This window comes from Melospiza melodia, unplaced genomic scaffold (assembly GCF_035770615.1).
Source record: "Melospiza melodia melodia isolate bMelMel2 unplaced genomic scaffold, bMelMel2.pri scaffold_18, whole genome shotgun sequence".
Taxonomy (NCBI): Eukaryota; Metazoa; Chordata; class Aves; order Passeriformes; family Passerellidae; genus Melospiza; species Melospiza melodia.
Genome location: NW_026948525.1, coordinates 18,244,832 through 18,315,779, shown reverse-complemented (window position 1 = coordinate 18,315,779; position 70,948 = coordinate 18,244,832). Strand labels below are relative to the sequence as shown.

Genomic DNA, 70,948 nt, shown 5'->3' with positions numbered 1-70,948 from the left:
TCACAGGGGTCCCACTGTCCCTCATTGGGTCCCGACAGCTCCGCGTTGCTCACTTGTGCATCCCGAGGTGGGGCAGGGCTGGGGGAGACCCATGGGGGCCCTGAGAGTGACACTGGTTGTGGGGACCTGGGTGGGGGTGACACCCGCGGGTGACGTGTCACTGTCACCCTCTGTACTCACCATCTGCCCATTCAGTGCCCATGTGGGGGGTTCAGCACTGCCCCTTCCTCCCAGGGGATCCTGTGGGGATGTGGTGGGGGCTCTGGGTCATGTCTGGGGAGGGGGAGAGGGGAGTCCCAGCCAGAGCCCGCCACTCATCTCTCCTGGAGCTTCCTGGCAGCTGCAAAGAAAAGGGGAGGGGGTGACTGTGGGGCCCTGGGCAGGAAGGAGCTCCCAAACTCCTGCTCCTTGAAACCAGTGGCCATCCAAGGGTGGGGCCCAGCCATGGCCCAGCCCCACTGCACAGGGATGGCCATTGCCCAGCTCTGCTCTGCCCAGCCCCAGGGGGCAGCCAGCACCTGAGGGTCCCTCCTGCCCCCTTGGCTTTGATTCTGGCAGCTTTAGAGCTGCTGCAGAGGTGAGAATTCTGTGGGTGGAAAAAGGCCTGCCTGTGATTTGCTCAGCCCTGCAAGAAGGACAAAACCCAAACGGATCTCAAGCAGTGGCTCTGTGAGGGCCTTTGATGGCTTTCAGAGCAGGGCTGGCTGGAAACTCCTCCCTGTAGGGGCAGCTGTGAGGGAACCAGTCTGGAAATGCAGCAATTGATCATTTAATCCCTGTCTCCAAGGGACTAAGAGAGCCTGATAACTACTGCAAATGCCATAACAATCTGCTCAACAACCTGACTGGGTCCTCCTTCTTGAATAAAACCAGCAGCCCTTTGGAATCTCATGGAAAGAAAGTTCGGGTTCTGGCTCAGCTGCCAGACAAGAGAGAAATGTGGGAAATATTGAGCAGTGGCTCTGCCCTATGGCCATGATGGGGCTGTGGGGAGGATTCCAGGTGTTCCCAAAGCTGCTCCTTCCCTGCCCTGCTCACCTGCACAAGGCATAGGGAATAGACAGGGCTCTGCCCCACACCAGCTGCACACCTTCTAGGCTCCGTGCTAGTCGTACATTGTAGTGGTTTTGGTTCCCCAGTCTGAGATTTCCCAGCCAACTCACCTATTAACGTGGTGGGTTTCAGTGCTGGCCAAACACCAGAGCAACCACTAGAATATACTTACTCATTTGCTGCAGTGAGACAGGACTAGGAGGAAGGCAAAGCAGGCTCAAAACTTAAAAAGGATATAAAGAAAGCTTTATTAACAGTAACTAAAAGAAAGAGTAATGAGAATCAGAATAAAACTTTTAGAACACTTCTCCTCCCCCCACAACCTTTTCTTTCCAACTCCCAATGCACAGAAACAATTCAGTCAGTTTAGCACTTTTAGAATAGTCTTTCTACAATTCACTTAGAGAGAGAAGGCCCTCTTGTTAACTGGAAACTGCTCCACCAAAAACCAGTTCTCTCATGGCTTCTAATTTTCATGAATAGCAGCGACCCCAGAAATCAGCAATTGTGAAGTCCCTCCCATCTTTTCCACAGCTTTTCCCACAGCTGGGTTTATGGACCATGTCAAGTTATGGGGTACTATTTTAAGGATGAGCTGTTCAAGAGCAAAGGTTCTCTTTATCTGAGATCATCTTCATCTCTGGGAACAGAGGTCTTCTTCTGTCCAGTGTGGCTGGATAGTGTTCAGGCAGAAAGGGCCCTGGGGGTGCTGGTGACAGCCGGTTGAACATGAGCCAGCAGTGTGCCCTGGTGGCCAGGAAGGCCAATGGCATCCTGGCCTGGATCAGGAATGGTGTGGCCAGCAGGAGCAGGGAGCTCATTCTGCCCCTGTATGGGCACTGCTGAGGCTGCACCTTGAGTGCTGTGTCCAGTTCTGGCCCCTCAGTTTAGGAAGGACGTTGAGATGCTGGAGCACATCCAGAGGAGGGCAGCAAGGCTGGTCAGGGGTTTGGAACACAAGCCCTGTGAGGAACGTTTGAAGGAGCTGAGGCTGTTTAGCCTGGACAAGAGGAGGCTCAGGGGTGACCTTATTGCTCTCTCAGCTTCCTGCAGGGAGGTTGGAGCCAGGTGACAGAACCAGAAGACACAGTCTCAAGTTACATCAGGGGAGGGTTAGGTTGGATATTAGGGAAAAAAAATCACTAAAAGAATAATGAAGCAATGGAATGCTCTTCCCAGGGAGGTGGTAGAATCACCATCTTTGGATGTGTTTAAAAAAGCCTGGACATGGCACTAGGTGCTATAGTTGAGGTGTCAGGGCATAGGTTGGACTCGATGATCTGAGAGGTCTCTTCCAACCTCATTATTCTGTGATTCTGTGATTCTGTGATTCTGTGATTCTGTGTGTGTTCATGGCAATATCACAGGTACTCCTGGGCAAAGTCTCTGAAGCTGCTTTTACTTAACTCAGCAGTGTCTGTCAGAAGGACAGGACAGAAATGAACCTGCTAGAAGGAATTTTGGCTTCACTGATAATTCTGGCAAAATTTTTATTGATTTTGGTGGACTGTAGTTATCCATGTCTTTAAGCCCATCTATTTAGTGATGTCTGAAGGGGGTTTGGGATATTTCATTGTATTTGTTTCTCCTGTGTGCTCTGTAATGCCTTCTGATACATACACAGACGATGCACAAAGATTTAAACTTTGGCTCCTGATCATATATAAATTCTTGTGATGTTTTTAAGAGATAAATACATTATCTACAACAGTATTAATTAGATAGTATATACTATTAATTGGGTAGTATTTGAGATTAAATTGTGGAACCTGTTTTAATAGAATCCAGAAACAACAAATGAATTGCTCTCAAAACTCTACAAAGAGGCTGAGAAGATCAAGCAGTGGAAACTGGCTGTGGAATCAGAACTGAACCAGAAAGAAAGAAAACTCCAAGACAATAGAAAGATTATTGAAGCACAGAATAAAGCCATTCTGTCGCAAAAATTTTTTCATAGAAATCCTTTCTTTGGGATTTGTTCATCTTCTGGGAAGCTGAGGCCCCAGAAGAAGAATGTAAACAATTGTTATCGGCTGGTGTGGAATGCAACAGGTGCAGCGGTGATTGGTCTTCTGTGAGTGTTTGGCTTTGCTGACCACTCACAGGAGAGCTGGTCCTTGCTTTCTGCTGGACACAGAACTTTGTTATTCATTCTTTTCTATGCTATTCTTAGCTTAGCAGCCTCTGCAACTTCTCTCTTTATTCCTTTTAGTATAGTAATAATGTATTACATATCATATATCAATAAATCCAGCCTTCTGATCATGAACCAAGATTCTCGTCCACTTCTCTAACCCTGAAGACCTTCATCAGGTTGCTGTAATATTTGGTGAACCCTCCTGTCAGAGCAAAAATTAATTTGATAAGACCAGAGGAGTAAATTGCTGCACTGGGTAAAATCCTGTATGTGTAGCATGTGATGGTTGCTTTGAAGCGACCACAGAAGTGGATTAAGCCAGGAGCTGAAGAACTGAAGATCCTGATTTGGACAGAGTTCACAGCCAAGGCTGACCACAAGTGAAACTTCTTCTGGAAAACCTTCAGGAAAGATGTTCAGAAAGAGCAGCAGAATCATGGAGCGAGCCAGAGCTTGCTGGACTCTTTCAAAAGGTACTGTTGGCTTTTCCCTTCCTGATGAACCAGCCCTGAGAAGTTTGTGGCTGTTAGTATGGGGGACACATGCCTTGGAGGAAGAGGTTGAGTTCTCCCCTTCATGAAATAAACAGGGCCAGGAGACTTCTTCTCCTTTTAATGCCTTTATTATAAGTGATCAGCTCAGGATTGGGCAGCTCGGCGTGGCTGCAGTCTCCCGTCGTCTCTCCCAGGATGACTCAGAGGAGGAGGATATGCGCAGCCTTGTCCACTAGGGGCAGAGCTGGGGATCAGGTCCTCGTGGGAGCTTTTAGGGTGTGATGATCCCTTCGTTGTTACTTATCCCGGCCCCATCCCGCCCGGTTCCGGGGTCGGGATGACTCCCATTGTCAGGGCGAGAGGGACTCTGAAGATGTTCTGCATCTCTGCAGGCTCAGCACTCGGCTCCTCATGTCCAGGCATCACTCCAGTCTCTCAACTCTTAGGTGGCTCGTTGCTTTTGGGGTTCTTCCTGCACGTTTGGAGTAGGGATCCCACCCAGCATGCTGGTCCTTGGAGTCACTTTGCATAGCCCCCCCCCCCCCCCCCCCCCCCAGTTTCTTCACTATTCTGGGGAAAACAACAACTTAGCTTCAGGCAAGGCTCTGCTAATACAAAAGGAGCAATTAGCCACAACGACCCGTGATTGCAATAACAAAACATGCAGAACTTCGGCAGCGACAGTGATCTGGCTGCCTTTTTGTAACCTTTTCTCACAAAAAAATTAACAGAATTTTTGTTCATAACACTTTAGAGGAGAAATTTTGCCCTCTGGCAAAGATGGTGTAGAGAAGACGGATGCTTTTTGTCAAAAACAGATCTCTATGAGTTCTTTCGATGGGCAAAGCTTTTTGGGTTCTTTACCGATGTGCTATACACCTTGGATGTTTTTGTGTGGGAATGCATGGACTCCATTTTCCGATTCGTTTGGGGTCAGGGGTGCGACTTCCCTCCTGTCTACCCAGCATTTAGAAAGCTCTTCCCAGTTTTGAAACGGAGAGCAGTTTGTTATAAATGGAACTCCGCAATGAGTTAAGTTGTCCAATTGGAATTTATTAATTACAGCAAGCATAGGTAATAAGCAAAGCAGCGCTGGGCGACAGGGGAGTCTCCCCTCAGCCAACTGCCGCACCCAGTGTCTCACAAGTCCCCTTTTTATAATAGTCCATTTCCGTAGGCATGGTCTTCTCTTGGCGCATGCTCCAGTTGTTGCTAGGGGGTCGTCTTCTTCCCTCTGGTGGTCGTTGGATGAAGGCTTGAAGTCTTCCTCAGGCCTGTACTCTTGACCTCGGAGTTCTTGCCTTCCTTATATGGGGTGATGTTTGGCTAGTTTCTATTTCTCGGCTAGCTCTTCTTAGTTCCTAAAACCTTAGCCTTTTGCATGGTTAGTATTTGCGCAATACATGGTTGAATTAAGCAAACATTAGTAACTTGATATATATATTATTTTTAGGTTATGCGGTTATGTATTTCTTAATCATATGGTTGACCATGTATCTCTTAATCACAGTCATACGGGGTTGACCAGGCTGACCATGTATTTCACAATCATAGGGTTTTCTATATCGGGGTTTAGTGAACAGGGCTATCCGTTACACAGTTGTTTTTCCATGGATTTCTAACTGCTATGGGTGGGCTCCGTTTCCACTGTCCCAGCGGGAGAAGACCCGGTGGGGGATGAGATTCTGCTTCCCAGCCCTCACTGCTCCCTGGCTGCGGGGGGCGGGGTGGGGGTGGGGTGGGGGTGAAACTCCGCCGCGAGAAGAAGTTTTATTTACTCTTTCTCCGGAGCCTGCACAGATGGAACCGTCTCTTCCCCCCCCCTTCTCTCTCTCTGGGGGGATGGGAGTGGATGGGCCTGCCTCCCCAGCCGGTCTCTCGGACCCCGCCCCACTCAGAGATGGGGGTGGCACTGGTCCCCGAGGCCCCCCCGCCCCTGCCAGCACTGCATCCGCCTCCAAGACCCGCCCCGCCGGTGCGGCCGCCACTCCGCGCCTCTCCAGGTGGTCCCGCCCGCGGCTTCACCGGCTTCCCTACCTGCGTCTGAGAATGCAGAAACAGCGCTTCCTGCGTCTGATTCACTGTTTCTAGGCGACGACGACGCGTTTCCAGCTTCCGGCTCAGTGGAGGAGGGATTCTCTCCAGCCCCTTCGGCCCCTCCGCCGCTCCCACCGGCCTTCCTGCCGCCTCAAGCCGAGACGGTCCCTGTTCAGGATCGTGTTGAAGACGGCGCCGAACCCGCGGGACCCTCGGAGCAGTCCGCGGCCGCTCCTACACCCAGCGTCACCCCCCCCTCCAAGTGTTTCGGGTTGTCCCGGGACTGCCCCTGCAGCGGCCGCGGCAGCTGGTCTCTCCTTCCGTGGAGCGGGGGGTGCCCGCCAGCTGACTGTGGGGGCAGTGCATCTGCCTGCGTTCAAGATCAGCATTCTTGGTGGGTTTGGGGGTGTTTTTTCGGGGATTGTCCCATGGAGGCTGCTATCTCTGCCGCCTCTCTTGAGCCCTAGTGGCATGGGGCAGGTGCATCCCGAGAGCTCTGCCTCTGGTCCCCAGCCTGGAGGGGGTGGGGATGAAGCCATGGGACGGATGAGAGACAAACCCGATGCATTTGCATTGCAGGGGAAGAGGGCACAGATGGAGGAGACCATAGCTGGTTTGCTGTGGGAAACAAACATCTCTAGACCCCAGATGGGATTTCTGGGGAAGGCTTCTATTTCCCTGTTGCTGGCATGCCTCAGTGGTTTTGGGGAAAGGAAGCATCTCACTGCCCGTGCTGCCCTTGTACTGGCAGCAGGGTGCAGGCCTGTGGGAATGCAGAGCCTGCTTCGTGGGTTTGGGCCAGAGCCATCACTTGGCCTCCTGATATTTCTGGGAGTTGTGGTTTCCCCTACCAGTCCTGGCCCCACTTTGTGGGCCAGTTTTGGGGTTCCTGGTCCATCATGGGCCAGGGCCCCCAGGGCCTTCCTTCTCTGGCACTGCTCTGCTTGGCTGCTGCTCTTTTCCTTTTCGATCGGGAAAAAAAAAATAAAATTAAATAAAAAAGATTGAAAATAGCAGATAGCGGGCAGCAGCTCTGAAGCACTGAAGCATTGAAGGGCCAGAAAAGGACATTCTAAAAGTTGTTCAAATTGTTTGAAATTGTTGTAAGACTGTCAATGGTTTTTGATAACTATTGATGGGACTTTTGCAGCAAGTTTGTTTCAGGACCAAAAAGGACTCCCAGATGTCCAAGAGGAACAACTTCAGCCTATGGACTGTTCCTGAAACTCAGCTGCTTTTACTTGAATTCTCTTTGCATTGTTTTTTGCATTTTCTTAGATTGTAGGATTGTTTTAGTGATTTGTTAGTATTGGATATTTTACAGGTGAAGAAATTTCCTGTTCATTTCACATCAGCATTTTTCTTTTTAATTTATAAAATTTAGAAAGGTGAGATGTCGCAGACATTTTTCATAGAAATGCTTTCTTTGGGATTTGTTCATCTTCTGGGAAGCTGAGGCCCCAGAAGAAGAATGTAAACAATGGTTATCGGCTGGTGTGGAATGCAACAGGTGCAGCGGTGATTGGTCTTCTGTGAGTGTTTGGATTTGCTGACCACTCACTGGAGAGCTGGTTCTTGCTTTCTGCTGGACACAGAACTTTGTTATGCATTCTTTTCTATGCTATTCTTAGCTTAGAAGCCTCTGCAACTTCTCCCCTTATTCTTTTTAGTATAGTAATAATGTATTATATACCATATATCAATAAATCCAGCCTTCTGATCATCAACCAAGATTCTCGTCCACTTCTCTCACCTGAAGGCCTTATCAGGTCGCTGCAATAATGAAATTGTGATTGACGACACCTGTGAGCCAAATCTGTGGGAGATTGCAAAGAAGCAAAGCTTTGGGATTTGGGCACACTTCTCTTGGTTTCTTTGCTCAGGCCTTTGGTGAGCACAGAACACACCTAGGTAGAAAACCTTTGACTAGACAGGATCTTTTGGATCCATTATCCCCCAAACATGTCAAGGTGTGGCCCTGTTGTAATGCCAAGTAACAAAGAGCAGCACAAATGACACAAAGAAAACATGGCCAAAGAGGAAGAGGAGAGGCCCAATGAGGAAAGGATGTGGTGAGACACTGGCACATCGAGTGAGCTGCACTCCCATAATTTCTAGGCTAGCAGGTCCTGGTCTCACATTCTCCTTTTGGTTTTTTCAATTTTGTTTATTTATTTACTTTTTTTCATCACCAAAATAAAATATATAGAATTAAAAATACGTCATCAAAACTTAAAGACAGAATCAAAAGACAATTGAGAACTACATCTAAAGATCAGAACATATGTACAGCTGTAACTATGAAGCCTAATGCATCAATCCTATTCTTCAAACACTCTTCATGCAGGTGGCAGCTTCTTCCTGAGCTTGGAGGACAGAGAGCTCTTCTGGACTGGAGGCGAGGACTTTGTGGGTGAGGGAACATCAGAAGTGTCCAGAGAAAACTTCTTCGGTAGGACTGTAACCAGTCAGGTCTGCAAAATGGAGACACAAAGTTTAACAGAGAGGCAAAGTTTAACAGAGGCCACCATGCAAACCTAAACATCTGAAGCTCTGTATTTCCTGGGACACATTTCCTGGAAATGTCTAAACAGCTGCACAGGGAAACATGCTCCTGCTGGCAGACACTGAGGCAGGCCAGGGCGCAACCCTTAACCACTTGTCCAGAGCTGGCACAGGCACAGCCTGGCCTCTGGGCTGCCCTGGGACAGCAGGGAGCCCAGAGCCCTGTGCTCTCCAGGAATGGCTCAGCTGCACATGCACCCTCCTGCTCCTCTGCCTGCCCCACAGCTCAGCAGCCCTACAGCTCATTGCAGGGGCACGTGCAGGGCTCAGCTGTTCCCTGGCAATGTGCACAGCCTCTCTGGGCTGCCACAAGACCCTTCCTCCCAGCAGAGATTGGCCCAGCTCCCCCCTCACCTCTGCGTGCGGCTGAGCCATGATTGCCTTCCCCTTGTCCTCAGTCTGAAGCTGCTCCAGGTCCCCCATGCCTTGACTAGGAAGGGCAATGGAGAGAGTGGGGGCAGATGCACAGCCTTCCTAAGGATTTTGTCATTTTTGGCACAAAAGGCAAATCCAGAGGTGTCCAACTCAGCGCTTCCTCAGCTTTCTGGAGAACATCTCGCCTTCACCAGCCCAGCATTTTGGAGAGGTTTTCCTGCACATGTGGAGGCTTGCTGGCAGCACATTCCTTCAGCTGGGTGCCCATCACCTTGCAGAGGGCAGAGGCCAGCTTGGTGGCCACGGTGCGGACGTTGGCGCTCCGCACAGGCAGCGCCTTGTTCTCCAGGCAGGGCCAGAGCACGGGCAGGGCGTCGCGCTGGGCGACTTCAGGGCTCCTGGCATGAAACCCCTGCACAAGCACTGCCGGGACAGAGACACAGCTCCTTACCCACCAGCCTCACTGCAAACAAGGATCTGCCTCTGCTTCTGCTTCTTGCCAGCCTCTCTGGCCAAGAGCAGCAAAACAGCACCCAGAGCCCCTTGGTCCAGAAACGGGCAAAGCAGTTGATCATCTTGGAAACAGAACCACCCACCCCTCAGCACTAATTGCTCCAACCAGAGCCTTGGCCCTGTGGCAGACTTCCTACCTTTACTAAATTATTTCACAATCTCTGCATGAACAATGAATGAAATGTCCAATTGCCTTTGATTTCCATTAAGAAGTTGTCTAAACCCACACTGAAGATTTGGAAATGCACCATAGAGAGGAAATGGAGACATTTCTAATAAAAGGGATGATTCCATTTTCGTAACTTTGATGTCAAGTGCCAAATGTCTAATCTGGCTCATCCCTGTGCTCAGTGGCACACAGCAAAGGGCAGGATTAGAACACACCTCAAAACTCCAGCCCACCAGAGATGGCTGCTGCCTGACAGCTGGATGAGAAACATCAGTGGCCAGCTGGGGTCTTTGGCAGAATGCTTTTGGGGCTGCCAACAAAGAGCTGTTTCAAACCTCAGGCCGTCCTAGATAATTATCCAGACCCCATTGCCCTGGCATTTGGGCATCTCCACATTTTAATGCCATTTCCCCTCCCAATGTTAATGGCATTTTTTCCTATAATGTCCACTCAAATAGGGGCATAGAGAAAGAAAAATGCTACACAGGGGACTGAAATGTAACCAAAACACCAGTGTTTTTTCATATTGTCTCTGAAATCTCTCTGCCCATTATCTTAACTGAACTGTATCAAACATAGACAAATGTTTACTACCAACATGATCCTTGCTTGGCAGATTTGGCTAAGAGATGAAAACCTGAATTGCTCTGGAGACCATTCTTATTTTCTGATCAGACAAAATGTTATTTAGCAGCAATTTAATATTCTGTGGTGGAAGAGACTTCATTTTCTCTATGCTGTTAATCCACCTGCAGACATCAACATTGAAAGAGCTCCTGCAAGTACCCAAAACCAATTCTGCTAAGAAGGAAAGGGTTATGGAACCCATTTTAAAATGGGAATTCATTTGAGTTTAAATGCAATTAAAGACATCGGTGACTACTGAACAGGAGGAGCACCTGTCTGTTCCTACTAAATCTCAGAGAGAACATCTGCTTTTTCTAAAGTAGTCCTAATTTATGGTTAATTCCTTTATTTGAAAAAGAGATCAAAAGAAGTGCTAAACTAAATGCCCTATTGCTGGAGATCTACTTTATTCAAATGCTCTTTATAGGGCCTTTGACATTCCCAATCACTGAACATGCCCTTTTGAGATTCCTAATGAAGACACAAAGTGTATTAAGCCTTGCATTCAAAGATGTTGACATAGTTAACAGTGGATTTAGCCCCAGTTGAAGCAAGGCTATCAATCATCTTCTCTGCTATATATTGAGATTATCCTTTTTCCATTCCTTGGCTCTTGCTGACACAGCAAGCTCCTCTGAGGAATCAATTATCAGCTGCATGTGTAGCATTTAGGACCGCGCTGACACAGGCAGACACTGTTTGCACACCCTGAAAGGCTCAGTCCAAGGCCACTGTGACAGCACAGGCAGGGAGCCTCAGCACTCTGCTTCTGTCCCTGTGCCCCAGAGGCTGCCTTGCACTAAACCTGTGCCTCTGATGCCTCTGTTGAGTTCTGGCCTAAGCTGTGACCCCCAGGCCCTGCACGGTTCAGCCTCAAAACTTTTCAAGAGAAAAACAAGAATTCTGTGAGGACAAAACAAACTGATGCCCTGAAACAGCATTTACCACCATTTCCCCTCAAAGATCACAGATGTCCCTGAGCTTCCCAGAGAGGAGCCAGCTGGGGCATTTTTAGCCCTCCCTTTGCTGGAGGTGGTTCTGAGATGCCCCAGTGAGAGCTCAGCCCCAGGCCGAGCGCCGCCCCCATCTCAGGTGCTGCCCAGCTCTGCAGCAGCCAGGGAAAACCTGCCAAACCCACCTGCCTTGGCTATGGGGCAGCAGGGACACGCTCAGCACCTCCTGGTTTGGAGGAGCTGCTCTGCTGTCTGCTCACAGGCATTCCCTGTAAATGCTCCCTGGGAAGAGCTCTGGGCTCAGAAGGGGAGGCCAAACCTGTGATACGCTCGGTGACATCCAGCAGGGCTTGGCCACTCAAGTGATTCCATTGGTAGCTGAACTCTTTCAGCAGGGACACTTTATCTACAAGGGAAACACACATTTCTGCTCACTTTTCTCAGGTCATAGGAGAAAGGGCAGGGCCAACACATTTTAAAAAATAAAGTACATTTCTCCTGGTTTTTGAATCCTTTTCTTCTTTCCTTCCAGCATACTTGGCCGGGTTTTAAATTCCAAAAGAAAAGCTCTCCTTTCACATTTGTAAATCCAAACTTGTCTGCTGTAGCAGGAGCTGTGTTAAAACATTTCACATCAGGGACCTCGAGAGTTCAGTCACATGGAAGCAGTGAAAAGGTTTTGCATCCCAGAGCAAAAAACTTGGGTCACAGAAAGGCACTGAGCCAGTGTGAGAGTCTGTCCGAATTTTCCCTCATCTCCGAATTTTCCTCAATTTTGGGAAAATTCAGTATTTACAGCTCAAATTCACCCAAAACCCCCAAAAACCACACAAAAATCACCCAAAACAGCCCAAAAATCCCCCAAAACGGGGTCCCGGCACTTGTGGAGCCCCTTGGGGCAGCCCGACGCCAGGCTGGGGTGAAAAACGGCGGTTTTGGGAAAATTCAGTATTTATAGTTCAAATTCACCCCAAAATCCCCAAAAAACACCCAAAAATCACCCAAAACAGTCCAAAACTCCCCCAAAACTCCTCCTACATGGGGTCCCGGCACTCCCGCAGCCCCTCGGGGCAGCCTGAGGCCAGGTTGGGGTGAAAAACAGTGATTCTGAGAAAATTCAGTATTTATAGTACAAAATAACCCAAAAATCACAAAAAAACCTGCCCCAAAATCACCCAAAACAGCCCAAAAATCACCCCAAAATCCCCTCAAAACCTTCCCCAAAATTCCCTCCAAAATCACCCAAAACTCCCCCAAAAATCTGCCCCAAAAAACACCCAAAAATGACCCAAAAAAATCACCCAAAAATCCCCCAAAAATGCCCAAAAATCACCTGAAAATCCCCAAAAATCTGCCGCAAAACCCACCCAATAAACCACGAAAAATCCCCCAGAAATTGCCCAAAATTCACCCAAAATCACCCAAAACCTCCCCAAACCATCCCAAGACCCCCCAAATTTTGGGATTTCCCCCTGAATTTTGGGGGTTTTTTATGGGATTTTTTTGATTTTTGGGGTTTTTGTTAATTTGGGGAGGGGTCTCCACCCCCTCCCTTTTCTCCCCCTAAATTTTGATGTTTTTCCCCAGAATTTCTTTGTATTTTCCCCCAAATTTTGATGCTTTTTCTCCAGGATTTTGGGGTTTTTTTCCCCCAAATTTCAGTTTCTTTGGGATTTTCTGATTTTTATGGTTTTTGGTAATTAGGGGAGGGGTCTCCGCCCTCGTTTACTGCCCCTATCTGCTCCCCTTTCCTGAGTGTTTCCTCCCCATTTTTGATATTTTTCTTCAGAATTTTTTGATTTTCTCCGGGTTTTTTCCCCAAATTTCTGGTTTTTTTGGGTTTTTAGGGTTTTTGTTAATTTGGGGAGGAGTCTCTCCCCCACTTTTACCTGCAGAGGATCGCCAGGCCGTGCTCGTGGGTCCCTCCCCTTTGCCCTTTCCTGTTCATTTTCCACCCAAATTTTGATGTTTTTTCCCTGGTTTTTTTGTTTTGTTTTTATTTTTTCCCCAAATTTCAGTTTTTTTGGGTTTTTAGGATTTTTGTTAATTTGGGGAGGGGTCTCTCCCCCCATTTTACCTGCAGAGGATCCCCAGGCCGTGCTCATGGGCCCCTCCCCTTTCCCCCTTTCTTGGACATTTTTGCACCAAATTTTGATGGATTTTCCCCGGGATTTCGAGTTTTTTCCCCAAATTTCATTTTTTGGGTTTTTTGGGTTTTTATGAATTTGGGGAGGGGTCTCTCCTCCCCTTTTACCTGCAGAGGATCCCCAGGCCGTGCTCGTGGGGCCCTCCCCTTTGCCCTTTCCCGTTCATTTTCCACCCAAATTTTGATGATTTTTCCCTGGGTTTTTTTTGGTTTCTTTTCCCCAAATTTCAGTTTTTTGGTATTTTTGGGTTTTTTGGGTTTTTGTTAATTTGAGGAGGGGTCTCTGCCCCCCTTTTACCTGCAGAGGATCCCCAGGCCGTGCTCGTGGGCCCCGTTGTGCTCGAAGCGCAGCAGAGCCGCCGCCCGCGGCACCAGGCCCTGCTGCACCAGGGGGGCTGCGGAAATTGGGGTGAAAAACGGGAAAATTGGGCAAATCCTGGAAACTTGGGGGAAATCTGGGGAGATTGGGGGGAAATTAAGGGGGATTTGGGGTGAAACCCGGGAAAATTGGGGTGAAATGTGGGGAACCCCACGGCACCAGGCCCTGCTGCACCAGGGGGCTGTGGGAAAATTGGGGTGAAAAATGGGAAAATTGGGAAGTTCTGGGGAATTGGGGTGAAATTCGGGGATTTTGGGGCCATTTTGGGGGATTTTGGGGTAAAATTTGGGATGATTTTTTTTGGAATTTATGGGATCTTTGGGGTTTCCCTGCTGGGCTGGTGCTAAGGGGATTCCAGGGCTGGTTTTGGGGTGAGTTTTGGGCTTTTGGGGCTGGCTTTGGGGTGAATTTGGGGGTTTTTGGGGCTCTCACTGCTGGGCTGGTACCGAGGGCATTCCAGGGCATTTTTTGGGGTGAATTTGGGGTTTTCTGGGGGGATTTTGGGGTTATTTTGGGTATTTTTGGGGTCTCACTGCTGTGCTGGTACTGAGGTGATCCCAGGGCATTTTTTGGGGTGAATCTGGGCGATTCTGGGGGGATTTTTGTGGGAACTTTGGGGTTATTTCGGGGATTTTTGGGGTTTCCCTGCTGGGGTGTTACCAAGGGGGTCCCAGGGCAGTTTTTGGGGTGAATCTGAGTGATTTTGGGGGGATTTTTTGTGGGAATTTCAGGGATTTTTGGGGTCTCACTGCCAGGGTGTTACCAAGAGGGTCCCAGGGCATGTTTTGGGGTGAATCTGGGTGATTTTGGGGGTATTTTTGGGGTTTCCCTGCCGGGATATTACTGAGGGGGTCCCAGGGCATTTTTTGGGGTGAATCTGGGCGATTTTGGGGGGATTTTTGTGGGAATTTCGGGGATTTTTGGGGTTTCGCTGCCGGGGTGTTACCGAGGGGGTCCCAGGGCATTTTTTGGGGTGAATCTGGGCGGTTTTGGGCCTGACCTTTGAGGCGGGGGTGCTCCATGTGCAGGCAGTACAGCAGGAAGGCGGCGCGGGCCCTCGGGGGGTTGGGGGCTCTGCAGGGTCCCCCCCAGCACCTTCAGCCCCCCAGGGCCTCGAGCTGCTGCAAACCCTCGGGCTGGGCCCGCACCAGGCCTGGGGAGGGGATAAAACGGGGTTAAAACAGTGAAAAATGGGCAAAATAGCACCAAAATTGACAAAAAAAACACCCCAAAAGCCCCTAAAAACTTCCCAAACCCCCCCCCAAAAACATCCCAAAAAACCTCCAAAAAATGCTCCAAAAATCCCCTAAAATTTCCCCAAAAAAACCCCAAAATCCCCCAAAAATCCCTAAAAAATCCAAAAACTAAAAAAAAAAAATCCAAAAAAGTCCCCCAAAAAATTCCTTAAAAAAATCTCCCCTCAAAAAAATCCCAAAATCCCCTAAAAATCCCCCAAAATCTCAAAAAATCCCTAAAAAATCCCTAAAAAGTCCCCCAAAAATCCAAAAAAATCACAAATAAATCACAAAAAAAAAAAATCCCAAATAAATCTTCCTGAAAATCCCTAAAAAACCTAAAAAAATCCCCCAAAAATGACAAATAAATCACAAATAATCTCAAATAAATCTTCCTAAAATCCCTAAAGAATAATAAAAAAGTCCCTAAAAAATGAAAAAGATCCCCCAAAAAATCTCAAAAAAACACATAAGAAATCACAAAAAATTCACAAGAAAACCTGAAACAACCCTAAAAAATGGCAAAAAATCAGAAAAAAAGTTTTAAAAAATGCCAGAAAAACACTAAAAAGTCCCCAAAAATCAGAAAAAGTCCCTAAAAAAATGCCTAAAAGATCCCAAAAAATACCCCAAAAAACCCCCTAAAAAATCAGAAAAATTCCCTAAAAAAATGCCTAAAAGATCCCAAAAAATACCCCAAAAAAACCCTTTAAAAATCCCCCAAAAAATCTTTAACCCCCCCCCAAAAAAACCCCTTAAAATCCTCCTCTAAAAAACCCAAAAAATCCTCAAAAAATCACAAAAAAGTCACAAAAATTCACAAAAATATCACAAAAAAAGGCAAAAACACCTGAAAAAAATCCCCCCAAAATCCCCAAATCCCTAAAAGATCCCAAAAAAACCCCAAAATGCCCAAATTCCCCCCAGACTCACAGGAGACGGTGAAGAGCGCAGCGGGGGCCACGCGCAGGTCAGGGTCCCCCATCAGTGCCCCAAAAAATCCCTCTAAAAATCTCAAAAAATCCCCAAAAAATCCCCCAAAAATTACAAATAAATTCCTAAAAAATCCCCAAAAAACCCCAAAACACCCAGAATTCCTCCCAGACTCACAGGAGATGGCGAAGAGCGCGGTGGGGGCCACGCGCTGGTCAGGGTTCCCCCGGAGCGCCCCCAGCAGGGCGGGCAGAGCCCCCAGCGCCAGCACCTGGCCCTGCGCTGCCGGAAGGTTCTGGGCACACGAGCCCAGGAGCCGTGCGGCCCTGGCACGGAGAGGGGGCCAGCGGTGACCCAGCAGGTCCAGGACCACCTCCAGGCTCCCTAAAGAGCAGAATTCTGGGGAGAAATGGGACAGAAATGGGAAAAAACGGGGTTAAAACAGGAAAACGTGGGGCTAAATGGGGAAAAAATGGCACAAAACCCATCCCCAAACCAGCTATGAGTGAACCCAATGACCCCTGAGTGACCCTGAGTGACCAAAATGACCCCTGAGTGACCACTGAGTGACCACTGAGTGACCCCAATGACCCCTGAGTGGCCCTGAGTGACCAAAATGACCCCTGAGTGACCAAAATGACCCCTGAGTGACCCCAGAGTGACCCTGAGTGACCAAAATGACCCCTGAGTGACCCCAGAGTGACCACTGAGTGACCCCAGTGACCCTGAGTGACCCAAATCACCTCTCAATGACCCCAGTGACCCTGACTGCCCATCCCAGACCCTGAATGACCCCTGAATGAACCCAGAGTGACCCCAATGACCTTTAACCTCACCATTGGCATTGTTCAGGCTCTCACAGAGGTCGCAGAGCTCCTCCAGGGCCCCCTTGTTTCCCCCGGTGTCCCCCAGGCCCCACTCGGGCGCCGCCTCCCCGGGACAGGGCCCGGCCAGGAGCCGCGGGCAGCTCTGGAGCTGAAACCCCCAGCCCGGGGCAGGTGTGTGGGGGAGGCAAGCTGACCAAAGCGAGATGTTTGCCTGCAGATTGTGACCATTGGGGAAAGAAAACAATGGCTCTCATTTACTGCTGAGAACATAGACTACCTGTTACATCTGTTCCCTATTGTATCTGTTCCCCCCCCTCACAATTTTCAGTAATAAAATCCTCTGAGTTAGCTAGAGCCTTTGAGATCTCCCCAGCGTAGCAGGCGGACCTTCGGCTGGATTGCACCAAAGGACTTCGTCTCTGCATTGGTAGCTATATCCCCTCTCCCCCGCTCTTTCTCTCTTTCTCTATCTTTTCCTCTCCCTTAATCCCTCTATCGCATTTCTGCTGTGGTTATTTCAATAAAACCACATTGGATTTGATTATCACTGCAAACCCCCTTGTACTGTGTTGGTTTTTGCACTCTGAGATCATTCCTATGAACCATCAGGTCATCTGTCCACTAGGACGGACCCTGACATTAAATTGGCGTAACGGAAATGATTCTGATAGACAGAGGGATTTGCAGGCAAATCTCATGCTAAATTGAGTGCTCTGTCTCTGGAATTGGCACAAAAGGTCTCTCAGTGCAAAACAGGGGTAACTGTCACTGTCACTACTGTTACTGATCTGATACCGGCACTGACACTGACACTGACACTGATACTGATACTGATACTGATACTGATATTGATATTGATACTTAACCTGTCACTGTTATATTTGAATGAACCTGAACCTGTTACTGTTGTATTTGAGTTGAATCTGAACCTGTTACTGCTGTATTTGTGTACCTGGACTGTCTAAAAGGGAAGGGGCAGACTTGAAGTAATTAAGCAGTGCCTTTTAGACAGATATTGTCCCTTCACCTACACAGGGGAGTGAGGGGAAGCCCAACGAGGCTGAGTGGCTTTCCCCCTGTTCTAAGTTCTGGTCCCCTCACAAAGAAAACATTTGTGTGCGTGTGTTGATGTGAGTGCGTGTCTGTACTGTCTGGGAAGGAAGAGACAACTTGAAGCAACCAAACAGAGCCTCCCAGACTGATTCCGTCTCTTCAACTACCCAGGGAAGCAAGGGGACAGTGGAAAGGCTGTGTGATTTGTGTAACTTAAGTCCCTGGTGTAGCTTTGGTCCCCTCACAAAATGACTAAGAACTTCAGTGCAAAAGGTAAAGCTGAATTTTATGCTCTGCTTGCTAAATACAATGCCACACCTTCTCCGGGGGGAGAAGAATGGGCAAGCTGCAATTGGTTTAACTTAGAAAATGTTATTGATAGAATATCTTCTTTGCAACATGAATCAAAATTCAAACTGGGCACAAATAAAACCATCCTCTGCTCAGTCTTGGGTGCCTGTCTCACAGCAGGCATAGAAACTCTCTTTAAGCGAAAAAGTGAGGAAAATGCTATCATAGACTCCCTCCAAAACCTAGTTGAAGTTTTGCAAAAACATTTAGATGAAGAAAGAAATGTAAATAACTTGTTATGGGCTGCCCTGAGAGAGGAACATGTTAAAAATTCACATAATCCAGATTCCTCAAAAGAAACAGAGGAGAAAGAAACTCCTCACATTAATCAAAATTGCCCTCAAAAAGAATTAGCCCTGATGAAAAATTGAGGGAAACACTGCTGTAATAACATAAAACCTCTAATTAAAACAGAATGCAACTATATCAATAATGAAGATCTTAACCCACACAAAACCACTAAAGAAATCCCGTACACTGCTACTGAATTAACAAAACTTGCAAAGCAGTACGGGCTTCTCCCCCAAAAGTCTGAAACAGAACACATTTGTCAAGTGTCTCTCACCGGGGGAGATCAGATTCTTTTGTCAGAACAAGGAGTTGGTGGGTACTGGGGACATGGAGTGTTCCTAACAACAGGAGACAGACGCATCCCATGGTCCCTGACTCAGCACACTGCTCATTGGCCAGAGGGGCTCAACCCCTTGGAAATGAGAGACCCTTTGGTCGGTACCCCCGACCAACTCCTGGAAAACATTCACAAAGCTGGCTGCCTGCAAACAATCCATGAAAAGAAATTAATTCCTGGTTTTGAATCTCCATTCCTATCACCTGTAAAGCCTGAAATTATGACCTCTCTAACTCAAGGGCTTCCAGAAACACTTAAACCTACAGCAATTCTCCTCCAGAAAACCATAGTAGCTATTTCTCCTATAGAAAGACCAGAGAAACTTCTTAGTAACCAGAATGACCTTTTTGTTCCCCTTTATGACTTGCTGAGAAAAAGAATAAAATGGGATTGGACTTCTCAGAAGGAAACATTGCAATTGCTGATTCTTGAAGTGACAGCTCATCAAGCACTGGACCTTATCAATCCCACAGACCCCTTTCAGGTGGAGTGGGGATTTCCCTCCTCACAACTTTCCATTCCTATGTGGCAGCAGTGTCCTGAGGGTCGGACAAAGCCTGTTGGTTTTTATTCCTGTGGTTTCAAAGATGCTGAGAATAGGTACACTACCTGGGAAGGGGGAGTGTTTGTGGTTGGCTTGGCTCCCAGGGAGATGGAGGAGAACTGGGCAATCCAAGAAACTGGGAGTTTGGGTAGCAGCCAAAATAAACCTGCCTCTGTGACTAAAGCAACCCCTCCTCTCTCCCCCGCTTCTGCTAACAGAGAGGAACAGGACAATGCCCAGGTTGGGGAACTGTTAACTGTTTGGAGCATTTTCCAAAGTGAGGGACAGAATTGCTTTCTTGTCTGTATTAACACCAAGTCCTATGCTATGTTTATATTTGGGCTGCTCCAGGCTGATGCTTTTAAAAGAGATACAGGAGATAATACTGTTAAAGCAATGCAGGGATGGTTTGGAATTTTCCTAAAGCCACAGGAAATTCAATCTGATAATATTTCTCACTCTACTGTCAAAGGTGTGCAGGATTGGGCAGAAGGTGAAAAGATTAAATGGATTTCACACAACTCTCACTATGGATGGGGGGTAAATGAGTGTTCCAAAATCACTGCTTTTTGCCCAACAGCTCCAAGCATAATTCCTTCACTACAGAGACCAGATGATGATTTCAAGAACCCAGCACATTACCCTGGACAGCCTGTTTTTGGTGGACCCTCTGCTGCTGTAGGGGAAGTACCACTGCTGTTCAAAACCTCTCTGACAATTCCATTGTTCTAACTTTTTCTGCCTCTTCGTGGCAGAGTCTGTTGTGTTTACTTTTTCAGAAGAACTCCGAGGGACATGAAGACCTGATAAACCATGATAACACTAGTGATGGACAACAGAAATAATGTTTTCCCTTCCCCTTATGGTAACACCAGGTGATGATATTACACATAACATGTAAATTAACTGAATTTGAATGAATTGGCTGTCACAATTAGAGATTTGATCAAATTACAGCAACCACTGCAGTCGTTTTTATTGGCTTTGTGAACACACCAGTGGCTGCTATCAAACATATTAAATGATCAGAAATTGATAATTGATGCACTTTGTGCTACACAAAACAATGTTTCTTTGGCTCTCAGCTGTATCCAGGCACAATTGTGGGTGCAGTCAATTTTTGCTTCAATTATAAGCGAAGGTGAAGAAGGCACTTTTCTCACTGAAATTCGGAAAATAATTTGGGACAGTGCCACTGACTTTGAAATAGAATTCCAATCCTGGTGGAACCTAATGAATTTTGACCTGTGACCTAATTTTAAATACAACGACAGTTTTTTTTTTTTAACTATACAAAATGCCTCAGATCATTTGATTTTCCCTGTTCTAGCATTAGAACTGAATTATGACAGCGCTATTCTCTATCTTTCTGAACATAGAGAATGGGCCTGTCAAATTGGTAAGAAATGGCAAACTGTTGATTTGGAATCTTGTATTGCCCGAGAACAACAATGGTTCATCTGTGAAAGCAATGAAATCATAGTTCAAGACATTTGTTTAGACATAGAGCAAAATATCTGTCATTTTGAGATTTGTCCTAATGAGGCTTTTGAAACAATTCATAGGCAATACATGTGCATGTTTTAGAACTATTTGTGATTTTTTGCTCATATAAAATGTTATAGTAGATACAAAAAATCATTCAAATTTCTATGCTTGTAACTTTACTAAGATTTCAGGATGTGATTTTTCTTTTGAAGCTCCAGTCAATTCTCACTACCTGTGGCAATCTAACTACACACTGATTCACAAACTGATGCCTACTCCTATTGAGATGAATCTCACTCTGGTAAAACAACTGCTGCTCCATCAGAACTTGGTTGAAATCCTGGAGAAGTTCAAGGAAAGCGGACAGGAGACCCGGGTGACTGTTCATCACAATGTAAGACAGATACACCATGTCATGGAAAGGGTGGAGAAAGATGCCGAGCACAGGTGGTGGAATACTCTTTTAGGTGGTCTCCTACTGCTACGAGTGTCTTGAACAGTGTGTGTCATCCCATTGTTATCCTTTTGATTTTAATTCTGTTTGGTTTCATTTTATCAGCAATCCTAGTCGTTATGAATTGGAAGATGGTGAAACAGCTGACAAGATTGACGTCTATAGTTAATGCACACAATTTGGCTGATGTCCCCTGCACCGTGGAAATCCCCGAGACATTTGACACAAAGCAATTATGAATTAAGCATAGGTGTTTTAGAGTAATCCTGATTTTCTTTTATGATTTTGTGAAAATTACTTCTGATTTTTAGTGAATTGTTTTAGAAAATTATTTTAAAGTTAATGCTTGTATTATGATTTATTACTTTTGCTGTTGATTATTTGTGATTTGTTTTAACCATCTCTTGAAATTGTTATAAAAATAATATTGTTAATTAATTAATTATTTTTTGAAATTGTTATAACAAGAATATTAATTAATTAGTTTTAATTAATCAAACACTTCTGAAAAATGTTATGATAATCAATATTAATTATGTTTGTTTATTGTCTCCCTTTTTTCCCCTTCTTTTTCCTATCCTTTCTCTTCCTCCTTTTCTCTTTTCTCTCTGACATACTGTCTCTGCTTTTCCGGGTATGCTACCAACGTACGGCAAGACTGATCAGAGACACTCCAGAGCCCTGCTGATGAAGATCCCTTCAAGACAATTGTGAGTCATGGGGTCGTGTGAGAGTCTGTCCAAATTTTCCCTCATCTGCCTCACGATCGTCCTTGGGAGACCACTGAAGAGAAGACCCTCTCTGTCTAGAATATCTGGCTCTGAAGGAGAAAAGTCACACGCCACAGGCCCTGGGACCTGAAAGCTCAGTGTTGAGCTATTGTTTTCACAGGAGTGTTTGCTGTATGCTAAGAAGAGGGCACCATGCCCCATTTGCAACAATAGCAGCTCTGGAAGCTGTCCCACCTCTCGGCCTGGCTGGACTTCTCCTGAGTTCCAGGTGGTCTCCCACCGAAGACCCTCACCTGTTTTACAACCACCGTGACAGACAGACGGAGATGTGAGAAGCTTTTCCATCAAGGACTGAGACATGAAACTCCTAAAAGGCCCCTCTGCTCCTTCCAAGGACTGGGACTGAAACCCCCAGCCCAGGGAAGGTGTGTGGGGGAGGCAAGCTGACCAAAGCGAGATGTTTGCCTGCAGATTTTGACCACTGGAGCAAGAAAACAATGGCTCTCATTTACTGCTGGGAACATGGACTACCTGTTACATCTGTTCCCTGTTGTATCTGTTCTCCTCTCCCCTCCCCCCCCCCACAATTTTCAGCAATAAAATCCTCTGAGTTAGCTAGAGCCTTTGAGATCTCCCCAGCGTAGCAGGCGGATCCTCGGCTGGACTGCACCAAAGGACTTCGTCTCTGCGTTGGTAGCTATATCCCCTCTCTCTCTCTCTCTCTCACCCCCTCTTTCTCTATCTTTTTCTCTCCCTTAATCCCTCTATCGCATTTTTGCTGTGGTTATTTTATTAAAACTAAGTTTGATTTGATTATCACTGCAAACCCTCTTGTACCGTGTTGGTTTTTGCACTCTGAGATCATTCCTACAAACCATCAGGTCATCTGTCTACTAGGACAGACCCTGACATTGGAGAGACATTTCTATGAGTTTTTTCGATGGGCAAAGTTCTTTGGGTTTTTCACGAATGTGCTCTTTGCCCTTGATATGTTCGTATGGGAAAGCATGGAACCCATTTTCCAAGCCATTTTGAACCTTGGATTCGGGTTTATCCAGTGTTCAGGGCACTCTTTCCGGTTTTGAAAGAGAGAGCGGCTGCCTTTCCCTGGATTGCTGACTGCAGGAGGCAAGCCCCATTCCCCGAATTCTCATGGGAGAAGTTCCTTTTGGTGGAGATGATCTGCTGCTTCCCAGCCTCCCTGGCTCGCAGCAGAGGGGTGAAGTCTTGCCCGCAGCCAAAGAAGTTTTTCCCCTGCATGTTCGGAGCATGCTCAGATGGAGCCACTTTTTCCCTCCTCCGTTGCTCTCAGAGGGGTTTAAGTGGGCTGAGCCGCCCCTGGAAGCTCGGCAGGCATCGCCCCGTCCGGCCTCTTGGACCCCGCATCGCTCAGACCTGGGGCGGCATCGGTGCCCGAGGTCCCGCCTCCCGAGTTTGTGGGGCTTCCCCAACCCTCCCCACGGGTGCGGGTGCTTCCCCATGTGGCCTCTCCCGCGGCCGTCCCTCCTGCAGAGCCTGTGGGTGCAGCGGCCCCGCCTGGGCTTGCGAGCTCAGAAACACCGCTTCCCGCGGCTGCACCGGTGTTGCAAGGCAACAGCGATCAGGCACCGCTTCCGCCGCTTCCCGCAGCTACGCCGGTGTTGCCAGGCGATGCACTCAGTGACAATGGCGGTTGCCGCCAGCGTGTGTCCGAGGCTGCGCCGCCTGTGGATGCACCAAGAGCCGACCCCATGTGGGTCCCTGTAGCCCCGCTCGCGGTGGCCCTGCTTTCACCCTCAGCGCCGATGCCGGAGGTGTCAGTTGAGACCAGCGACCCAGTGCTGCCGCCGTCACCCCCCCCCCCGCCTGCTGTGACTGCACTCTCTCTGGCCTCGCCCCCCCCACCAGCCACCCCAGCAGTTCTGCCGCCTTCGGGGACTCCGTCCTCCATGTCTGCGTCAGAGGCTGCCCTGGAACCGGAGGCATATCTGAGCTCAGACCGTCCCATGCCGTTTGCCCTTGCAACAGCGGTTTCAGCGGCTGGCCTCTCCGTCCGTGGAGGAGGCATGGCTCAACAGCCCGGCCGCCTTCTTTCAAGCTCAGTGTTCTTGGCGGGTTGGGGGGTGTTTGGTCGGTTGTTTCCCCTTGGGGGGTGCGAATCTCCCTGCCATCCCTCATGAGCCCCAGCCGCAAGGGGAAGGTGGGTCCTGAAAGTTCTGCCTTTAGTCCCCAGCCCAGAGGGGGTGGGGGTGGTACTGGGAGGCAGATGGGAGGAACACCTTTGGCATTTGCATTGCAGAGGCAGAGGGAATGGCGGAAAGCCATCATTGCTTGTTTTCTGTGGGGAACAAACATTCCCAGACCCGAGATGGAGATTCTCAGGACAGCTTCTGTCCCCTCACTGCCAGCATGCATCAGTGATTTTGGGGGGAAGGAAGCGTTTGGTCACTTGTTCTGCCATTGCACTGGCAGTGTGGTGCTGGGCTGTGACAACACAGAGCCCGCCTCGCAGACCGGGCCTGGGCTGTTTGGCTCGGTTCCCTGGGCCAGGGCCACCGCCCGGCCGGCTGCTGGGTTTGGGGGCTTTGCTTCTCCCATCAGGACCTGGACCACTGTTCTGTGGGACAGGTCTGGGGTTCTTGATCCTTCCACATGGGCCAGGGCCCCCTCAGGGCCTCTCAGGCTCCTCTCTGCTGCTGCTGCTCTTTCCAGAAAAAAAAAAAAAAAAAAAAAAAAGTTGAAAGAGCTAGTAGCACCTCAAAAGCATTGAAGAGCCAAAAATTACAAGTAGTTCAATAAAGGAGTGTGGCCAAGGTATTAAAAATTTTTTCTCAAAATTGTTTGGTGACTGTCAATGGATTTTTGATAATTATTGATGATTTTTCTTCAGCAATTTGTTGTTTCAGGATTCTGCAAGCCTGTTTCAGGACCAAAAGGGACTTTCAGAAATGTCAAAGAGGAACATCTTCAGTCGATGGACTTTCTACTGTAACTCAGCTGTTTGGAGTTGAAGCAATGAATTTCTTTGCATTGTTTAAGCATTTTCTTATGTTGTAAGATTGTTTTAGTGATATGATAGAGTTTTATGTTCTACAAGTGAAGAATTTCCCTGATCATTCCACATCAGCACTTGATTGAGGTTTTTCATTGGCAACAGATAACCCGTGAAGTGTTTGTTCTTTCTTCTGCATGGGTACAGCAGACAAAATGACAAACACTTTTCTTTTTAATTTAACTAAAATAAAAAGGGTGATATGTAACAGACATCTTTTATGAAAAATCCTTTCCTTAGCATTTTTCCTCCTGAGAAGCTAAGAGGCCTCAGGAACAAAATGTAAACAATGGTTATCTGCTGCTGTGGAATGCAACAGGTGGATCTTTGATTGGCCCATGTTGGTTGTTTCTAATTAATGGCCAATCACAGTGAGCTGGCTTGGACAGAGAGTTTGAGCCACAAGCTTTGGTTATCATTCTTTGCTATTCTATTCTTAGCTAACCTTCTGATGAAATCCTTTCTTTTATTCTTTCAGTATAGTTTTAATATAATAAATATAATTAAATAATAAGTCAGGCCTTCTGAAACATGGAGTCAGATCCTCGTCTATTCCCTCGTGCTAAGACCCCTGTGAACACGGCCACGGTGACAGGCTGCCAGGGAGACAGCGTGACCAGAGCTCCACCACCCCCACATCCCGGGCACAGTCGAATCGGGGGCATTTCTGTGGCACCCCTGCCACACTTCCCCTTTCCCCTGCTGAACTCCCTTTGTCACTCCCTCAGCGTGGGGGACTTGGTGGCACTGCAGGACCCCTCTCTGTGCCATCTCTGAGGTGGCACCTGTGCTTTTTGTCACCACCACCTGCCAATTTGTCACCAGTGCCCCAAAACAGGGGGTGGCCCACATCCTATGGTGGGGGAGAAGGGACAGCAACATTTTTGGTGTCTCCCTAACCACTTCCATCCCCCCAAGGATGCTCTGTGACTCTGCACTGCCCCCCCCACCCCCCCCCGCCCCTACCTCCTCCTCCTCCTTCACCTGTGCCCCAGGAGGTGATGCCACTGCTCCCACTCGGGACGTGCCAGTGACACCGAGGGGACACCGTGGGTCACCCCCCAAAGGGGCTGCAGGGTCACAGTGGCTCCTGGAGTGACAGCTGGTGGCTCCTGCAGTGACAGCTGGAGGTCCCACCATGCTGTGGTGACAATTTGGGGGGTGGGTGCTCTTTTTGGGGTTCTCCAGGGTCAGTCCCAAAATCCCCTCCCATCACCACAAAGTCACCTCCCCAGGCCTCGCCTCAGTTTCCCTCTCGCTCTGCAGGGACCATGTGGAGCTGATGTTATAGCATTGGGTTTATTTGGGGGGATTTTGGGTTGGGGGCTACTGGGATGGACTGGTGGGACAGTGGGATGGGCCAGGCTGTGGGCAGGCTGGTGGTCATCTGGGCTGGGGGCAGGCCAGGCTGCGGGGCTGCAGGGCCAGGGGTTGTCCAGATCAGAATCCAGCTGGGATCCATGGCTCGGATGTCCATCTGGACCAGTGTCCATCCAGAGTGGGATCCATGGACTGGTGTCCATCTGGACCAGGGTCCAACCTCTCCTGCCCCCATCCATCCCATACTCTCCAGCCATGGCCACTTCTCACTGCAGAGTGGACAAGACCCTCGGTCAGTGCCAAGATGACCTCAAACCCTGTCCCAGCAACCCTGCCACGCCACCCACCCCGAGCCCCAGTGCCACTGGTGTTCCCTGGAAGCCAGGCCAGATCCGGAATTCCTGGCAAAGGAGATCCAGAGTCCTGGGCTGGGGAGTCAAGGGCATCCAGGACAGCGAGCACTGAGTCCATGTGGCATGGGGGGACAATTAGGAACACAGCTGGGGACATGCCTGGGTGGACAGGGGTGGGGGGCGAAGGGGGTTTAGGGGTGGGGAGAGGGTTGGAGGGCGGGATGCACCCAAAACTTCACCAAGTCAAAGGGGAGGATGTTCAAAACTAGAGGGGGGAAGGATGGAAAATAGGGAAAGGAGCCAAAAAGGGGGAAAAGAACCCCAAATAGGGGAAGAGTGACCCAAAATGGGGGGAGGACCCAAATGACAGGGAAAGGATCCAAAGTAAGGAGGAAAAGACACAAAATAGGGAGAAGGGACGCAAAAGACAGGAAAAGGATCCAATCTGAGGGAAACGTCTCAAAGGGGGAGGAAAGGACCCAAAATCAGAGGACAAAGGGTGTCACGGGAACAAAGCTCTTCCTGCACTTGGGGCACTCCCAGGGCTGCCCTTAGTGGTGGCTCTGTTGGTGTCTGGTCAAGATAGAGCTCTGAGAGAAGCTCTTCCTACACTCGGAACACTCGTAGGGCCTCTCCCCGGTGTGGATGTACCAGTGGCTGATGAGAGCAGCGCTCTGCTTGAAGCCCTTCCCGCAGTCAGGGCAGTTGAAGGGCCTCTCATCTGTATGAAGCTGGTGGTGCAGGAGGAGAAAGTAGCTGGTCTGTAACCTCTTCTTGCATTTAATACATTCATAGGGCCTCTCTCCAGTGTGGATCATGTGGTGGCCAATCAGGTGGGACTTTGACATGAAGCTCTTCCCACACTGCCCACATTTGTAGGGCTCTTCCAGACCTGTAGGGCTCTTCCATGTGGCGGGTCAGGTGGCTTCTCCTCTGGTAGCTATTCCCACATTCCCCACACTCAAAAGGCCATTCCCCTGTGTGGTTTCTCTGGTGGATGGTCAGTTCAGATGTCGTCCTGAAGCTCTTCCCACCCTCTGCATACTCATAGCTTTGTTCCTCCGTGTGGATCCTCAGATGGGCAGTCAGGGTGGAGTTCTAGGTCAAGCTCTTTCCAAACTCAGGACACTCGTAGGGCCTCTCCCCGCTGTGGACACGCAGGTAGTGATGAGGCCAGAGTTGTACCTGAAGCCTTTTGCACAATGGTGGCAGCAGAAGAGCCTCTCGCCTTTGTGACTCTTCTGATGCCTGATGAGACAGGAACTCATCTGAAACCTCTTCCTGCATTTATCACACTCATCGGGACGTTCTTCTGTGTGGATTCTCATGTGGCGGATCAGGGAGGATCTCAGGGAGAAGGTCTTTCCACATTCTGAGGACTTGCAGGACTCCTCCCCATCCTGGAGCTGCTCATGGACTCCCAGCTCTGAGCTGCAGCTCCATCCCTGGCCCAGGTGGGCCTTTCCCCCTCAGATCCCCGTGATCGGCGTTTGCAGCCCCTCCTCGTAAGGGATCTCTGGGGCTTTTCTTTCCCCTTTGATTCCTGTGCTGTGGAGCTGCACAAAACAGCCTCTTCTACAAGGTTCTGCTGTGGGGATTTGACCTCCCTGGTCTCTGGCCTAAGCTTCTTGTCTGGGGAAGGAAGGACAAGGAGAAGATGGGATTTGCCTCCGTGCCACAGGGAAGGACAAGGAGATCCTCCCAGTGCGTCCCCAGCAGGACGGCTTTGGCACCAGGGTTATCCTGCAGCCGGGGGCCGTGCTGGGGTGGGAGATGGAGCAGGAGAGAGGGGGAAAGGGGCACTGACTTCCTCCTCACCTGCCTGGGGCTCCTGGGCCATCTTCTTCCTCAGGGCGTCCTCCTTCTTCATCGGGCCAAGGTTTGGAAAAAGAAAATCCTGGTTTGGGGGAAAACAAGGGCTGAACGTGTTGGGTTTGATAGTCCTGTTGCCCAAGTGCAGCTGGAGAAGTCAATGCCCCTTTCAGCCTTGAGGGGCTTGGACCCCGCTCATCCCCAGCCTCCCCCACCCCTCCAGGCAGCCAGTTTGTCTCCCAGTTCCGGGATCGCCCCTCTGCGCTCTTCCCCACTCCAGGGCTCCCGAGCTCCCGTTTGCTCTCCTGGGCATCCCCCAGCCCGAGATCGCCCCTGTGCCCATCGGTACCAGGCGAACGTGAGTCTGTTCCCTCCACCGGAAATTAACGGTTCAGGTTTGAGGTCCTGCAAGAGTCAAAGATCCCCTGCCCCATGAAAAAACCCTCCCAGAGACCCCCCGATGGATCTGATGCAAGCTCCCCCTCCCCACTCACCTGCGGCTTCTGGAGGGGGCAATGCAGCAGGAGTCAGGGGAGCTTCAGCCTGAGCAGCAGGGGAAGGCGGCGGGGAAACCAACGTGGTTGGGCTGCTCCTCTTCCTTCTGCTCCTCCACTTACTCCTCGTCTGTTCCTCCTCTTCCTTCCACTTTTCTTTCACTCCTAGACCGGCCCAGGCAATGCTGACACCCAAAAGCAGCCACGCTCTGCCCTGGGCGGGTTCCGAAACAGCATGGCAGTAAAACTGGGGAGTGAAACTGGGAGCATTGGGAAAGATCATGAGAGCAGCGTAAAGGAATTGGGAGCGCTTTCCCTGCCAGTCCCGCTTTTACTGGGAGAACTGAGAGGGAACTGGGAGCAAACAGCACTCGGAGGCGGCTGCAGCCGGCAGCTAGTGGGGCCATGATAGAAGGCCTGGTTATGAGAATAAGAGAGCGATCGCGCGCTGGGATTGGTGGGCGGGAGCAGCGCGGGGTTTGCTCGGTTATGTGAGGGCCGGAAGGGGCCGGAGCAATGGCGGCGCCGTCCGATGAGAGGGGACAGGGAGCGGGAATGGGAACCGGGAGCGGGAATGGGGACGGCAATGAGGACAGGGAGTGGGTATGGGGACAGGGAAGAGGCATGGGAATGGGGACATGATCGGAAATGGCACCCGGAACTGGAATGGCACAGAGAATGGGGACAGGGACCGGGAATTGGAATATGGGTATGGGACAGGGAATATTGAAATGGAAATATGGAAACGGGAGCGGGACCGTGAATAACAGAAGGGGAACAGAGACTTGGAATATGGGAGACGGATAGGAAATGAGACTGGAATGAGATTCAGGCTGGGATGGCAGCGGAACGGTACCAGGGTGACATGGGAATGGGTGGGTGAGAGGGGGTGACAGCAGGGAGAGGGGGATCCTGAACAGGGACACTGGCAACCAGGACAGAGGGACATGGAGACAGTTCCAGGGCAGGGGGGCCTTGATCAGCCATGCCACAACTTTCACCAGGGTCCCCAAGCACTTTTGCAGCTACTCGGCCTGTTCTGCCCAAAGCCCTGAGCAACCCCCAAGTCCCTCCCAGGAACCCCCACCTCCCTCAAACCCAACATGCCCCCCGTCCCCTGGCAGATCCCCCCATGTCCCCATCAATGGCTTATTCCAATCTCTTTTTTTTTACCCTAGTTTTGTGTGTTTTGAAGGGACCAACAGAAATGAAAGGAAAATCCAGGCCACGGGGTGCAAGGAAGATGTGAAGCAGCTGGACAGGTGGTTTCTAAAATGGATAACCGGCAACAGGAATGGCCTGGGCTCTGCTTACCAGGGTTCCCTGGGGATTACCCAGGGTGGATCCCTCTGTGGCAGCTGGAGCTGGAGCAGCGCAGGAAGGTCTTCCTGCACTTGGGGATCTCACTGGGCTGCCCTTAGTGCTGGCTCTGTTGGTGTCTGCTCAAGATAGAGCTCTGAGAGAAGCTCTTCCCACACTCAGGACACTCATAGGGCCTCTCCCCACTGTGGATGCGCCGGTGGGTCACGAGGGTGGAGTTGTCCCGGAAGCCCTTCCCTCAGTCAGGGCAGCGAAAGGGCCGCTCCTCCGTGTGAATCCTCTGGTGCCTGACAAGATGAGAGCTGGTCTGAAACCTCTTCCTGCATTTATCACACTCATAGGGCTTCTCCCCAGTGTGGCTCCTCAGGTGGTAGATCAGGTGGGAGCGCTGGCAGAAGCTCTTCCCACACTCCCCACACTCATAAGACCTCTCGTCAGTGTGGATCCTCTTGTGGACAATCAGGTTCGACTTGTGGGTGAATCTCTTCCCACACTCGGGACACTCATAGGGCCTCTCCTGGGTGTGCATGTGCTGGTGGCTGACAAGGGAGGAGTTGTACTTGAAGCCTTTCCCGCAGTCGGGGCAGAGGAAAGGCCTCTCCTCTGTGTGAGTGCGCTGGTGCCTGAGGAGATCAGAGCTGGTCTGAAACCCCTTTCTGCATTTATCACACTCGTAGGGTTTCTCCCCGGTGTGCCTCCTCATGTGGACAGTCAGGTGGGAGATCCGGCTGAAACTCTTCCCACACTCCTCACACTTGTAACACCTCTCCTCGGTGTGCCTCCTCAGGTGGACAATCAGGCAGGAGATCCAGCTGAAGCTCTTCCCACACTCCTCACACTTGTAAGACCTCTCCTCGGTGTGGCTCCTCAAGTGGACAGTCAAGTTGGATCTCCGGCTGAAGCTCTTCCCACACTCCTCACATATATAGGGCCTCTCCCCCGTGTGGATTTTCATGTGGCAGATCAGGTTCGATTTCTGGCTGAAGCTCTTCCCACATTTCAAGCACTTCTGGGGCTTCTCCTTACCCTGAAGCTGCTCGTGGACCACGAGCTCTGAGCTGCAGGCGCCTCCCCGGTCCAGGGTGGGCCTTTCCCCCTCAGATGCCTGAGATCTGCGTTTGCAGCCCCTCCTCGTGCGGGATCTCTGGGGTTTTTCCTCCCCGTTGGATTCCTGTGCTATGGAGCTGCTCAAAACAGCCTCTTCCACAAGGTTCTGCTGTGGAGATTTGTCCGCCCTGGTCTCCATCCTCAGCTCCTGGTCTGGGGGAGGAAGGACAAGGAGAGGATGGGATTTGCCTCCGTGCCACAGGGAAGGACAAGGAGATCCCCCCAGTGCGTCCCCAGCAGGACGGCTTTGGCAGCAGGGTTGTGCTGCAGCCGGGGGCCGTGCTGGGGCGGGAGATGGAGCAGGAGAGAGGGGGAAAGGGGCACTGAATTCCTCCTCACCTGCTTGGGGCTGCTGGGCCATCTTCCTCTTCCTCACAACCTCCTCCTCTTGCATCGGGCCAAGGTTTAGAAACAGGAAATCCTGGTTTGGGGGAAAACAAGGGCTGGGCGCGTTGGGTTTGATGGTCCCGCTGCCTGTCTTGGTGTCTGCTAAGGAAGGCAGAGCCTCCCTTAAAATTGAAAATGTAAACCCCCTCCCTCCAAAGTACTATAATTTTGAAATTAAGGGGCTCTCAGGGAAAGATATGGAAATAGGAATAACAGTTCTTTGCTAGGAAAAATAAAATGAAAAATGTAATAGTAGAAAGAAAACCACTGACAGAGTCAGAATCCAAGCTGACACCCTGTTAGTCAGGGTGTTTGTTGCACTCCAATTAAATGGTGGCTGCAGTCCTCCTGGAGGGACAGATGTGGTTCTGTTGAAGCAGTGGTTCCTGTAGAAGGGTGTAGTTTTCCTCCAAAGGTCCAGTGGTGGTGTAGATAGGTCTGGTCTTCCTCGGCGAATCCAGTGGAGAAGAAAAGCTGCTCCTCTGGGAATCCAGTGGAGAAGAAATGCTACTCCTCTGGGAATCCAGTGGGAAAAGCCTGACTGTGGTGTTCCAAATCTCTGATTATATCCAGGTAGGAATGCCTGGCTCCTCCCCATGGGTGGAACATCTACCAATGGGGTGAGGTAATTTTATCAGTCCTGCAGTGAGGCTCAATGGCCCATTAACAGAAGATATCTCCCTGGAGGGCTTGTGGAAGAGATAAAGAAAACTGCCCAATTAACAGAAGATAACTGCCCCACCTCTAACAGATGGCAATAGATGACATACCCCCACCCACATCTTGCATTTCCAACCTCAGACACTCTCCGTTGCTCTCAGTAGCCCAAAGTGTGATCCCAGTTGCTCCCTTTTAACAGCAGTATGATCCCAGTAACTTCCAATATGATCCAAGTCATCTACCACTATTCCCAGTATGGTCCTAGTATAATCCTAGCTGCTTCCAGTCCATCCAAGTATGGTCCAAGCTGCCTCCAGCTACATCAACACAATCAGTCCCAGTATGATGCCATTTGCTACCAGCGTGCTCCCAGTTGCTCACAGCATCTCCCACTCACTCTCAGAATGATCCCAGTCATTCCCAGTATATCACATTAGCCCCTAACATGGTCTCAATTGCCCCAGCAGGTTCCTACTCACTTCCAAAATGATCCCTGGATGATCCCAGTACAGTCCAGTCCCTCCCAGCGAGGCCACTCCTGGCATCCCCCAGCCCTGTCTGTGTTCCCCCTTCCCAGATTGCCTGATAGGAGCCCCAGGGGCTGGAAGGCCTCAACCAACATCCCCAGCAAGCCCCAGTGTGGATGTGCAGCCTCCAGTTTTCCCAGTTTGCCTCTCCTTCTCCCCAGGCAGGGTTCTCCTCCTCCTGCTCCTCCCGGCCCCAGCGGGTGGGAGCAGCTGAGAGCCCCGCACTGCCCATCCCGACCTGTCCTGGCTCCATCCCCGTTCCTGCTACGGGCTGCGAGGGCTGCAGGACCGGGACAGGAGGAATGGGATGGTGGAGCAGGGAGGGAGAAGCAGCAGGACAAGGGCTGGAGGGAACAAGAGAAGGAGGAGGAGGAGGAGGTGTGGAGCAGGAAGAGGAGGAGGACGGGTGGGAGGAAGAGCTGGGTGAGAGGAGGAGGAGTGTGAAGTGGAAGCGGGGGGAACACAGGCTCCAGCCCTCGCTTTCTCCGCAGCACTCCCGGACCCTGGGGCATTTTCCCCCCATATCTCAGGTGATCACAGAGGGGGAGCTCAACCAAATATCCTGGGTGCTCCATAGGTGGGTATTTTTTTGGGGATGGGGGGATTTTTGGAGCTCAAAGGACTCCAAAGCTAAGCTGCAAATGCCCATTGGGGAGATTTTGGCGGTGTCCCGGGAGGTTGTTTCTTCGCGGGTAAGGACACGAGAGGGGAGAACACTGGGACACCGACGTGTGTAGCCCAGAGAGAGGAGACCGCCAGGATTCAGCCCGGAGAGGGGAACACCCTTGCGAGGGGGAAGCCCTGGACCTCCCCACAGCCTGGAGCAGAGTCAGGGGAAACGGCAGCGCTGAGACACCAAGAGCCCCGGCATTGCTAAGAGGGAGCCCAGAGAGGGGGATCTGGGGAACCCCTGGGGGCTGCAGGGAACCCCCAGCAGCACAGAGAAGGGGGAGCCTCAGAAGCCCAAGGTCAGAAGAGCAGAGAGGGGGGACCCTGGGGATTCCCGTGACAGCCTGGACAGGGTATGGACCCCTGGAGAGGAGAACGCTCAATAGATGCAGGACTCCAAGAAGTCCAAAGTGGAGAGACCAGAGAAGGGCAATTCATGGGGAGCTCTTTTTTGGAATAATCATGAGACATTCAAGTCTTGGCAGGCTTAAGGATGGTATTTCTCAGGGTTTTTCCAACTAAAGTTTTTTGGTCTGGAGATTTTTATGGACACAAAATGTCTGGAGACTTCTAGAGATGGGTTGGGCAGGAGGAATGCCCAACAAAATGCTCTCATACCTTGTTTTTCTCTTGGAAATAGGATTTCTCATTTCCAAACCTTAGCCCAGTCTGTGAGCTCCGTTTCTGTGAACACCCACTGTTGATTAATTTTATCAGTCACTCAGTGAATCTCAATGGCCCATTAACAGAAGATATCTCCCTGGAGGGATGATGGGTTATGGAAGAGATAAAAATAAACCTGCCTCACCTGGTTTTAACAGCTTGCCCATTAATAGAGAATATCTGCCCTGGTGTTAGGAGGGATGTGTCATGGAAGTGATAAAGAACACTGCTCCTCCTGGTTTCAACAGATGGTGATAAAATACATACTGCTGGTTACATCTTGCATTGCAACATAAGACAAGATGGACATGGACCAGGGGTTGATGCCAGGCATGGTGGACACTAGGAATGGGATGACACAGGGAACAGACCAGAGAGCGACACCAGGCAGCGGGGACAGTGTATCGAGGTGACACCAGCGGGTGTTCCCAGAGACAGGGCAACAGACTTGGCTGAGGTTTGGAAATGAGAAAAACAAGGTATGAGAGCATTTTGTTGGGCATTCCTCCTGCCCCAACCCATCTCTAGAAGTCTCCAGACATTTTGTGTCCATAAAAATCTCCAGACCACCAAGATCCTGCCCAAAAAAAAAACTCCAGACCAAAAAAAATTAGTTGGAAAAACCCTGAGAAATACCATCCTTAAGCCTGCCAAGACTTGAATGTCTCATGATTATTCCAAAAAAGAGCTCCCCATGAATTGCCCTTCTCTGGTCTCTCCACTTTGGACTTCTTGGAGTCCTGCATCTATTGAGAGTTCTCCTCTCCAGGGGTCCATACCCTGTCCAGGCTGTCACGGGAATCCCCAGGGTCCCCCCTCTCTGCTCTTCTGACCTTGGGCTTCTGAGGCTCCCCCTTCTCTGTGCTGCTGGGGGTTCCCTGCAGCCCCCAGGGGTTCCCCTGATCCCCCTCTCTGGGCTCCCTCTTAGCAATGCCGGGGCTCTTGGTGTCTCAGATCTCAGGCATCTTAGGGGGAAAGGCCCACCCTGGACCGGGGAGGCGCCTGGAGCTCAGAGCTCGTGGTCCACGAGCAGCTTCAGGGTAAGGAGAAGCCCCAGAAGTGCTTGAAATGTGGGAAGAGCTTCAGTCAGAAATCCAACCTGATCTGCCACATGAAAATCCACACGGGGGAGAGGCCCTATATATGTGAGGAGTGTGGGAAGAGCTTCAGCCGGAGATCCAACTTGACTGTCCACTTGAGGAGGCACACCGAGGAGAGGTGTTACAAGTGTGAGGAGTGTGGGAAGAGCTTCAGCTGGATCTCCTGCCTGACTGTCCACATGAGGAGGCACACCGGGGAGAAACCCTACGAGTGTGATAAATGCAGAAAGGGGTTTCAGACCAGCTCTGATCTCCTCAGGCACCAGCGCACTCACACAGAGGAGAGGCCTTTCCTCTGCCCCGACTGCGGGAAAGGCTTCAAGTACAACTCCTCCCTTGTCAGCCACCAGCACATGCACACCCAGGAGAGGCCCTATGAGTGTCCCGAGTGTGGGAAGAGATTCACCCACAAGTCGAACCTGATTGTCCACAAGAGGATCCACACTGACGAGAGGTCTTATGAGTGTGGGGAGTGTGGGAAGAGCTTCTGCCAGCGCTCCCACCTGATCTACCACCTGAGGAGCCACACTGGGGAGAAGCCCTATGAGTGTGATAAATGCAGGAAGAGGTTTCAGACCAGCTCTCATCTTGTCAGGCACCAGAGGATTCACACGGAGGAGCGGCCCTTTCGCTGCCCTGACTGAGGGAAGGGCTTCCGGGACAACTCCACCCTCGTGACCCACCGGCGCATCCACAGTGGGGAGAGGCCCTATGAGTGTCCTGAGTGTGGGAAGAGCTTCTCTCAGAGCTCTATCTTGAGCAGACACCAACAGAGCCAGCACTAAGGGCAGCCCAGTGAGATCCCCAAGTGCAGGAAGACCTTCCTGCGCTGCTCCAGCTCCAGCTGCCACAGAGGGATCCACCCTGGGTAATCCCCAGGGAACCCTGGTAAGCAGAGCCCAGGCCATTCCTGTTGCCGGTTATCCATTTTAGAAACCACCTGTCCAGCTGCTTCACATCTTCCTTGCACCCCGTGGCCTGGATTTTCCTTTCATTTCTGTTGGTCCCTTCAAAACACACAAAACTAGGGTAAAAAAAAAGAGATTGGAATAAGCCATTGATGGGGACATGGGGGGATCTGCCAGGGGACGGGGGGCATGTTGGGTTTGAGGGAGGTGGGGGTTCCTGGGAGGGACTTGGGGGTTGCTCAGGGCTTTGGGCAGAACAGGCCGAGTAGCTGCAAAAGTGCTTGGGGACCCTGGTGAAAGTTGTGGCATGGCTGATCAAGGCCCCCCTGCCCTGGAACTGTCTCCATGTCCCTCTGTCCTGGTTGCCAGTGTCCCTGTTCAGGATCCCCCTCTCCCTGCTGTCACCCCCTCTCACCCACCCATTCCCATGTCACCCTGGTACCGTTCCGCTGCCATCCCAGCCTGAATCTCATTCCAGTCTCATTTCCTATCCGTCTCCCATATTCCAAGTCTCTGTTCCCCTTCTGTTATTCACGGTCCCGCTCCCGTTTCCATATTTCCATTTCAATATTCCCTGTCCCATACCCATATTCCAATTCCCGGTCCCTGTCCCCATTCTCTGTGCCATTCCAGTTCCGGGTGCCATTTCCGATCATGTCCCCATTCCCATGCCTCTTCCCTGTCCCCATACCCACTCCCTGTCCTCATTGCCGTCCCCATTCCCGCTCCCGGTTCCCATTCCCGCTCCCTGTCCCCTCTCACCAGCCGCCGCTGCCATTGCTCCGGCCCCTTCCGGCCCTCACATAACCGAGCAAACCCCGCGCTGCTCCCGCCCACCAATCCCAGCGCGCGATCGCTCTCTTATTCTCATAACCAGGCCTTCTATCATGGCCCCACTAGCTGCCGGCTGCAGCCGCCTCCAAGTGCTGTTTGCTCCCAGTTCCCTCTCAGTTCTCCCAGTAAAAGCGGGACTGGCAGGGAAAGCGCTCCCAATTCCTTTACGCTGCTCTCATGATCTTTCCCAATGCTCCCAGTTTCACTCCCCAGTTTTACTGCCATGCTGTTTCGGAACCCGCCCAGGGCAGAGCGTGGCTGCTTTTGGGTGTCAGCATTGCCTGGGCCGGTCTAGGAGTGAAAGAAAAGTGGAAGGAAGAGGAGGAACAGACGAGGAGTAAGTGGAGGAGCAGAAGGAAGAAGAGCAGCCCAACCACGTTGGTTTCCCCACCGCCTTCCCCTGCCGCTCAGGCTGAAGCTCCCCTGACTCCTGCTGCATTGCCCCCTCCAGAAGCCGCAGGTGAGTGGGGAGGGGGAGCTTGCATCAGATCCATCGGGGGGTCTCTGGGAGGGTTTTTTCATGGGGCAGGGGATCTTTGACTCTTGCAGGACCTCAAACCTGAACCGTTAATTTCCGGTGGAGGGAACAGACTCACGTTCGCCTGGTACCGATGGGCACAGGGGCGATCTCGGGCTGGGGGATGCCCAGGAGAGCAAACGGGAGCTCGGGAGCCCTGGAGTGGGGAAGAGCGCAGAGGGGCGATCCCGGAGCTGGGAGACAAACTGGCTGCCTGGAGGGGTGGGGGAGGCTGGGGATGAGCGGGCTCCAAGCCCCTCAAGGCTGAAAGGGGCATTGACTTCTCCAGCTGCACTTGGGCAACAGGACTATCAAACCCAACACGTTCAGCCCTTGTTTTCCCCCAAACCAGGATTTTCTTTTTCCAAACCTTGGCCCGATGAAGAAGGAGGACACCCTGAGGAAGAAGATGGCCCAGGAGCCCCAGGCAGGTGAGGAGGAAGTCAGTGCCCCTTTCCCCCTCTCTCCTGCTCCATCTCCCACCCCAGCATGGCCCCCGGCTGCAGGACAACCCTGGTGCCAAAGCCGTCCTGCTGGGGACGCACTGGGAGGATCTCCTTGTCCTTCCCTGTGGCACGGAGGCAAATCCCATCTTCTCCTTGTCCTTCCTTCCCCAGACAAGAAGCTTAGGCCAGAGACCAGGGAGGTCAAATCCCCACAGCAGAACCTTGTAGAAGAGGCTGTTTTGTGCAGCTCCACAGCACAGGAATCAAAGGGGAAAGAAAAGCCCCAGAGATCCCTTACGAGGAGGGGCTGCAAACGCCGATCACGGGGATCTGAGGGGGAAAGGCCCACCCTGGGCCAGGGATGGAGCTGCAGCTCAGAGCTGGGAGTCCATGAGCAGCTCCAGGATGGGGAGGAGTCCTGCAAGTCCTCAGAATGTGGAAAGACCTTCTCCCTGAGATCCTCCCTGATCCGCCACATGAGAATCCACACAGAAGAACGTCCCGATGAGTGTGATAAATGCAGGAAGAGGTTTCAGATGAGTTCCTGTCTCATCAGGCATCAGAAGAGTCACAAAGGCGAGAGGCTCTTCTGCTGCCACCATTGTGCAAAAGGCTTCAGATACAACTCCGGCCTCATCACTACCTGCGTGTCCACGAGCACGGCCTGGGGATCCTCTGCAGGTAAAATGGGGGGAGAGACCCCTCCCCAAATTAACAAAAATCCTAAAAACCCAAAAAACGGAAATTTGGGGAAAAAACCCGGAGAAAATAAAAAAATTCTGAAGAAAAATATCAAAAATGGGGGGGAAACACTCAGGAAAGGGGAGCAGATAGGGGCAGTAAACGAGGGCGGAGACCCCTCCCCTAATTACCAAAAACCATAAAAATTAGAAAATCCCAAAGAAACTGAAATTTGGGGAAAAAATACTCAAAATCCTGGAGAAAAAAGCATCAAAATTTGGGGGGAAAATACAAAAAAATTCTGGGGAAAAATATCAAAATTTAGGGGGAAAAAAGGGGAGGGGGTGGGGAACTCTCCCCAAATTAACAAAAAGCCCAAAAATCCAAAAAATCCCATAAAAAAACCCCAAAATTCAGGGGGAAATCCCGAAATTTGGGGGGTCTTGGGATGGTTTGGGGAGGTTTTGGGTGATTTTGGAGGGAATTTTGGGGAAGGTTTTGAGGGGATTTTGGGGTGATTTTTGGGCTGTTTTGGGTGATTTTGGGGCAGGTTTTTTTGTGATTTTTGGGTTATTTTGTACTATAAATACTGAATTTTCCCAGAATCACTGTTTTTCACCCCAACCTGGCCTCAGGCTGCCCCGAGGGGCTGCGGGAGTGCCGGGACCCCATGTAGGAGGAGTTTTGGGGGAGTTTTGGACTGTTTTGGGTGATTTTTGGGTGTTTTTTGGGGATTTTGGGGTGAATTTGAACTATAAATACTGAATTTTCCCAAAATCGCTGTTTTTCACCCCAGCCTGGCGTCGGGCTGCCCCAAGGGGCTCCACAAGTGCCGGGACCCCGTTTTGGGGGATTTTTGGGCTGTTTTGGGTGATTTTTGGGTGGTTTTTGGGGGTTTTGGGTGAATTTGAGCTGTAAATACTGAATTTTCCCAAAATTGAGGAAAATTCGGAGATGAGGGAAAATTCGGACAGACTCTCACACTGGCTCAGTGCCTTTCTGTAGGAGGAGTTTTGGGGGAGTTTTGGGTGATTTTTGGGTGTTTTTTGGGGGTTTTGGGTGAATTTGAACTATAAATACTGAATTTTCCCATAATTGAGGAAAATTCGGAGATGAGGGAAAATTCGGACAGACTCTCACACTGGCTCAGTGCCTTTCTGTAGGAGGAGTTTTGGGGGAGTTTTGGGTGATTTTTGGGTGTTTTTTGGGGGTTTTGGGTGAATTTGAACTATAAATACTGAATTTTCCCATAATTGAGGAAAATTCAGAGATGAGGGAAAATTCGGACAGACTCTCACACTTGCTCAGTGCCTTTCTGTGACCCAAGTATGGGGCTCGGGCTCTCCCTTTTTGCTCTGGGATGCAAAACCTTTTCACTGCTTCCATGTGACTGAACTCTCGAGGTCCCTGATGTGAAATGTTTTAACACAGCTCCTGCTACAGCAGACAAGTTTGGATTTACAAATGTGAAAGGAGAGCTTTTCTTTTGGAATTTAAAACCCGGCCAAGTATGCTGGAAGGAAAGAAGAAAAGGATTCAAAAACCAGGAGAAATGTACTTTATTTTTTAAAATGTGTTGGCCCTGCCCTTTCTCCTATGACCTGAGAAAAGTGAGCAGAAATGTGTGTTTCCCTTGTAGATAAAGTGTCCCTGCTGAAAGAGTTCAGCTACCAATGGAATCACTTGAGTGGCCAAGCCCTGCTGGATGTCACCGAGCGTATCACAGGTTTGGCCTCCCCTTCTGAGCCCAGAGCTCTTCCCAGGGAGCATTTACAGGGAATGCCTGTGAGCAGACAGCAGAGCAGCTCCTCCAAACCAGGAGGTGCTGAGCGTGTCCCTGCTGCCCCATAGCCAAGGCAGGTGGCTTTGGCAGGTTTTCCCTGGCTGCTGCAGAGCTGGGCAGCACCTGAGATGGGGGCAGCGCTCGGCCTGGGGCTGAGCTCTCACTGGGGCATCTCAGAACCACCTCCAGCAAAGGGAGGGCTAAAAATGCCCCAGCTGGCTCCTCTCAGGGGAGCTCAGGGACATCTGTGATCTTTGAGGGGAAATGGTGGTAAATGCTGTTTCAGGGCATCAGTTTGTTTTGTCCTCACAGAATTCTTGTTTTTCTCTTGAAAAGTTTTGAGGCTGAACTGTGCAGAGCCTGGGGGTCACAGCTTAGGCCAGAACTCAACAGAGGTACCAGAGGCACAGGTTTAGTGCAAGGCAGCCTCTGGGCACAGGGACAGAAGCAGAGTGCTGAGGCTCCCTGCCTGTGCTGTCACAGTGGCCTTGGACTGAGCCTTTCAGGGTGTGCAAACAGTGTCTGCCTGTGTCAGCGCGGTCCTAAATGCTACAAATGCAGCTGATAATTGATTCCTCAGAGGAGCTTGCTGTGTCAGCAAGAGCCAAGGAATGGAAAAAGGATAATCTCAATATATAGCAGAGAAGATTATAGATAGCCTTGATTCAACTGGGGCTAAATCCTCTGCTAATTATGCCAACATCTTGAAATGCAAGGTTTAATACACTTTGTGTCTTCATTAGGAATCTCAAAAGGGCATGTTCAGTGATTGGGAATGTCAAAGGCCCTTTAAAGAGCATTTGAATAAAGTAGATCTCTAGCAATAGGGCATTTAGTTTAGCACTTCTTTTGATCTCTTTTTCAAATAAAGGAATTAACCATAAATTAGGACTACTTTAGAAAAAGCAGATGTTCTCTCTGAGATTTAGTAGGAACAGACAGGTGCTCCTCCTGTTCAGTAGTCACCGATGTCTTTAATTGCATTTAAACTCAAATGAATTCCCATTTTAAAATGGGTTCCATAACCCTTTCCTTCTTAGCAGAATTGGTTTTGGGTACTTGCAGGAGCTCTTTCAATGTTGATGTCTGCAGGTGGATTAACAGCATAGAGAAAATGAAGTCTCTTCCACCACAGAATATTAAATTGCTGCTAAATAACATTTTGTCTGATCAGAAAATAAGAATGGTCTCCAGAGCAATTCAGGTTTTCATCTCTTAGCCAAATCTGCCAAGCAAGGATCATGTTGGTAGTAAACATTTGTCTATGTTTGATACAGTTCAGTTAAGATAATGGGCAGAGAGATTTCAGAGACAATATGAAAAAACACTGGTGTTTTGGTTACATTTCAGTCCCCTGTGTAGCATTTTTCTTTCTCTATGCCCCTATTTGAGTGGACATTATAGGAAAAAATGCCATTAACATTGGGAGGGGAAATGGCATTAAAATGTGGAGATGCCCAAATGCCAGGGCAATGGGGTCTGGATAATTATCTAGGACGGCCTGAGGTTTGAAACAGCTCTTTGTTGGCAGCCCCAAAAGCATTCTGCCAAAGACCCCAGCTGGCCACTGATGTTTCTCATCCAGCTGTCAGGCAGCAGCCATCTCTGGTGGGCTGGAGTTTTGAGGTGTGTTCTAATCCTGCCCTTTGCTGTGTGTTGCTGAGCAAAGGGAAGAGCCAGATTAGACATTTGGCACTTGACATCAAAGTTACAAAAATGGAATAATCCTTTTATTACAAATCTCTCCCAAATCTCTCCATTTCCTCTCTATGGTGCATTTCCAAATCTTCAGTGTGGGTTTAGACAACTTCTTAATGGAAATCAAAGGCAATTGGACATTTCATTCATTGTTCATGCAGAAAGACATTGTGAAATAATTTAGTAAAGGTAGGAAGTCTGCCGCAGGGACAAGGCTCTGGTTGGAGCAATTAGTGCTGAGGGGTTGGTGGTTCTGTTTCCAGGATGCTCAGCTGCTTTGCCCGTTTCTGGACCAAGGGGCTCTGGGTGCTGTTTTGCTGCTCTTGGCCAGAGAGGCTGGCAAGAAGCAGAAGCAGAGGCAGATCCTTGTTGCAGTGAGGCTGATGGGTAAGGAGCTGTGTCCCTGTCCCGGCAGTGCTTGTGCAGGGGGTTCGTGCCAGGAGCCCTGAAGTCGCCCAGCGCGACGCCCTGCCCGTGCTCTGGCCCTGCCTGGGGAACAAGGCGCTGCCTGTGCGGAGCGCCAACGTCCGCACCGTGGCCACCAAGCTGGCCTCTGCCCTCTGCAAGGTGATGGGCACCCCGCTGAAGAAATGTGCTGCCAGCAAGCCTCCACATGTGCGGGAAAACCTCTCCAAAATGCTGGGCTGATGAAGGCGAGATGTTCTCCAGAAAGCTGAGGGAGTGCTGAGTTGGATTTGCCTTTTGAGCTGTGCCAAAAATGACGAAATCCTAAGGAAGGGTGTGCATCTGTCCCCGCTCTCTCCATTGCCCTTCCTAGTCATGGCATGGGGGCCTGGAGCAACTCCAGATTAATGACAAGGTGAAGGCAATCATGGCTCAGCCGCATGCAGAGGTGAGGGGGGAGCTGGGCCAATCTCTGCTGGGAGGAAGGGTCTTGTGGCAGCCCAGAGAGGCTGTGCACATTGCCAGGGAACAGCTGTGCCCTGCACGTGCCCCTGCAATGAGCTGTGCTGCTGCCAGTGCCCCTGGAGCTGTGGGGCTGCTGAGCTGTGGGGCAGGCAGAAGAGCAGGAGGGTGCATGTGCAGCTGAGCCATTCCTGGAGAGCACAGGGCTCTGGGCTCCCTGCTGTCCCAGGGCAGCCCAGAGGCCAGGCAGTGCCTGTGCCAGCTCTGGGCAAGTGGCTCAGGGTTTGCCCTGGCCTGCCTCAGTGTCTGCCAGCAGGAGCATGTTTCCCTGTGCAGCTGTTTACACATCTCCAAGAAATGTGTCCCATGAAATACAGAGCTTCAGATGTTTAGGTTTGCATGGTTGCCTCTGCTAAACTTTGCCTCTCTGTTAAACTTTGTGTCTCCATTTTGCAGATCTGACTGGTTACAGTCTTACTGAGAAGTTTTCTCTGGACACTTCGGATGTTCCCTCACCCACAAAGTCCTCGCCTCCCGTCCAGAAGAGCTCTCTGTCCTCCAAGCTCAGGAAGAAGCTGCTGCCTGTATGAAGAGTGTTTGCAGATTAGGATTGATGTGTTAGGCTTCATAGTTACAGCTGTACATATGTTCTGATCTTTAGATACAGTTCTGAATTAATGTGTTTTGATTGTATCTTTAAAATTTGATGACATATTTTTAATTGTATATATTTTATTTTGATGATGAAAAAAAGAAAGTAAATAAATGAAAATTAAATAAACCAAGAGGGGAATGTGAGACCAGCACCTGCTAGTCTAGAGATTATGGGAGTGCAGCTCACTCGATGTGCCAGTGTCTCACCACATCCTTTCCTCATTGGGCCTCTCCTCTTCCTCTTTGGCCATGTTTTCTTTGTGTCATTTGTGCTGCTCTTTGTTACTTGGCATTACAATGGGGCCACACATTGACATGTTTGGGGGACAATGGATCCAAAAGATCCTGTCTAGTCAAAGGTTTTCTACCTAGGTGTGTTCTGTGCTCACCAAAGGCCTGAGCAAAGAAACCAAGAGAAGTGTGCCCAAATCCCAAAGCTTCGCTCCTTTGCAATCTCCCACAGATCTGGCTCACAGGTGTCTTCAGTCACAATTCCATAGGTAAGAAGAGGTCATGGATTTCACTGGGAAATGATGCACTGCTTTGGCAACGTCACCTGTATGTGTATTTATCCGGAACAGCAGTGCAGCTGTGTTGTTTGCACCTTGTTTGCAGAAGGATGAGTTCACTGGGAGGCCAATAACAAGCAACAAGGGTTCCTCCAATCTGCACTGCAGCCTGGGTGCCATTCAGCCCAGAGCTAGGGGATCATTTGTTCCCGTGGACCAGTGCTTGCCAGTGGAATGAATTCCTGCACAGCTGGAAGAAGCAATTCTGGATTCAGCTCGAGCTCTTGGTGGGCTGCATGATCATTGACAATGCTGCACTTCCAGAAATTATTCTGCAGTTTCCTTTGATAGTCATTTGAAGCTTTTAAACTTCACATTTCAATTTGCTTTGCCTTAGGGAAAAACACTTCTGGGCCCAGTGCAAACTGTAACCTCTTGACAGCAAAGTCCTCATGGTTGCCAGCTTCTGATGTCACACAATGTCACCTGGCTGCCTGTGTTTTCTTAGCTCTGGGTCTAGTCCCGGCCTAGTAAAGCCCAGGCAGGGAGGCACATTGCAGGGAAAATTGGTCCATGAGCTTATGGGGTTAGCATCAGCAGCAGAGTGAATGTGCCCTTTGGGGATTCCTCTGGAGACAAAATTAGGGACCTACTCCATGCCACAATATTCTCTTAGATCTTTCTAAAATATCTTAGAAAAGGCTGTGAAACTTCACATCTCCTTGCACAGCCAGTGTTTGAAGAGGGGCATTTTTGTCCCCCCTCAAAGTCATTGCTCTTGCACACCAGAAACATGAACATCCACCAACAGGAATGATGCATGGTCCTGCTGCTGCTGCTTCAGAGCACTGGGCAGTGCAGACCTGGGTATTACCAATATGAGCACTTAATTAGCATTTCATGCTCCTTCAAGCTATCCAGATCTCAGGGGTTTTTGTTTCAAAGCAGCCGCTGCACCATCTCTAGGGAAGAACAGGAAATGGTAAACAGTGACTGCCAGCCTTGCAGGGGTGTAGGGGAAAACCTGAAGTGTCTGCATCAAAAGATGAATGGGAAGAGTGTAATTGCCAAAGCAAACGCTTTGTTAGGATAGCAGGAGCAGTTCTTTACTGCATGCTTGCATGAAGATCATTTGGGATCTCCTTTTTGTGTCTCATGCAGAAAAGGAGCTCTTAATAATACCATGCTGCTTAAACCATATTGGGATGTAGCTCTGTAGTGGTTCACAATGAAGCAGACTGCCTGCTCTGTCACTGGGGTGACCTTACGATGCTTGTATCCCCATTCATCTGTTCTGTGCCTTTAAGACTGGCTCTGAAGAGTGGAAGTTTTGTTTGGGTTTCTCTTATCAGGGACACAGAGACAAGCAGTACATAGGGCTGTTTTTCACTTCTTGCTTTCAGCTTGCTGCTTTGCTTGCTCTCTCTTCTGCTCTCGCTTCTGCTCTGCTTTGGCCTCTGCTTATTAGCTAGTTTAGCTAAACAGTCCACATTCCTTCTTGGACTGTTTCTCCTCTCCTGTTTCTGTGACCATCTCGAACCTGCTCCGGACTGGGACTGGGAACACCGAGGGTTTGCACTGTTCGGCTGCAGCAGCTGCCCCAGCACCGGAGGGACTGAGAACAGAGCAACCACCCCCGAAAGAGACTTTCTGATTTTGTCATCTTTCTCAGAGCAGTGTCATCGGGTATTGCTCATTTTGTGTGCTGGGGGGTGCTGTGCCTGAAATAAACAGGTTCTTTCCACCTCTCTCCAAGGAATTTTTTCCTGAACCGGTTGGGGGGAGGGGCCGTGTGGGTTTTGCTTTCTGGAGGAGTTGGCCCTCCTTTGCAGATTCTTTAACAAATTTGCCCTAAACCAGGACAAAAATTTGGCGCCCAACTTGGGGCTCGAGAGAGAGTGGAAAAACCCTGTTTTGACTGCATTTTGGTTGCTATTCCTCTGTGTTCATTTAAATCAGCTAATAACCATGCTTTTTGAATTCATAATGTCTGTTGGGGTGAAGGTTTGCATGCATTTCTGGTCCCTAGGGTTTTTTGAGATTTTATTACCTCTCTGGTCCCTAGGTTTATTTTCTTTTCCAGAAATAGCTTTAGTATTGCCCCTAATATGTAGTTTCTACATCAGAGGGGCAGTGACCAGAATAGCTATCCTGCTGGGCTTGGTGGCAACGATATGCAAGAAGTTTATAAACATGCTAGGGTCTGCTCCAGGTATGAATGGTTCATGGCTATGATTATGCATCCAGTTTGTTGCAGGAGGAGCAGGAGGGAATGAGGTTTTTCAGCCTCTGCTTTCCTTCTTCTCCTATGAATCAGTTGCATCACTAGTGAAGGATGTTCAGTTTCCCCTCAATGTTAAAGAAACCATCTTTTTGGTATTCAGTCTGGTAACCTTCCTCTATACAGCCTGCTGCTTCTCCAGAATGAGAGCTGATATTTCTAGGCGGGCTGATGAGACCCCTGACTCAGGAGTAAACCCCAGTGTAGAAAATCCTGAGTGGTGTGGGAAATGGGAGGATATGGGCCAAATCCTGAAGGAACTCTCTGACCCTATAGTCTTGGATTTTCCCCATGAACAAATTCAGAACCCAGCTGAGGTGGGGAAATATCTGAAAGAGAAGTACCAGGATGAGCCTAAGGAGAGGAAGGTCATTGCAGTGAGTTGGGCCCTGGCATATGCTTATCTCACTCTGTTAGAGACTGTCGGGCAGCAGACAGAGGCAGGGGGCAGGGAGATAAATCAGCAACTGTCCCGGTGATTCAGGCTGCAGCTAACAGCCCAGGCTCAAAGCCAGCATGTAAACCCATGGCTGTTGCTACCAGCACTAGAAGTGGGAAATGCACGGACAAGACCAATCGACCAGGGGAGGATGATGATGATGAAGAAGAAGAAGGAACCTCAATGCCTCCTGACATAAAATCAGGAGTCAAAGCAGCAGGTGCAAGATCAGATGCAAATATTGAGTCCTTTTCCCTGAAGGACCTTCATGGCTTACGGAAGGATTACACTCGAAGGTCTGATGAATCCATAATTAGTTGGCTGGTCCGTCTCTGGGATGCTGCAGGCAAGGCTACAATTCTGGATGGCACTGAAGCCAGGCATTTGGGATCCCTGTCACAGGATCCTGTCATAGACCAAGGAATGATGAGGGGGGCTAACTCTCACAGCCTCTGGGAACGGGTCCTAAGAAGTGTAGCAGAAAGATACCTGTGTGCAGATGATCTCTATATGCAGCAAACTCAGTGGAAGACAATAGAGCAAGGGATCCAATGCCTGAGAGAAATGGCCATGGCAGAGATTATCTTCTCAGATGATGTAACAACTAGGAACCCAGACTTAGTACCATGCACATCTGTGATGTGGCGAAAACTCATGCGACTTGGGCCACACGAATATGCTTCTGCCTTAGCCATCATGAAGAGGGGTGAGAGGGATGAGAGGGATGAGACTGTGCTTGACATGGCAAGGAAGCTCCGAGCATATGCAGATGCTGTACATGGCCCGACACATGCCAGAATCGCAGCGGTAGAAACACGTCTGCAGAACTTAGAGCATAAGATAGAGGAGAACTATAAGAAGCTTAGAGAGGAGATTAAAGAAGACCTTCTCCAAATTTCAGCAGTACAGATCCGAGGTTCTGGTCTCCAAGGCAGGCGTTTCCCAGATAGTGAGAGAAGGTACACCCCACGAGCTGAGCTGTGGTTTTACCTGCGTGATTGTGGGGAAAACATGAGACGGTGGGATAGGAAACCTACTGCTGTTCTGGCACAACGGGTGCGTGAACTGAAGGAAGCCACCAGAAGGAAAGCAGCTCCAGTTGCCCGTAGCCGAATGGCCAGGTATGATGATGATGACATGTCTGATCCTCTCGAAGGAACATCCAAAACATATGCCCAGGGAAAGAAGGATAACCAGGCTTAGAGGGGCCCTGCCTCAAGCCAGGTAGAGGCCAGGGAAAATCGTGTTTTCTGGTCTGTGTGGATTTGTTGGCCTGGCACATCGGAACCACAAGAGTACAAAGCTTTGGTTGATACTGGTGCGCAATGCACATTAATCCCATCAAGACATGTGGGGACAGAGTCTGTTTCTATTGCTGGTGTGACAGGGGGCTCTCAGGATTTCACTTTGGTGGAAGCTGATGTGAGCCTAACGGGAAATGAGTGGAAGAAGCATCCTATTGTGACTGGCCCAGAGGCCCCATGTATTTTGGGCATAGACTACCTTCAAAGTGGGTACTTCAAAGACCCAAAATGACTCAGATGGGCATTTGGAATAGCTGCTGTAGAGACAGAGGGCATCCAGCAATTAAACACCTTGCCTGGGTTGTCTGAGAATCCATCTGCAGTTGGATGCCTGACGGGAGAAGAGCACTGAGTGCCAACTGCCACTTCCATAGTGCATCGACGGCAGTATAGGACCATTCGAGATGTTGTGATCCCCATCTATAAGATGATCTGAGAGCTGGAGAGCCAAGGGGTGGTCAGCAAGACCCACTCACCCTTCAACAGCCCCATTTGGCCTGTGCAAAAATCGGCAGGAGAATGGAGGTTGACTGTGGACTACCGTGCATTGAATGAAGTGACTCCACCACTGAGTGCTGCCGTGCCTGACATATTAGAGCTCCAGTACGAGCTTGAGTCCAAGGCAGCAAAGTGGTATGCCTCTATAGACATTGCCAATGCATTTTTCTCCATTCCTCTGGCAGCAGAATGCAGGCCTCAGTTTGCCTTCACATGGAGGGGAGTGCAGTACACCTGGAACCGACTGCCCCAGGGGTGGAAGCACAGCCCCACCATCTGCCATGGACTGATCCAGACTGCACTAGAAAGGGGTGAGGCTCCAGAACATCTGCAGTATATTGATGACATCATTGTGTGGGGGAACACAGCTGCAGAAGTGTTTGCAAAAGGGAAGGAAATCATCCAGATGCTCCTGGGAGCTGGTTTCGCCATTAAAAAGAGCAAAGTAAAGGGACCAGCTTGTGAGATTCGATTCCTGGGAGTGAAGTGGCAAGATGGACGGCGTCCGATTCCTACAGATGTCATCAACAAGATCACAGCAATGTCTCCACCCACCAATAAGAAAGAGACACAAGCTTTCCTGGGTGCCATAGGTTTTTGGAGGATGCATATTCCTGAGTACAGTCAGATCGTGAGCCCTCTTTACCTGGTCACCCACAAGAAGAACAATTTCCAGTGGGGCCCTGAGCAGCAACAAGCCTTTGTCCAGATCAAGCAGGAGATTGCCCATGCAGTAGCCCTTGGCCTGGTCAGGACAGGACCAGAGGTAAAGAACATGCTCTACTCTGCAGCTGGGAACCATGGCTTGTCCTGGAGCCTTTGGCAGAAGGTGCCTGAGGAGACTCGGGGTCAACCACTGGGATTTTGGAGTCGAAGCTACAGAGGGTCTGAAGCCAACTACACTCCAACAGAGAAAGAAATCCTGGCTGCCTATGAAGGAGTTCAGGCTGCCTCGGAGGTAATAGGCACTGAAGCACAACTCCTCCTGGCACCCCGACTATCGGTGCTAGGGTGGATGTTCAAAGGCAAGGTTCCTTCCATTCACCATGCCACCAGTGCTACATGGAGCAAGTGGATTGCTCTTATCACTCAGCGCGCCCATATAGGTAAACTGAATCGCCCTGGGATTTTGGAGGTCATTACAAATTGGCCTGAAGGTGAGAATTTTGGTGTCACAGACGAAGAGGAACAAGAACCAGTGACACGTGCTGAAGAGGCTCCTCCCTGTAACCAACTACCACCAGAGGAAACATGCTACGCTCTTTTCACTGACGATTCCTGTCGCATCGTAGGGATGAACCAGAAGTGGAAACCAGCCGTATGGAGCCCCACACGAGAGGTTGCACAAACTACCGAAGGAGAAAGTGGATCGAGCCAACTTGCTGAACTCAAAGCTGTTCAACTGGCCCTAGACATTGCTGAGAGAGAGAAGTGGCCAAAGCTCTACCTCTACAGTGAATCATGGATGGTAGCCAATGCTCTGTGGGGATGGCTGGAGAGGTGGGAAAAGGCTAACTGGCAACGTAGAGGGAAACCAATTTGGGCTGCTAATGAGTGGAAAGACATTGCTACCAGGGTAGGGAGCCTGCCTGTGAAAGTCCGCCATGTAGATGCCCATGTACCCAAGAGTAGGGCCAATGAGGAGCACCAAAACAATGAGCAGGTAGACCAAGCTGCAAAGATAGGCGTGTCCAAAATAGACCTAGAATGGGAACATAAGGGAGAGTTATTCCTAGCTCAATGGGCCCACGACACCTCAGACCACCAGGGCAGAGATGCCACCTATAAATAGGCACGAGACTGAGGGGTGGATCTAACAATGGACAGTATTTCTCAGATTACCCATGACTGTGAAACGTGTGCTGCCATCAAGCAGGCCAAGCGAGTGAAGCCCCTGTGGTACTGTGGGCGGTGGTCCAAGTACAAGTATGGGGAGGCCTGGCAGATTGACTCCATCACACTGCCCCAGACACGCCAGGGCAAGCGCTACGTGCTGACCATGGTGGAAGCCACCACGGGATGGTTGGAAACCCACCCTGTGTCTCATGCTACAGCCCAGAACACCATCCTGGGCCTTGAAAAGCAAGTTCTGTGGAGACATGGCACCCCTGAGAGGATCGAGTCAGACAACGGGACTCGTTCCAAGAACAGCCTTATCAACACCTGGGCTAGGGAACATGGCATTGAGTGGGTGTACCATATCCCCTACCATGCACCAGCTGCAGGAAAAGTGGAGAGGTACAATGGACTACTAAAAACCCAGTTGAAAGCTTTGGGTGGGGGATCTTCCAAGAATTGGGAGCAGCATTTAGCAAAGGCCACCTGGTTAGTTACCAGCCAAAGTTCCACCAACTGAGCAGGTCCTGCCCAGTCTGAGTCCCTGAATGTAACAGAAGGAGACAAAGTCCCAGTGGTACATATCAGAGGTTTGTTAGGGAAGACTGTGTGGATCAATTCTGCCTCGAGTACAGACAAACCCATTCGTAGGGTTATCTTTGCTCAGGGACCAGGTTGCATGTGGTGGATAATGCAAAGAGATGGAACAACACGATGTGTACCTCAGGGAGATCTGATTGTGGGGTAAGAATGATGTGCAATATCTCTATTCAGTGGATGTAACTGCCATTGTCTGTACATTACACCATACAGACATGAGATAGAAGGAAATGTGTAAGTGTTGAAGGTCTGGGCAAGTGGAAGATGGAGCTCTAAGTGACTAAAGTGAAAAAGGGAAAAAGGGGAATCCTGCAGCTCTGTAATATAGGGCCTGGATTCAGTGGTCCAGTGTGGGGATGTGATGAAGGCATGATGGGTATTGCTTGTAAATATTGGGGGAACAGATGGAAATTTTGTATGAATAATGCATGATGTGTTGTAGTATGTTGATGATATGGGGATAAGGGGTGGAATGTCCTGGGGTGACATTATGATGCTTGTATCCCCATTCATCTGTTCTGTGCCTTTAAGACTGGCTCTGAAGAGTGGAAGTTTTGTTTGGGTTTCTTTTATCAGGGACACAGAGACAAGCAGTACATAGGGCTGTTTTTCACTTCTTGCTTTCAGCTTGCTGCTTTGCTTGCTCTCTCTTCTGCTCTCACTTCTGCTCTGCTTTGGATTCTGCTTATTAGCTAGTTCTAGCTAAACAGTCCACATTCCTTCTTGGACTGTTTCTCCTCTCCTGTTTCTGTGACCATCTCGAACCTGCTCTGGACTGGGACCTGGGAACATCGAGGGTTTGCACCGTTCGGCTGCAGCAGCTGTCCCTGCGCTGGAGCAACTAACAGAGCAACCATCCCCAAAAGAGACTTTCTGATTTTGTCATCTTTCTCAGAGCGGTGTCATCAGGTATTGTTCATTTTGTGTGCTGGGGGGTGCTGTGCCTGAAATAAACAGGTTTTTTCCACCTCTCTCCAAGGAATTTTTTCCTGAACCGGTTGGGGGGAGGGGCCGTGTGGGTTTTGCTTTCTGGAGGGGCCCTCCTTTGCCGATTTTTTAACAAATTTGCCCTTAACCAGGACACCTGCTGAGCCTGCGATGGACTGTAGTGTAACCCCTACCTGTTTTGCCTTCAAGCAAAGCTTGGTTTTCCTTAGTAGTGGGGAGTAAATACAAGAGTAATAAAATGGACAATTAAACTGGCCCCTTTGGAGGATATGCTCATGCTTTGGCATGTCAGTCCTGCACCTCATGCTCCCAAGGCTTGTTACTCATCATGAAATATTTTAACAAAAAAACCTCAGCTCTCATGTTACTTCTGAATAAAATTGCACAAGATCATCAAGAATTCTGCTGTCAGGAACAAGACAAGAGCCTTCTGACACTCACGTGCAGCTGTCCTGGGTTTCTGCAGCCCTTTGTGAAAAGCTGCTGCAGACAGAGTGTTTGGAGTTGGTTTGGGCCTTTATGAAAGATCTGTGGAGCAGTGTGCAGGGCTCTCCTGGCAGGAAACTGTTTGTCCAAGCCCAGGGACACGGTGGTGGCAGGAGTGGAGCGGCCCCGCTCCCAGCCTGAGAGTCTGTGGGCTGAGCCACGCCAGGGAGACAAGGCAGCGAGGGGCTCCAGCCCAGCTGCTTCACTGCCCTGCCCGCTCCATGGAGCTCTGCCACGGGAGAAAGCCGACGCCGGACGAGTCCCCGAGCTTCCATCAGCTGCTGGAACTGCTCCATGACAGCTCCTGTTCTTCTGAGAGAGACCCCAGCGCCTTCTTGTAACGCATGTCATGGGGGGATTCTGTTTGATAATAAACTGTTGGGGGTTTGCCACTTTCATCTATTAGTAATAATTTCCTATTGCTGGAAAGGGGTTGTTGGAACACTTTAGAGGAGGCAACTTATTGTACAATATTCTGTTTGAAGTTGTCTGAAACTGTGTGAGACAGATGGCTTCACACAGGAGCATCCCCAAGGCTGCTGAGGGGAAGGCACAGAGGAAGACAAACCCAGTATTTCTGAGAGAACTCCTTGACACAAACCCAACCTGAGTTGTCAAACAGCAGACCTGATGTTTCGAGACATGGGCCAAAGGGGAAACCTTTCAGGGTGTTTGGTCCAGGCGGGGCTATGCTTGAGGCAAAGGTGTGTCAGTGTGTTGGATAATACTCTTTTCTTGACCTAGAGATGGGGCAACTGAGAGGTGTTTTAAACACTTTTATTCTATTTTCAGTCTCATGAGAATGGTGAGACAATACAGATGTTATAATTCATGCCATCACCATCAGAAGCCAACTACTTCCTAATTATAATACACTATAAGCATTTCTTGGTCTATCAGCCTTTTGCCATGCCATGTTGTAGATGCCTTAAAGCCAATGATTTAAAAATACTCTTTGTGGGTCCCACTACAATACATCTTTAATAGCTCTGTTTTTCCAAAATCTTATTTGCAAGGCCATCTTTTGAAACTTTTTTCCAGCTCCATTTCTCTCTCAAAAATATCTGTCCTATTCCATGGAAATTTTTAAGTTAGCATTTCTTGTCTCAAGATTTATATACAGATTCATACTATGTGGGCCTTCTATTAGGCTCTAAAAACTTTCTACTGGGAAATCCATTTCCCACATCAGTGCACTTGGCTCCTTCTCTCCTGATTGTGCCTGGCAAGCACAGGAGCCCAGAGCTCCTGCAGAACCCATCACAGCACTCTCAGTGGGAGCAAACTTGTGTCCAGTCCTCACCTGGAGCTGCGGTGCCCAGCATTCCACCACTCTGGAATGAGGAACTGTTCCTGCTCTTTCAGAAGGAGCTAAGGAGCTTTGGCCTTCAGATCAATTGTCTGCAGGCTCCTGCAGTGCCTCATGCTGCTCCCTTGCCAGAGGCACCCCAGGCCAGGGGGGCACATCTGGGCTGCTGTGTCTGCCTCTGGGGCTCCCTGTTCTGGGCAGTGAGGAGGAGCTGCAGAGGCTCTGCAGGACTGACAGGAGGGGCTTTGGGGCTGGCAGGAGAAGCTGAGGGACCTGGGCTGCTGGATCTTCTGAACAGGAGGCCCAGGGCTCATCGGTCAACTGCTCCAAGTATTCTTTCAGAGAATCCCAGAATCAGCAAGGGTGGAACAGGCTATGGAGATCATCAAGTCCAATCCGTGCCCTGACACCACCTTGTCTCCCCTGGGCCTCCTCTTCTCCAGGATAAACAACCCCAGCTCTCTCAGCCACTCCTCACAGGACTTGGGTTCCAGACCCCTCCCCAGCCTTGTTGCCCTTCTCTGGACATGCTCCAGCTACTCCATGTCCTTCCTAAATTGGGGGGCCCAGATTTGGACACAGCACTCCAGGTGCTGCCCAAGGAGTGCTGAGCACAGGGGAAGAATCTTTGCCCTGCTCCTGCTGGCCACACCATTCCTGATCCAGGCCAGGAGCCATTGGCCTCCTTGGCCACCTGGGCACACTGCTGGCTCATGTCCAGCCTGCTGTCCATCAGTCCCTGCAGGTCCCTTTCTGCCTGGCTGCTCTCCAGCCCCTCTGGCACCTTGTTGGGGGAGGGAGGCAGGGAGGGAACGGGTCCAGATCCAGTCCTTCCTGAAATGTGGTGTTTGCTGGCACTGCCAGTACCCAGATTTTGATATTTCCCTATTCTGACACAGCCCAAGTGCAGCAAGTTGCTGGCAAAGAAAGTCAAAATCAAGCAAAGACCTGGTACCTACAGCAACCCAATCTCGGGTTTGCTGACACTGCCAGTACCCAGATCGGGAATGTTTCAGATACCTGCACAGCCTAATTCCAGCAGTTTGCTGCCACAGAAAATTAGCATCTGGAAATTTCTCAGTGCCAGCAAAACCCGGCTGCAAAAAATGCAGCAATTTTCTGGAAAGAAAGCCAGAACCCAGCAGCTTCCCGGCACTGCCACCAGCACCACCCAGGTCTGGTGTTTGCTGGGCAAGTGCCCATATCTGGAAATTTCCCAGTGCTGGCACAGCCCAAGTCCAGCAATTTGCTGGCACAGAAAGCCAAGATCTGGCAATTTCCTGATGCCAATACAGGTGCCCAGACCTGGTGTTTGCTGCCACTGCCAGAGCTCAGATCTGGATATTTCCCTGTTCTGGCAGAGCCAAATCCATCAATTTTCTGGTCAAGAAAGCCACAACCTGGCAATTCCCTGCTACCGTCATTGGCAATGCCAAGATCTGGTGTTTGCTGGCACCACCAGTGCCCAGATGCAGGAATTTCCCAGTGCCAGCACAGCCCAAGTCTTGTAATTTCTGGCAAAGAAAGCCAAAACCTTGCAAATACCTGGTACCTACAGCAAGCCAGTCTTGTGTTTGCTGACACCACAAGTGCCCAGATCCAGAAGTTTTCAGGTTCCTGCACAGCATAATTCCAGCAATATGCTGGCACTGAAAGTTAACATTTGGCAATTTCCTGGTGCTGGCACATTCCCCACCCAGATCTGGTGTGCGCTGGCACTGCCAGTGCCCACATCTGGCAATTTCCCTCTTCTGGCACTGTCCATGTCCAGCAATTTGCTGGCAAAGAAAGCTAAAAGCTGTCAATTTCCCCTTGCCAGCACTGCCCAATCTGGAGTTTGCTGGCAGCAGGATCCCAAGAAATAAGGAAGGAAAGAAGGAAAGAAAAGAGGAAGGCATCCAGATCCAGTCCTGCCTGGAGCCTGGAGCCTGAAATGGGCTGTTTGCTGGCACTGTCAGTGCCCAGATCTGGAAATTTCCCTATTCTGGCACAGCCCAAGTGCAGCAATTTGCTGGCACAGAAATCCAAAACCCGTGGCAGCTTCGTGCTACTGGGCCTGGCACCGCCCCCACATCTTGTGTTTCTTGCACCAGAACCCAGATTTGGAAATTTCTCAGTGCCAGCAGAGCCCAAATCCGGCAGATTTCTGTCTCTGCCAATGACACCACCCAGATCTGATGTTTGCTGGCAGCACCAGCGCCCAGATCTGAAAACTTCCTGGTGCTGGCACAGCCCAAGTCCAGTGATTTGCTGGCACAGAAAGCCAAAGTTTGGAAATATACAGGTTCTGGCTCCAGCACCATCCAGCTCTGGTGTTTGCTGGGACTGCCAGTGCCCAGATTTGGAAATTTCCCAGTGCCTTCACAGCCCAGGTCTAGCAATTTGGTTTTAGCTAGTTTAGGAAGAGAAGTTCCTCAGACTGTGACTTTCCTTTTTCTTGGAACTGTTCAAACCTGCTCTGGACTGAAAACCCAGACAAAAACTGGCAGCTCACACCTGTGGCCCACCGAGCTCTGGGACGCTGCATTCCAGAACCAGAGGGACTTAGGAGAGACCGAGTGAGCCAACTACAACCCACAAAAAGGACTTTCTGAATTTGCCATCTCTTCAGCACTGTCAGAGGTTTTATTTAATATTATTCATTTTTCATGCTTGTGACTACTTTACTTTTTAAATAAACTGGGGTTTTTTCACTTTTCTCAAGGGAAGTTTTTCCTGAACTAGTAGGGGGAGGGGCCGCTTGACCTTGCTTTCTAGACGGACCCATTTTGGAGGTTTCCTCCCAAAATTTGCCCTAAAGCAACACAAACAGTCACAATGAAAACTGCACCAGTGGCATAATTTCCTGGTAGCAAATCTTGTGACAGAAGCTTGACCTTGTTCTCCATGAGAGATTTTTGGGAAGAGCAGACAAGAGAAGATTCCTGGAAAACTCAAACAGCTTTCCAGATGTGAAATGAAAATGAAAGAAACAATCCATGATGTTTTCCTCTATTAATTTCTGTGCTCCCCTTTTCCATGTTGCACTACTTCTCCATCCCAGTAATTCCAGATGCACCTCACCTCTAAGATCGGTGACTTAGAGATTTTTAGACACTGTAAAATATCATGAGCCACACAGAGTTTTCCTTCCTCTGTTTTTACAGGAAAGTAACGCTGGAGGTGTACGTGCAGTGCTGGGGTCAGTTAGGAATCCTACCCTAAGGGAAGGTGGCCCGACAGTGTTTGCCCCTCAGCAAGGACAATGCACAGCAGCGAGCGAGGGGATCGCTGTGCCAGTGCGCAGGAGTCAGGGCTCTGCATCTGGGCTCAGCGCTGCAAAGTTCCCGTGTTTGGGCAGACGGAGGGGCTGTCCCCGGGGCGCGCGGGGCTCGAACGTGGGGCTCGTGGGGCGAGCGGGGAACGGACACGGGGACGAACGGCCCCGGTGCTTCAGTTGCAGCAGCGGCAGCAGCAGCAGCGGCAGCAGTGGCAGCAGCAGCAGATACTTTCGAACACTCTTTCTCTCTTTCTTTCTCTTTTTCTTTATTTTTCTCTCCCTTTCCCGCTGTCGGGCACCCTTCTCTCGGGGTCCCTTGCCCGGCGTCCCTCTCCTCTCCCCGCCTCCCTCTCCCCTGCCGGGCCGGGCCATGCCCCCGGCCCGCCCCCGGCCCCGGGCGGGGCTGCCCCGAGCCCGGCCCCGGCCGTCTCACCGCGGTCTCGCCTCCGCCTGGCTCTGGCCGTGCTGGCGGTGGCGCTGCTGGGCGGGCATCAGTGCGTGGTGCGGAGGCGGCATCGCCGCCCTTCGGCTCCGCCTGGCCCGAGCCCGGCCCCGGACCCGGACCCGACGCAGGGTCCAGTCCCGACCCCGGCCCCGGCTCCTCCCGGGGCCCGCGGAGGACACACGCGTCGCGGCCGCTCCCGCCGCTTCCGCTGCGGCTTCCCCGGACCGAGCTCCGCCGCTCGGCAGCGCGGCCTCCGGCCCCAAGCCGCCGGGGCCCGGGGCGGGTGGGGATGCCGGGCCCAGGGCGGGTGAGGGGCGCTCGGGGGTCGTTGCTGGCCCCGGGCCGAGCGCTGACAGCCGCGTCCCGCCCGCAGGGGAAGCGCAGGAGGCCCTGCAGGAGCGGTACCGGCTGGGATCGCTGCTGGGACGCGGCGGCTTCGGCAGCGTCTTCGCAGCCACGCGGCTCTCGGACGGCGCCCCGGTGAGCGGCGGGGCCGGTGGCAGGCGCAGGCGGAGGGGGCGGAGGAGGAGGGAGGAGGAGGAGAAGGTCGGGGCACGGTAGAACGGGCGGCGAGCTCAGCCCGCTGCTCTCCCTCGCTCGCAGGTGGCCATCAAACGCGTGCCGAGGGATCGCATCCGGCACTGGGGCGAGCTGGTGAGTGAGCGGGGCCAGCGGCAGCAGCCGGGCCATGCCGGGCGGCGAGGAGCCGGGGCCCGGCACGGTGGGAGCCGCCGTGAGCCCTGCGGGGAGAGCGGGCGTGGGCTGAGCGGGGCATGCAGAGCATCCCGGGTTGGCTGAGGGCTCCCAGAGCCCTGGCACAGCCTCGGCCCCACTGACGGCGTCGTGCTCCTCCCGCAGGCCGACGGCGTCGTGCTCCTCCCGCAGGCCGACGGCACCAGCGCACCCCTGGAGATCGTGCTGCTGGCCAAGGTGTCCTGTGGCTGTGGCGGTGTCATTCAGCTCCTGGAGTGGCTTGAGCTCCCCGACAGCTTCCTGCTGGTGCTGGAGCGTCCGGAGCGGTGCCAGGAGCTCTCGGGTTTCCTGGCGGAGCGGGGGTTCCTGCCGGAGGAGGAGGCGCGGGGGCTGTTCCGCCAGGTGCTGGAGGCCGTGCGGCACTGCACCAGCTGCGGGGTCCTGCACCGGGACATCAAGCCCGAGAATGTCCTGGTCGACCTGGCCAGCGGGCAGCTGAAACTGATTGACTTTGGCTGTGGCGCCTTCCTCCAAGACACAGCCTACACCCAATTTGCAGGTGAGCCCTCGCAGGGGATGCTCCTGGGCATCTCGTGGCCCAGCCTGGGTGCAGCACTGGGGCTTCCCCCTATTGCAGCCGGGATGGGATTGATGCTAGAGCCGAGTTGATTTGGGTGGGGTGTGAGGGCAGCCAGCTCCCAGCCCTGCTGACAGCCTTCAGCACCCACTGTGCCCTGGGCTGGGGCTGGAGCTGGGGCAGCCAGCCCAACACAAACCCCCATGGGGGCAGCAGAGAGGGAGGCCTGACCGCGTGCCCCAGATGGTTTGGTGTGCAGGTGAGGAAGGGCTGGACTGCTCCGCTCTCCTTGTCCGCCTTGGCTTATTAACATTTTTGGGGGCCGTGCAGGTGGGGAGGAGAGTGGGTTTTCTCCACTACTGGGTGGGTTTTTCGTTTGTGTGTCATGGTTGGGCTTTCCCAGGGATTCTGCTGCCCTCTTCCAGCACCAGTGGCTTCTTTTCCAGCCGCGAGTTTGTGCACAAGTCCCAGGTGCTGGCGAGAGGGCAGCACTCACCCCGTGTGCCTCTGGGGCAGCCCCCACATGCCCAGGGATGCTGGGGCCGGGCTCTGGGAGCAGCAGCATCCCCCTGCTGAGCTGTGTCTGTGTTCCACAGGAACCCTGTCCTACAGCCCACCAGAGTGGATCCAGCACCAACGCTACCACGGCGAGGCAGCCACGATCTGGTCCCTGGGCCTCCTGCTGTGCCACCTGGTCATGGGGAAGCACCCGTTCAGGAGGGGCCAGGAGATCATCCGGGGGCGGATCTTGTTCCCACGATGGCTCTCTCAAGGTGGATCCTCATCTCTGGGCACGGGGGCAATGCCAGTGCTGGGAGACAGCAGCAGGCTCATGGGCAAACCACTCTGGCAGCTGCTGAGCAGGCACATGTCCTGCTCTCCTGCTGTCCTTCAAACAGAGCATCCATGGGGAAGTTTAGGCCCAGCTCTGGTCACACCCAGCATGACCTGGGCATGGGAACAGGAGGGCAACTTCTCCAACTGACTGGTGATTTCTGGTTTCTCTCCCCAGAGTGCCAAGATGTTATTAAGAGGTGTTTGTCCATGCAACCCTCAGACAGGCCATCCTTAGAAGAGCTTTTCTGTCATCCTTGGGTGAAGGGTGTTTCCCTGCCCTAGAAGACTGAAGAAATCAACGTGCACAGTTGGATCCAGGGGCCTGGCAGGTACCAGCACCACGCATCTCTTGGCAATCAGTGGCAAAGCAAACCAGGCTGGTTTTGTCCTGCCTGTAGCTCTGAGCAGGGGTCAGCAGAAGGGAACATGCAGCTCTTGGGCTGGAGCTGAGCTGGAGACCCAGTGTGACAAGCACTGGTGGCCACCATCCCCGCGGTTTTGTTTGTATGGTTCATGGATGGCTGGGGCCCTGGGCAGAGCCCTGAAAGCCTGGTCTGACCCCAGGGAAGGGAAAGGAGCCCCTGGAGAAGCTGTTCCAAGTGGGGCTGGTGCTGGAGACACCAAGGACAACCTCAAGGATGACAATCTCTTCCTTGGCCTGGCCAGCTGAAGATGATGGACTTGGATTCTGGCAACTTCTTCAAAGCCAGGCTCCAGGTCCAATTTGCAGGTGAGTCCACAGGCAGGGGGTTGCTCCCAGATCTGGGCATGGCACAGCTGGGCACCAAAGGTTCCGCCTTAGCTGGGGCAGATGCAATTAATTCTTCAGTCAGTTGCCCAGCTGCTTTTTTACTCTGGGCAGCTGCTGAGGGCTGGATGTGCCGTGGCTGGCTGCAGGCTGGGCACATGTCCTGCCCTCCTGCTCTGCTGCCAAAGGCAGCAGGGATGGGCAGCCCTGGGCACAGCTCTGGGCACAGTCAGCATGGCCTGGGCACCGCAGGCCTTGGCACAAGGGCACAGGAGCCCTCAGCTGACGGGCGGTTTCTGCTTTCTCTCCTTGCAGCCGGGCTCTGCGGGTGCTGAGGCTGCTCTGGGCTCTGCCAGGGCTCTGCTGGGCTCAGCCCTGGGCCCAGCTGGGCTGGCTCTGCCCTCACATTGCTCTGACAGCTCTGCAACAGACGAGCCCCTTGCGAGCACAGTGCCTGAGCTTTCTGCTTTGGCAGGTGAGTGAGACTCTGCTGCAGGCCCAGAGATTGCAGCTGGGGACACACATCCAACTGGCAAGGACCCAAAATCTCCACAGTCCCAGCTGAATGCCTGGATCTGCACAGGGTGTTTTGTCTGTCCCACTCTTCCTTCTTGATTGGCTGGAATTGTGCAATTGCACTTTCTTCCTCCTCTAAAAGTGCCATGAGTGGGCCAAAGCTGGCGAGTGGGCCGTGCTCCTGAGGCAGTGCAGTCTGGAGCTGGTGGATGGAGAATTGCCCTTCTGCACTTCCACACCAGAGCAAAAAGCTGTCAGTCGGACTTTGTGACTCTAAGAGATCCCTGACAGTTTCAAAGGGAATGTGCAGCCCATTCCCAGGCTGAGAAGGAAGGTCATCTTCTAAAGGATTTGGGCTTTGACAGAGTTTCCATTCCCAGTCCTGCTTGGAGCTGGAAGGGCACATAGCCTTGCCTCAACCACAATTTAAAATAACAATATTGGAAACAATCCCCAAAAACTTTTTGAAAAGACTGCTGAAGTCAGTACGATGGATCCATGCCATCAGCACATTTACAAAGTAAATAACTGAGTTTTCTTTCAAAAGATCAGTTGCCTCTTAATTCAAAGTTAGAGAAGATTTTTCACTGCACACTTGGGTTTTGTTTTTATCTTTCACATTTTATATAGTTTTTGATTACTTTTTCCTTTCAGTAGAAAACATGTCCTATAAAAGGAGTGTCGTTTGCTCCTGGTTCCTGTGTGAAGCAGCTCCCTTCCTGCTGGCTGAGCTGCTCAGGCAGAGCCCGGCAGCTCCTGGCCCTGCAGGGCTGAGGCTTTTCCCCGTTGCTGGGCACAGACTGATGGAGCAGCACTGCTGAACACGGGCACACAGAGGGACCAGCAGCAGCTGCCTTTGGCCACCTGAGGCTCCAAGGCCCAAACTCTGAGCAGCCAGGGCTGGAAGAGACTGGCAGGATCTGATCCCTGACTCTGGGCCAGGGCTGCACAAATGACCCCACAGCAGCAGCAGCAGCAGATGGAGCTGACTTTGAGCACAGCCCCTGCCCCTCTTCCCTCCCGTGTGCAGCGGTGTCACAGCAGCCTGAGGCACCTGGGAGCCCCCAGTGGCAGCAGGGACTGGAGATGGCAGCCCTGGGCTCCTGGAGGCTGTGCAAGGAACGGAGCTGGGCATTCCCTGTGCATGGGGAGCTTCCAGATGGAAAAGGCTGCTGTGCCCAGGCAGCTCCAAGGGCACAGAAAGGAGGGTCTGGAGCACTGGATCTGTGCCAGTGCCACAGTCCTGGCGAGCCCTGGGGGAACGGAGGGCACAGCAAGAGGGACAGAACCAGGCAAGGGCAGAGACTGGAGAGAGCCAGGCCTGGGAGCAGGAGCAGCTGCTCCATTGCACTCTTGGAGAAAGCTCTTGGCTGGTTCAAAGCGCTGAAAGGCGTGAAGGGCAGAGAGGAGGCCACAGCAAACAATGCTCCTGTTTGCACAGCCTCCCCTCTCCGTGTCCCAGAAGGAATTGCATGGACTGTGTTCTTCTCTCCAAGTCATCTCGTTCAGCATGAGCAGCTCAGCACCCGGAGCTGAAGGAGCTGAAGCCTCAGGCCACAGGAGCTGGGCAAGAGGGAACTTTTGGAGCAAAGGAATGCTGCTAAAATAGCCCCAGCTGAATGCAGTTGATAGAATCATGGAATCACAAAATCCTTTCCGTTGGAAAAGCCCTCTGAGCTCAGCCAGTGCAGCCGCTCACCCAGCAGTGCCAAGCCCAGCACTAAACCACATCCCTGAAGTGCCAAGGCCTGGACACCAGCCCTGAGTGAGGCCTGGACAGCAGGCCCTGAGCCAAAGGTGGCCTCTGGATGAACCTTCCAAGCAAACGTTATCTTTGTATCTGCTCCCTGATGAAATATGCATGGTTATTAGGCCCTGTAATAGATGTAGCCACTCATTAGTGGGACATGTATTGACCTTTGTGTATTTAGAAGCCAGACAAGGCCATGAAATCTGACATCTGGCCCTGTTTGGGGCTGAATGGTCAAAGTTACCTCCCTTGGTTCCTTCTTGCGCCCTGGCCAGGCTTTGGGAGGGACCCAAGGGGAGGATGAAAGCAGATGTTGCCACACTAGCAGTGCCGTCAGTTTTTTCATTCAGCACTGTCAGAGCTGGGCCCTCACCCAGCGGGGTTGGAGCCTCACCTGGGGCTGGAGGCACCTGCAGGAATTCCGAGTGCCCAGGAGTGGCTCTGCAGCCCTTGGCTGTGACAGCTTCCCCAGCTGCTGTGTGGGTCTGGGGGATGGTAAAGGCTGAGGGTAAATGCTGCTGGATCTTTCTTAATCACTGCAGGCAATCTTTGGTGGGGATGGTAAAGGCTGAGGGTAAATGCTGCTGGATCTTTCTTAATCACTGCAGGCAGTCTTTGGTGGGGATGGTTGGGTGCATTGCTGAGCTGCTCCTTTTGTGATTCTTTGCTGCTCTGAACTGCAGGAAATGACACTGATTCATTCAGCTGGTGTCTGTGTCTTTGGTGCTGACCCTGCCCACTGGCAAAACAAAACTGGCACAGTCTGGCCAGATGCCAACAAAATTTCACTTGTTCAATGTAAATGTGAGGAATCAGTGCCATCAGAAATTCCCAGCTGGGAAGCCTTTCCCTGGAGTTCCCTGGCTCTGGAGTGAGCTGAGGTCGGAGCCCCATGGGAGCAGTGGGGCAATCGGGTAAAAGAAGCTGCACCCCTGGATGTCTTCAAATGCATCCAAAAATTGCATATGGAAAAGGAAAAGACCTTGTGAGTTTGGGCAGACAAAGCTGGATTTGCTGAGAGCACATAGGAAACAGCACCTTCAGGAGGAGCAATTATTGTTGGAATGCTACCACATGGAGCAACAGAAGAAGGTTTTAATCTTGAGCTCAGATGCACTTGTGCAAGTGAAATATCAATATAATAAATAAGTATATACGTATTTATAGGATAATAAGACCTTCATGTTTATATTTATAGATTTTTATATATGTCTATTTCTATATCTACATATCTATATCTACATTTCTATATCAATATGTACATGTAAAATAAGAATAATGTGAAATATTGACAATAATAATGTGATATGCTGACAATACTAATTTGGTATCTTTGGCTGCTCAGGGATGTAACACTAAATACCCTACAGAACAGGATTGGCCAGGACCCTAATGTCAGTGGTCAACTTTGTGAGATTGTATACAATGAAAAAGGAGAAAGAGATGAAATTGGCGATTTTTACAGGATGTGCTGATACTGTGATGCAGAGTGCTTTGTCTGTTCCTGTGAAAAATACAGTGATTTTGCCTGCAGGGTTTTTCATGTACCACACTATCCACAAGCTGCAGGATTGGCTGTGTGGGTGAAGGGGTTGTTAAAAGAACAGTTGGTAAAATGAGGAGATGGGAAACTTTGCCCATGGAGAACCCATCTCCCAGATGTGCTCCATGCCCTTCACAATGGCCCACTGGGGAAATGGAAACCCCCTGGCTGTGCACGGCTGCCCCCAATTTGCAAATCCAACCATGGGCAGTGAGAGTTTGGCTGCCTGGGAAATTGTTCTAGCTGTGATGGCCCCTGGCAGGGCCAGCCCAGAGGCTGCAGGGCTGGGCCTTCATGCATTGGAATTCATTAGGATAAATTCAAAGCAAATGAGAGCTATCAGTTCTGAAACTGGAATTCAGATTCCTCCAGGACACTTTGCTTTGGTAACTGCTCCCTTGCAGCTTGGCCTTGCAAAGTGTTCCTGTCATGGCAGGAGGAATCGATGCAGAATATCCAGGAGAAATTACAGTAATTCTGTCAAACAATAATGAACAAGATTGGATTATTCAACCCCATGACAGGGTAGCACAATTATTGATATTGGAATTTTGAGAACGATTGTGAAAAAATGAGATCCAGCTCCAGTCACCAACATTTGTGGAGACAAAAGGGTTTAGATGCAGCAGCCCTAATAATGGAGCCAGAGTGTGGGTCCGGAGGCCAAATGGCCCTCCCGAGGCAGCTGAAGGAGCAGCTCCTAGGAAAGACAACTCTGAGTCCTGAACCCTGGGCAGGAGCAATGGGAATGTGTCCCTGCAGCCAAGGATTCTGTGTGAGAACAAGTAGATCTGCCAGGAGATTGTTTTACACATCCTGCCAGACCAGATCTCCCTGTTTGCCCCAAGGGCCCCTTTGGAACATGCTCTGATCCACGGGGCTCCATGGGAAGGCTGCTGTGACACTGGGGGACTTGCACAGGAATTCCATCCAGGAGCCTGGGTGCCCCTCAGGGACTGGGACCTGGCCCCTTCCAGCCAGAGGGGAAAGGGCCCCCCAAGCCTTGTTAGCCACAGACAGCATGGGAAAGCTGAACAGCAAAGAGCCTGGAGGCATTATTCCGGAATTAAAAAGGTGCCAGCTCCATGGACAACAGGATTCTTGTTCCTAATTGGAACTACATTGAGAAAAACGAATGAAGAATGGTGTCACTAAAGTACTACTGATGTCTGTAAGGTGTACCTTGATAGTCAGCCAGAATCTTTGTCTGCCACAAACACCTCTAGTGTTTGACCAAGGGATTGGTCATCAAAATGTAATAATGAGTTATGATGGATTGCTGAGCTTCTTTTGTAATTCTTTGCTAATGATGATGTGCTTTGCTGAGCTTGTCCTTTTGTAAATCTCTGCAGCTGTGCATGATATAAATGACACAATGCCTTAAGTTGGTGTCTGTGTCTTTGGTAGTGACCCTGCCCACTGGTGAAACAGGGCCCCCTCTTGCCTAAGTGTTCCCTGGGAAGGCAAAAGCCCTCACTCCAAAATTCCCCCCTTCCTCCTTGTTCCCCCCTTCATACCCTGAGCATGATGTGCTCTGGTCTGGGCTATGCCCGGGGTCAGTTGGGGTCCCCTGTCCTGGCTGTGTCCCCTGCCCAGCTCCCCCACAGCCCCAGCCCCTCCCCAGCGTGGCTGGACGAGGGGCAGGACAGGCCTTGGCTGTGCTGCAGCTCAGCAAGAACAAAACCATCTCTGCGTGCTCAGCGCTGTGGTCAGCACCTGGCCCAGCAGTGTCTCAGTGCCAGGGGCTGTGCCCTCAGTCCCTGCCGGGGGTTTCCATGGCAACTGCCAGGCCAGGTGACCCAGGTGTCCCCCCAGTGCCGGTTGCCATGGAAACAGTGCCCAGCCCTGCCCCTTTCTGTCTGGCTGACCTGGCCTTTGGCCCTGGCAGTGCCGGTGGCTGCTGGTTCCTGGTGCCAGAGCGGCCAGTGCGGCACAGGGCAGGTGGCCATGGCACAGCCCCCAGCAAGGGATCCCCTCTGGCTCTAGGCACTGACACCAGCCCTGAGCAAGGGCCAGGGCAGCTTTCCATGGCCACCAGCCACCACAACAACTCCGGGCATTGGTTGCCATGGCACCAAACCAAGGACCGGGTCCCCATGGCCGTTGCCATGGCACCTGGTGGCACCAACGAGTGTCACTGCAACTGTACCTGGAGCAGCCCTGGCACTGCTTTGTCCTGAGGGTTGCCATGGCAGTCGAGGGCAGCAACAGCTCTGCAGGCAAGTGGCCATGGAACCTGGCTGCAGAAATGGCTCCTTGGGCTGGTTTCCAAAGAAACCTGAACTGATGGGGGTTGCCATGGCACCCAGATACGGCATTGGCAGTGTCCATGGCAACAGTCCCTTGCAATGGCACCACTGCATGTTGGGATGATGATGCACCCTCACAGTTGGCCCGGGACAGGTCTGGAGTGTTCTGGGTGGCACCTTGGGCTTGGCACACACTTAAGGATGATGTCTGTTTGCAGTGGGGAAACTCAGGAGTTTTAGATTGCTTCAAAAATCAAAGAAGGAAAATCCCTCTTTGGCTGTGTGCAGCCAGTTCTTCAAGCAAAGCAGGTCCCAGGGGAGTGAGGACAGACACGATGGGCTTGAGGAATGTGGAGCAAGGTTGTCCAGACTGGCTCAGAGCTCAAGGCACCGCTTCTCTGAGCAGGCCAGACCTCCTTAGGAGAGTCCATGCAACAATATCAGTCACTGAATGCTGCAATCATCTCTTGTGTAATAAGAACAGCAATAAAAGACACCCTTTAAAATAGGACAACATATTTCCTGGAAGCTCTTTGAACTATTTCCCCATAACTCTAAAAGGAAAAGCTCCTAATCAACTACACTGGAGCAGAGGGAAATCAAGGCAGAGACAGGGTTTTTCAGGACTTGCTTGATCCTCATGAGCCTCACTGTGCATTTGGAGTGAGCCCTTGAACATCAGGGCCTGGGAGGAGATTGCACAAACCTTGCCAGGAGTCAAAGGCAGAGGAAACACCCCAAGTGTCTCCAGGCATTCATGGCTCCCACTGAGGTCCCTCTCCAACACAGGCTCCTCATGGACTCCTTGGAGGAGAGAATTGGTGGCCAGGATGGCACAGAAACCTCTCAGACACTCAGTGTGGGAAGGAAAATCCAAAGTACTTTCAACACATTGAGTGTCTCAAAGCATTAATTGAGGCCCCTGGGATGTGGGCTAGGGGGGGATGCTGAGGGCAGGACAAGGGGCTGACAGTTTCCAGCCTGGCTGGGGCTGTGCCCCAGGCCTCAGGACAAGGTGTCTCCTCACAGCCCTTGGTGGCACAGACCCTGCTGCTGTGGCCCAGGGCACCAAGACTTGGCTTCTCTTTGTCCCCACCTGTCATCACTGCCTCCAGTTCTCTGCTCTGCCTGGGGCCTGAGGACACTTCCTCAGTCGTGTCCCTGACAGAGATCTCTTCAAAGTACAAGAAACTTCAGTGTTTCAATGGAACTGAGTTCTTGTGGGTTCTTGAGGGTTCTGTGACATCACAGAGGTGGTGGTGACATCACAGAGCAAGGTGTGAGGCCATAGAGCAGAGTGTGCCATCATAGAGGGTGGCTCTGAGGCATCAGAGAGTGGGTTGTGACATCACCTGGTGGCTGTGTAACATCATAGAGGAGGCTATGACATCACAGAACAGATTGTGACATCACAGGGTGACTTTGCAATATCAGTCTTCTGTGATGTCACAGCATTGCTGTATGAAATCACAGGGTGACATAGAGTTGGCCCTGTGACATCCTAGGGGCAGTGTGACATCCCAGGGGCCGTGTGACATCACAGAGGCAGCTGTGTAACATCACAAGGGCAGTGTGACATCACAGGTGGGTGTGTGACATCACGGGGGCTGTGTGAGGTCACTGGGGAGGTCACTCATCCCCGGCTCCCCTCACAGCTCCCCCCAGAGCAGTCCAACGCTGCTCATGCACAGCAGGGTCCCCCGGGTCCCCCCGCCCCCAGCCCCGCAGCCTCCCCCAGAGGATGTTCCACAAGATCGACCCCAGAGCCTGACACGGGGACGGGGGACTGGGGCCCTGGGGGTGGGACAGGGGATAGGGACCCCCCGGCAGCGTCCCCATGTTCCCCAGGGCCAGAGCCCGGGCCAGGGCTCCTTCACCCTGCTACGAACGAGGGCTTGAGAGCGCTGAAAAAATCCCTGGCAAGGGATCAAAAAAAACCAGATTTAATATTAAGGGACAGCAGCACAAAGTTCCTTGGCAAGAGTCCCTCTGCTCCTGACTGGACACTTCAGGCACACCAAGGAAACAAAGCAACAACAAAACCAAACAGAATCCAGGGAATCAACCCAGAAATTAACTGAGAAATGTCCCTGTGTGTGTGTGTGACACAAGTGAGGGTAAGGATAAAAGGAATATGGCCTAAAGGCTTAACAGGCCTCACACTTAACAGGACTTAAATTACACCTTAAATGTGACCAATACCTTAAACATCAAAGTTTAGCAAAACAACAGCACTTAACACTTTTTAACATTACTTATAACCTATGTCTTAGCAATTTAACAGAGGAATAACACTTAACAATATTTAACTTAACCAATAACTTAAATAAATGTAACAATTTAGCAAAAGAACAACTCTTAGCAGCATTTAATTTAGCTTAGAACTTGTGACTTAACCTTACTTACTGATATCTGGATATCTGACTGACTCAGCTATCCAAGGCACTCCAACCCCGCAGAGAGCAGCATTTCTGCTACATTTCCCCAGCACAGGCACTCCTGTGTGCACACAGACACAAAGAGTCAGTGCAAGGAAGCTGTGAGCAATTCCCCTGAGGGCAGGGAATGCTCCCTGTGGATCCTTTGGCATCTCCCCAGAGGGTGAAGGGTTGAGCCTGGAGGAGTGGGGGGATCGGCCCAGGCTCCGTCGTTGTTCAGGATCCCTGAGTGCAGCAAACGGGAGAGTTCCCGGCTGGGAGAGGCCCCACTCAGAGGGAGTCACTGGCCCAGGAGAGCTCCAAGGGCTCCTTTTGGAGCGCTGTTTGCAGGGCCCCAGGAGAGGGGCTTCAGTCCCAGCAATGGTTCATCCTGGCCGCACTTGGCATCAACAGCTTTCTTTGGCATTGTGAGAACAGGGATGTTGTGCCACTGAGGGAACCAAAACAGTTCCCAGAGCTGTTCCTACAGAAAGCAGGAGCTGGTTGGGAAGCAGCAGTGCCTGGAGCAGACAGTGTTTGTGATGAGCTGCAGAGGAGCTGAGCCCAGGGGCTGTTGGCCAAGGCCAAGGCCCAAGGAGCATTTCTCAGCTGGCAGGGCGGCCTGAGAAGGGGAGGGGGGAATGCAGCAGCACAGGGCCCATGGAACCAAGGGAGCATTGTGACACTGGGGCCCTGTGAGACCAAGGGACCATTGTGACACTGTAGGGCCTCATGGAATCATGGAGACCACTGTGACATTGCTGGGCCTCATGGAACCAAGGGGACTGTACTGACACTGTGTGGCTCCATGGAGTGTAGAGATCATTGTGACACGGTGTGGCCCCATCAAACCAAGGGTCCATTGTGACACTGTGGGGCCTCATGGCACCATGGAGACTATTGTGACACTTTGGGGTGTCATGGGACCAAGGGGCCATTGTGACACTGCGAGACTCCATGGAGCCAAAGGTCCATTATGACATTGCAGGGCCTCATGAAACCATGGGAAGACCATTAAGACACTTCACAGCCTCATGGAACCAGGGACCCATTGTGACACTGAGGGGACTCATGGAATCATGGAGACCATTGTGATACTGCAGGGCCTTATGAAACCTAGGGACTATTGTGACACTGCTGGACCCCTTGGAAACAAGTCACCATTATGGCACTGTGGGGCCCCATAAAAGCAAGGGAACACAGAACAGCTCTGGCTGGTTTGGCCTCCCAGGGACCATCTGACTGGTCCAGCTGACCTTAGCATGTTGAGGGTCTCTTCTCTTCTGCTGCTGAAACACTGGGGCTCCATGTTTTCCTTCCTATGGAAATGATCTCTCCTCCTCCAAGCACCCATGACCAGAATTGGGATTTCACCTCCTAATTTCCTTATATCCAGTGATTGTTCCGATAGGAATATTGCCAGAAGTCTGTCTTGCAGTGGTTTCACAAGGGTCACTTCCCATCTCTCCTCAAACCACTGGGGAAGGCTCCATGCTTTCCTTCCCATGGAAAAGAACTGTCCTGCTTCTCCAGGTGCCTATGGCCAAGACTGGGCTTCCACCTCCAAAATTCCCATAATCCAAAGACTGCTCCCAGACAAAATCTGCCATTCCTGACAAGTCTGGCTGGCCTTGGCCTAGTCAGTCTCTCACCTGCTTTTCAAACATTAGGCTCTGTGCTTTCCTTCCTATGGAAAAGAACTGTCCTTCACCTCTAGGCACCCATGGCCAGAATTGGGATTTCACCTCCAACATTCCCTATTCTGATAGACTGGAGGAGATTGTTGGCTTGAAACACTTCATGTGTAGGGGAGGAAGGGGCAGGTCCAACCTTGCCCTGCCCTGGAACCCCAATCCCTCCAGAGCCTCTATGCCAGCCCAGCAGTGTCTGCCAGTCCCTGGCACAGCACAGGCAATGCTCCACAGCCACCTCTGCAGCCCCAGCCCAGCTCCTGAGGGACCAAATGAGCCCAAGTCCCACCTGGGGGAAGGGCCCAGGAAGACCAAGGGGTATTGAAGGCTGACCACAAGGCAAGCACACATCTTGGCCCAACCTCCTCTTGTAATTTCCATCTTAGTGCTGGAATCCAGGAGCTGGTACCTGTGTATGTGCTTCTCTGGATCTTTTTTGCCTTTCTCTCTTTTTGTGTCTTCTTCTGTTTCTGTGCTCCTGCAAATGTTG

The 70,948-nt window shown here is 51.1% G+C and overlaps 2 pseudogenes; one reads left to right on the top strand and one right to left on the bottom strand.

Moving 5' to 3' along the window:
• Positions 1-30,167: 30,167 nt before the first annotated feature.
• Positions 30,168-31,001, bottom strand: LOC134433412 (zinc finger protein 436-like; annotated as a pseudogene).
• Positions 31,002-34,337: 3,336 nt separating this feature from the next.
• Positions 34,338-35,902, top strand: LOC134433407 (zinc finger protein 239-like; annotated as a pseudogene).
• Positions 35,903-70,948: the final 35,046 nt, after the last annotated feature.